Source organism: Manis javanica, chromosome 15 (genome assembly GCF_040802235.1).
Source record: "Manis javanica isolate MJ-LG chromosome 15, MJ_LKY, whole genome shotgun sequence".
NCBI lineage: Eukaryota > Metazoa > Chordata > Mammalia > Pholidota > Manidae > Manis > Manis javanica.
Genome location: NC_133170.1, coordinates 44,082,470 through 44,154,558, shown reverse-complemented (window position 1 = coordinate 44,154,558; position 72,089 = coordinate 44,082,470).

Genomic DNA, 72,089 nt, shown 5'->3' with positions numbered 1-72,089 from the left:
GGTTTTCACTGGAGATTTCACTGTATTTTTCTTTCCATGACCCAACCATCTCCATTCCTAAGGCTATTCCACATCCAAGTTGGAAAATCTAACGTTTTTTTTGAAAAACAACTATTTGGTTATCATAAGCCACCAGTGAATCTTTCTTATACCATCTCACCGAAAAGCTTCCAGGCTCAAAATTTGTAGACAGTCAGCATAAGGCCAGTGTGTGTCACAACATAGGGTTAGTTTGTTTTTGTTTTTCCTGGAAAGAAAGCTTTCTTTACTTTTGGGGTGTGGAAATGGGTGGGTAACCACTGGACAAAGACTGATTTCATGTTTTGTCTCAGGGTTCATGCCAGTGTGTCACTGGGTCATCTCCTAATATTTAGAAAGAGAAGACAAAGCAATATTCTACTGAAACCACTTGTAGGCACAGGATTTTAAAGTACTAAAGCTTACAAATCTAAAAATGAATCATTTCTTCATTAAGTGTTCATAGACTTACAGAATCCTAGAGACAGAATAGATCACAAAGGCCTTTCTTCCTCATGTAGATGAGACACTGCGGCCTGAGGGTCATTTCCCCCATGCCGGCGTCCCAGGCTAACAGGCTGTCTTCCACCCTGAAGTTCTTCTTTCTGGTAATGAGAACACTGAGCCAGTTCTCTCTGATTTAGAAAAAGTACTCAGTTTCACAAAGAGATGGGTGATAGATAAGTAGATAGGAGAGAAGGGAGGAAAAAAGAAAAGGAGGAAGGAGGAGGAAGCAAGAGAAAAATAAAGAGAGAAATTAAGACAAGAAAGAAAGAAGAGGAGGGAGGGAGGGAGGGAGAAGCCTAGTGGATACAATCTAGCTGGAAGACATAAGGGGAATTGTTTTGAAGGAGAATTTGTATAAATACCCATTAAAGATTTTTACATCGATTTCTTTACTTTTGGGGTCTGGATTTCATGAAGTGGAGTGCTTAATCCCAGAGGCTACACTCTTATCTTCTAAGCACTTTTATGCTTCCTGTAAATTCACACTGACGCCACACTCAGAGAAACTTTCACTTAAAAACAACAACAAAGAAAAGGTCATGACATGTGGATTTGATTGTAAGGCCGCTAAGAGGTGCCTACGAACTTACTCATTCAGGCAACAAATTTTATTGAGTGCCTACTATGTGCCAGGAACTGTTTAAAGTACTAAGAATTCAGGAGTATGTAAGAACAAGAGTCTATCCTCATGGAGTTTATTTTATTGGGGCGGGGGGGAACAGTAAATAAGTGAAACATAAATAAACACGATAAATTCAGACAAAAATAAGTGCCTTAAAATAACATGGGAAATATAAGTGCCTTAAAATAACATGGGAATACTGTGTGTATAGGGGAGAGGGCTTTTGCTTTGTTTGTTTGTCTTTTAAGATACAGCAGTCAGGAAAAACTTCTATGAACAATGAAAGTATGAGTTGAGAATGAATGCAATTATAAGAAATATCCAGTCACAGGGATATCAAGGTTTCTTTCCAGCTTTATATTAATTGACAAATAACATTGTATAAGCTTAAAGTTTACAATGTGGTGACTTGCTTTATGTATATATTGTGGAATGATGGCCAATATCGGGTTAGTGATCAATCAAGTTGAATGGCACTCCGAGATGAGAATCCAGTTAAGAGCAAAGGTTCCGTACTGAGAAGACATTACTTGGATGGATCTCTATACATGTTTTATGAACTGACCTAAACTTTTCTTCTAATTCAACTCTCTTCCCAGAATTCTAGAAGAGAGGACTGTACTAGTTCTACAAACAAGTTTGTATATATTGTAAATTGGTTATTTGCTACAAGAAAAAATACATTATCCAGACATCTGACACCAGATGTCCTCTCAGAGATGAGCTGTCTTTGTTTGGGAAAATACTATAAGAATCTAGTCAGGATCCAGTAAATCCATAGGATCTAGGTTTGGCTAAACCCCAGGCATCAAAAGAGGAGCATAAAGTTGTTGCATATAAACAGACAGCGTGTTTTCCTCCTGGTGTGCAGGGATGGTTTGAAACAGAGCCCCTGATGATCTGCAATAGACTTGTAGTAGGAATAAGAATGACTCTTTGTTGTCCAAGAATGAACTAGTGGTTACCAAAGGGGAGGGGTGTGGGAGGGCAGGTGTGGAGGGAGGGAGAAGGGCACTGAGGGGTATTATGTTTAGTACACATGGTGTGGGGGGTCATGGAGAGAACAGTGTAGCACAGAGAAGGCACATAGCGGATTTCTGGCAACTTGCTGCACTGATGGACAGTGACTGCACTGGGGTATGAGTGGGGACTTGATAATATGGGTAAATGTAGTAACCACATTGTTTTTTCATGTGAAACCTTCATAGAGTGTATATCAATCATATCTTAATAAAAAATTTAAAAAATTAAAAAAAGAATAACTCTTTGTTGTTCTGGGCCAATGGGATTTGGGGGATCGCTTGTTACCACAGCATAATCTATCCTATCCTAATTGATATAAGAAAATAAAATCTTCTGTGAAGCCTCTTCCACAAATAAGATTCGTGGGAAGTTGCTCCTTTGGCAGAAATCAGTGTGTAAAGGAGGGCAGAGGGCATCAAGAGTCAGGAAAAAGGACTAATAACATTTAGCCTAACTGCCTAAAGCATGGGCCACCCAGTTTTGAATAAACAACCCGAGGCTAAGCTTAGAAATGCGCCTGCTTTAAGTTAGATAACTAGAAGTGGGCAACAGCCTGGGGACGTGATCCGTGATAAGTCACGTAGACATGCTTGGGTAAGCAAGAGATAACAATTGAAGCAGTCAGGCAACTGGAGTGTTCCTACATAAGCAATACCTAAAGTTGCCTGGGGGTCGGCAGCTCGGACTCGGCCTGCATGTCAGGGGAGGTGCTGTCGACCCCAGCTTGCTGGCTGAATAAAGACTGTGCCTGTACTTACATCTCCATGCCTGTGTGCTTTGTTCTCTCGGGAAAACCCTGAGTTCCTGGACCCTAACAAGTGGGCTGCAGATCAGCCTCGGGGAATGATTCTATACGAAACACAGTATGTAAAACAAAGCCCATGGGGAGATGGGACCAGGAGATAAGTGCCCTGCAGCACCCTTGTAGTGGGACTGGTGTTTCCCCCAGGCATGGATTTGTGAATTTGAGTCAGACTTACCTGCTTCTCAAGGGGTCACCTGGTTGATCTGAAGGCTCCTGTGCATGTGTGCACAGCTCTGGCAGGAGGCAGTGGTGGAGTGAAGGCAGAGGGCTAAGCTACTTACTCTGACCTCCCTGACCTATCCAGGTTTTGTTTGATGACAATGCCTGCATGAACGGCACTCCCATGGGCCCCACAGTGCTTTGTGCTCCCATCCAATGTGGCTCCCACCTCTTTGACAGCGCTTGACATATATGGCTCTATACTTACTTATGTCTTCTCCCCAGTAGACTGGGTGCTCCTTGAAGCTGAGAACCCCATAATAATCATTTGTGTGTCCTTCTTACCTAGCATAGTATCTAACACCCAGAAGATGATCAAAAATACTTGCTGGTTCAGTTAAACTCTGATACACATAGGCTTCCTTAGGTAGTGGCAACTGGCCCTCAAAAACCATCAAAACCAAAGGCTGAAACACAACTCTTTTAGAAGAACTATAGTAGCTATTGGTTTTGTTTCCCAATTATTCCCAACTGTCTATTTGCTGAGCTATTCCTGACCCCCTTCCTGGGTGCTGTCGTGGGACTAGTTCTGCCCAATGAGTGTGGGCAAAAATGGGGAGTGTCACTTCAGGCCAGAGCTTTTCTTTGCTAGTGTGAGATGCTCCATGACTTTGTTTTCCTTCTCCCAAAGCAAGCAGCAATATCTCAAATACAGCTACTCCATCTGCCAGGATCTGGGGCTAAACATAATGTAAGCAGAGTCCTTGATAATCTACAAGAGACATGAGACATAAGCAAGAATAAACTTTGCTGTTTTATTCTTGTTCTAAGCCACTGAGATTTGGGGGTTGTTTGTTACCATAGTATAACCTAACCTACCCTAACTAATAGAAAAATGACAGCATCAAGATCTCATTTTCCCTACCTGAACCCCCAAATCATTTTTCACATGGTAATAAGTATTAATGGAAAGGATATGCACAAATGATTTAAGAAGGAAAACAGAAAATGAAAAGCCAGTACTCTGGAAGCAACACTGGGTAGCCCACACTCAGAGGACAGAAAGAGGTGATGAGCTGAAGCCTGTGAGGTATATGAGCCATCTGCTCACATGCTTGCCTGTGTGAGCTACATAGTTAAGAAGAATGGCAGGCCATACAAGAAATCATGTAGAAATGGTTGCATTCATTTTTGGCAGAAAAGAGGTAACAGTAGTGGTTAAACCTATAAGCACAAAAGCAATGAAGCTTCAAAAAAGAAAGGCAATGAGGCAGAAAAAAGGTTTAATAATAGACTGAAAGCCAGTACATGGATATCTGGTATGTAGCAAGACCGCATGATAAAACTCTCTGCAGATTTCAGGAGGACTTTTACTTCTTTGTTTATGATCATTTACTTCCCCTGTAATACTTACATAAAATTCTGAGTGCATTTGAGATGCCTGAATTTGACTGTCATTTTTAGGTCCTGAATTACGGAGTTTTACGGGAAGGGCATCTCAAGGTCTGATAGCTTCAAATTTGTATTTGCAGAAGTTCTACCGCTTGACACAAAGCTGTGGTTAAAGTGGGCTTTAGCTGAGGCAAATCAGTAAGTTGTTAAACTGTCTTTTAGAGCTGTATGTTAATTTTTACGATGCTTAATTTTTTTTCTGATTGTTCAAAACTATAGGAAATAGAGAAAAAACATAAAAAAGAAAAATAAAAGCACTCAATCTCATATTCAGGAGAAATTAAGGGGCCACCTTGTTGAAATACGATCCAGACTTTAATCCAGGGATGCATACACATTTTAATATGACCTTAGTATTTTCACTCCTGCATTTTTCTTCATACAATATTTAATCATGAGCACAATTCTAGAAGATGAAAAATGTCTTTAAAAATATATACAATCATTTTTTAAATTATTTCCCTATTATTTTGCAGGTAACAAGCTCTCTTTTGTTTATGATTATTAGTGGGATCAAACTAGAGAAAATAGTTCAAAAACTCATATGGAACCATGAAAGACCCTGAATAGCCAAAGCAATCCTGAGAAGGAAGAATAAAGCAGGGGATTATGCTCCCTGGCTTCAAGCTCTACCACTAAGCCACAGTAATCAAGACAATTTGGTACTGGCACAAGAACAGATCCATAGACCAATGGAACAGACTAGAGAGCCCAGATATAAACCCAAGCATATATGGTCAATTAATATATGATAAAGGAGCCATGGACGTACAATGGGGAAATGACAGCCTCTTCAATAGCTGGTGTTGGCAAAACTGTACAGCAAAGGACACTATCAGCAGAACAAAAAGGCATACTACAGTATGGCAGAATATATTTGTAAATGACATATCTGACAAGGGGTTAACATCCAAAATATATAAAGAACTCATATGCCTCAACAGCCAAAAAGCAAATAATCCAATTAAAAAATGGGCAGAGGATCTGAACAGACACTTCTTGCTAATTATCAGGGAAATGCAAATTAAAACCACAATGAGATATCACCTCACTCCAGTTAGGATGGCCAACATAGAAAAGAATTGGAACAACAAATGCTGGCGATGATGCAGAGAAAGGGGAACCCTCCTACACTGCTGGTGGAAATGTAAACTAGTTCAACCATTGTGGAAAGCAGTATGAAGGGTCCTCAGAAACCTTAAAATAGAAATACCATTTGACCCAGGAATTCCACTCCTAGGAATTTAACCTAAGAATGCAGTCTCCCAGTCTCAAAATGACATATGCACCCCTATGTTTATCGCAGCACTATTTACAACAGCCAAGAAATGGAAACAACCTAAGTGTCCATCAATAAATGAATGGATAAAGAAGATGTGGTACATATACACAATGGAGTATTATTCAGCCATAAGAAGAAAACAAATCCTACCATTTCCAACAACATGGATGGAGCTAGAGGGTATTATGCTCAGTGAAATAAGCCCGGTGGAGAAAGACAAGTACCAAATGATTTCACTCATCTGTGGAGCATAAGAACAAAGAAAAACTGAAGGAACAAAACAGCAGCAGACTCACAGAACCCATTGATGTTTTAGGATTTAAAAATTAACAAGACCAATTAGTTACCATAAAGTCTATCCTAATTTATACTCCTGTATGTTTATGAGGTTGCATTCCCCCACTCCTTGCCAGCATGGAGAATTACACCTTTTATAATGGTCAGCAATTCATTTGACAGAAAATGGCATCACAGTGTTGCATTAATTGCTTTAATTTTTGGCTACTAGTAAACATGAATATTTCCTCATGTATTTAAAAGTCATTTGCATTTTTATTTTTTCTTTGTATTTTTATGCCCATTTCATTTTTCTATTTAGACTATTAGTAATGTTTCTTTCAATTTCTAAGTTCTCTTTATAATGTTAAGTTATAAAATACTTCCAAGATTCGCTTCAGATGCCAGATACTTAGGAGCAATAAAATGACATAATGTATGTGAAAGTTGCTTTTAAGCATAAAATGCTTTAGAATTGTTTGCTTTACCGATTTTTTTCTCTTTTTTTTTAGTTTTTCAAATGTTGGTTTTGGGTGATTCCTCTTGCTCTTTTGGTATTAGTGAGCAACTCTAACAGTGAGTTGCAATCATCTGAGAACTTGACTCTGATATACAAATGTATACATAATTCCACGCACAGATTATTTTTAGAGTTCCTTAGCATTAGTATTATAGTGCACTGCTTACAGGAACAAACTGGGTGGCCAGGCTTCCCCATGTCAGCCCCAGGTATAGGCACTATAGTTGCATAAACATGAACAAGTTAGTTTACCTCCCTAGGTCTCACTTCCCTCCTCTGCAAAACCCTAGAATAATTTGTAAAACTAGGAAGTAACAGTCCTCACAGTATTGCTGCAAGTATTAAACTAGATAATGAGGTAACCAGTGAAACTAGATAGCTATTTTAATTAGTCCAGTAAATGAGGCCAGACATCTAGTAAACCTGTCTAAGTGCTAGCTGCTGACATGACATTTTACATGTTCAATGACTGCAGACAAGCTTTTGATCTAGTTTAGTTTTTAAGCATATGGAGCGAAATACACTTCTGCCTCCAATAACAAGAGTTAACATTTTCTGGAGCACTTTGCAAAACATTTGATATGCACTGTTTATTCAACAATCTTTTACCAAATACCTGGGCTGCCAGGCTATATTCCAAGTGCATTAACTGTGAAGAAAACCAATAACGTTCCCCAGATAGGAAGTTTTCATCCCACAGAGAAAAGATTTTTAAAAAAGAAAACATACAAATAAATAACCTAATTTCAGAGGGAGATAGGTTATATGAAGTAAAAAAGGTAGGAGAATGTGCTGGGAGATGATTGTTGGACCAAGTTTCTCAGGAGGGCAGGGCAGGCCAGGTGAGAAACAGACCATGTACAAGAAACCCAATGAGCAGGGTCCTGCGACAGGGGCCTCACCTTCCCTCCCATTTCATAAACAGAATGGTTCAATTACTGAAACCAAATTGTGGTAGCCTTAATAAAATACATATGCTTTTCTCTGATTGCAAATGTAATATTTGTTCATGATAGAATATATAGCTAAGGACAAAAAGAAAAATTATCTGTGATCCTATGACTAATGCTTTGTGTATATATTTTCTATCCTTTTTCTGCATATATCCAAATAACACATTTAACACAGGGAATTTCCCTATGCAAAATATTTGTGACTTGCTTTTTCCACTGAGCAATATTTTCTCATGTCATTAAGAAGTCTTCTGAACCATCATCTTTCATAGCTGTATAGGCTCATATTATATGGAACCCTAATGGTTTCTTTAATTAGTTTCTTACCAATGGATATTTATGTCATGCCAATTTTTCATTATTATGAACAATGCTGTGATAAATGACCTAATAATAAAATAATAGTAATAATAAAGTATAGCTAATATTTGTTCAAGTACTTATATGTGGCTCACTTTGCACTAAGCGATTTATAACCTTAACTAGTTTAACATGTACAACAGTTCTATGAAATTAGTACAGAGACAATCCTCCCTTTAGAAAGTGAGGAAACTCTGACAAAATGAAGTTAAATAATTTTCTCAAGGTCACATATCCAATAAATTGCAGAGCAAAGATTTGAACTTAGACTTTCCAGTTGCAGCCTGAGCAAACAATCACTGCACTCTATTCCTGCCCCCAGCAGTATTTCTACAGTACAGATAAATCTTAATCGTTATCAGCATTATTTCCTTAGGATAAATTTTTAGAAGTGAAATTACCTGGAATCCAGCTCAATTGCTTCTGCAGAAGAGCCATGACCCCTCTCCTCCCAACCTCACACCCACCCCAAGCCAGAGCATCCCGAACTCTGTGCTTCCCATCACACACCAGCCTGCAGTGAGAGGCAGAAAACAGCAACAGACAAAGAAAAACAGAACAAGCAATAGTCTAAGAAAAAGAGATTTCAGCACTTCCCACCTTTGGTCCTCTTCAGAGGCTTGGCCAAGGAAAGCTGAGCAAAAACAGAGGCTTCTGAAGTTCAGCCTGTATTCATTTGTCCCTTCCGTGATCCCCAAAAGAACATTCTCTACACACATTCCCACAGTCAAAACACAGAAGGAAATGGAAAGGCAGAGGGAATGCACAGGTGGCTCTGAGCTCAGGAGGTGGAAGCCTTCCAGAATGCCCAGGTGTTTCCCTCAAGCTGGCTCTGCCTCCTGGGTAGCCCCCTGCCCCTCCTTTCCTCTCTTGGTGGCCCTACAAGCCACAGCACAACTTAGATAACAGATAATTGGGCCACTCAGGGAACTAAAGAGTCCCATGAATGCACACCACCAATTGAGACACACAAAGCAGACCCTCCCAGGGTCTTTGGGCTTTGCACTGACCTAAAATAATGACTCATGAGATACCATTTTATCTCATTTTTCAAAAAGTGCCTTTTTCTTGAGAGGCTGTTTGGTCAGTGGGATGAAACAATTAATCTCTGTTACTTTTCCCAGGCATCAAAGATAACCTAGAATCATAGGTTTCTATTTTACCAAAGGAGGCTCCTGAGTACAGTAAGCTTTTTGTTATCTCATCTGGTCAAATGATAGAGGTTTTATTGAGGAGTGGACAGATCAATCGAGTTATAGGTACCCTGTATAGTAGACCATCACTCTTCAAAGAAATAGCATGTGGAAAATCAAACCTAAAAATAGATTAAAGGAAAGGTAATCATTTTTTGTTAATTCAGAGGCCATTTCTGAATTTTAAGAGCTTCAACGTCATCATCACAATCTTGAATTATTGCACAAGCAACTTTCAACTGACAGCCGTGGGTTCTAACAATCTGCTTATACAACTTCTCAATGGAAGCCAGAGGTACATTTGTAAAAGAGGGCGCTCAGGGCCCTAGGGCAGCCCATGCAAATATTTTTAACCTGTAATGTACATAGCAGAAGAAAAATCCTAATACCACTAAGGTCCCTCACTATAATTTTCATATTATTCTAATTTTCTATCAAGAGTGTGATTCAAATCAATACAGTAAGACCCCTGGAGCATGTCTCTCCCATTCTGGTGGCAGATACAGGACCCCTAACTTTATGTCCTTGTGGCAGAGCCAGGGTGGTGGCAGAGAAAGGATCTCATGAGAGTAGAACACCTGGTTCAAGACAAATGAGAAAAGCAACAGGAGCAGGGGCTGCACTGAACGGCTTATGGAGTCACAGTGTCTCTCAAATGTAAGCTCCTTCGCTTCGTTTGTTTTGGTCACTGCTCTATTCCCAGAACCTAGCACTGTGCCTGGTGCATAGTAGGTACTGCAAAAGTTGTTTTGAATGAATGAAGGCAGTAGTGATAGAGGCAGAGAGACACTGGGGAAGGAGAAGCTGGATGTAAAACGTAACTTAAGAATCCGTCAGCTTGCACCACGGTAGAGAATAAATGCTAGTTAACAAAGAGTCTTTTTGAATAAAATGTCAATTAACACATACTGTAACAATGTAGGCACGGAAGGAAATTTAGTCAAGATGGTCTCCTCTTCAAGTGAACCAAGGAGATAATACACACAATTTCCTTAAGACCAGAGAATGAACTCATGTATGAAGGATAATAAAGTCCATACAGTGTAATTTCCCCCCAGTTGAAAAGATGAGAGCCAACAATTATAAGCCTGATTTAGCTGTGCCATTGTGGATTGATAAAGATGGAGATTAATATCAGGCCCCTCTCTGTACAGGCAGATAGAAAAATCAAATCAAGCTTCATATATATGAAAGTTAAAATTCACTGGACAAATTAAGACAAATTTTAAGTGTTACTTAAAAAGCCACAGAAACATTCCCTCTGGGAGCATCAGAGCTGGAGAAATCTACGGAAGGATGGGCAGCTTATTATATATCCCTATTAACCATGAAAGTCTGGCCAAAGGGCCAAGTATCATGTAGCTCAATGTGGTATTTTACAACCAATTTTAGACACAACCCACCTCTTTCTTTAAAACCACACAGAGCATCTAACTTCATGAGCCTAAAACTATGTTATAAAAACTAATGACCTTGACAATATGTAATCACAAAGACGTGGATGGGCACTACTATTTCAAGTATAGGAGGGAACGTGTATCATGCCCTGTCTTCCTTAAAACGGTACATGGCTCTTGAGCCTGGGAACAAACCACTGTATTCAATCTGTCCCCTCATGGAAGTGGGAAAGAGAGCATGCTGGGCTCTGGTGCACACAAAGGTGCCTGGGTGTCAGGCATGGGTGGATAGGGCATCACTTTTCCTTCAGTTGCAAGGTGCGTGGGAGTCAAGGGGAACGAATTTGGAAGAAGATCCCCAGGAAAAAGAAGATTTGCTCAAACACCCAGGCTGCACATCAGAAAATGCTGCCAGTCTGCAAAGACTCAGAGAAGAAATGGTATATAATATATGAAGCAACAGAAAAGAGACCAGGGACCCAGAGAGAGTTAAAGATTTCTTATTAAAGAATGGGAGGTAAAGCCTTGATCAAGTCCCTGGACCAAAAAGGAAGATGCTTGTTTTTATATAATGCTTTTCATTTGAATTCAGACAGGGAGAGACATGTTGAAGTCACCAAAGTTATTTCAGGAGAGTGTTCCCAATTTCCTTCCAGGAGTAGTAGGTAGGGGGGTAACACATGAAGGAAAGTACATAGGAACTCAGATTTTACCCCAGTCACATTGAGACAGCTGAGTTAGCCACTTACTGATTCAGTTTGATATTTCTGAGATGCAATCCACTATTTTTAATCATAATTTGGACATTCTTGTAAAACACTTTCTCTCTTCTTAATCTCCAAGAGTTTTCCAATTAGGAGATAGAAACTTAATAATAAAAATCTTCTACTAGGAAAAAAGTATCTACATGCCATATTATTTATTTGAAGAATATTATTCTGGAAAAACTACAATGCAAATATGAAAACACACTAATTTGACTTGTCATAGAAATGTTCTTTCTTTTAAGATCCAAGATAAATCAGCAAATGCTTTCAAAGCTGACATTTAATCCATGAATTCAAATCATTTCCAAGATTTATGATCCATTAGAAAGACAGTTTCAATTTCCCTTGCCCTTGTGAGAGTCTAATGTATAGCTGGCAGAAAACGCATTTACACAGCACATATTCTATGACAACAGTGTCGTTTATTGATAAGGCTTTTCAAGTTTAAAAAAATGATGCTGCTAGTTATGTTCATTTTGATTTGTTTATCTGTAAGTAGTAGATGGATGCTTCACTCTGTTAACAGATATCCGTGTAACAAAGATTGCCTACTAAAGATAAGAAGAAATTCCCCACAATTATAATAATGATATCATAAATACATAGGGATATCTAAGGATAGACAAGTTGTCCATATATAGATATAGACTCAGATACAGATAGAGACATAGATGCAAATAGGATAAAGAACCAAACTCACAAAAGGATGTGATTAACCCTGTTCCAATTTCCTTTTCTCCCCTCTTCTAGTTTTTACCCTTTGTTTGAAGCAGTATGACTGCCTGTCAAAAGTATCAGTGAAATTTGTTGGACTCTCAGGCAGAAATTCTCCGAACACACTAACTCAGCCTTAAGATTCAGAGTCAGTATCAGCAGATGCAATACCTACCCATCAGCGAAGGTGCTTCTCTTTTCCAGCATTTCGGGATTTCAACATATAATTACTAAATCGCACATATATCAGTTACTATACCAGAATAGGAACTATAGAAGTGCAAGAGCCAGTCCTGCCTTTGAGGAGCTTTATGTCTTAGATTATAAATGAATAGATTCTTTGTTAATGGGTAAGTTAATTATATCTGTGGTTAATTGCAGGAAAAGAAACATTCTCCTTAGGAACAGTTTGACTCTGGCACCATTAGGAATTAGAGAACTTGCCCAATTTCATACAAAAAAAGTATATAGGGCTAGAATGTCAATTTCCTCATACACATACGTCACAAAGGAATCCCATGGAGGACAGTTATTTCCTTAAGGTCATAACCTAGCTGTCAGATCTGTGTCTGTCCTAACTTGGTTATTAACCAGCAAAACAAAAAAAAGTAAATGTTCTTCATTAGCTAATGCCAGTTCATTAAGTCTAACACCACCCAAAGGTGTCATCTAACAACCTTATCAGTTTAGTTTAGTTTATAATTTTGTTATATTAAGGTTCATCATAACATTATTTATTATCCATTGCTGATTAACAGACTACTCCAAATTTAGCAGCTGAGAACAACAAATTTTTATAATTCCATAGTATCTGTAGGCCAATTATCCAGGAATGGCTTAATTGGGTGATTCTGGCTCCGGGTCTCTCACAAGATTACAATCCAAGTGTGAGCTGGAGCTGCACCATCAAAGGCTTCCCTGGGTCCAGAGGATCACGCCTCGTCCTCATGGCTGGTCAAAGAACACCCGGTGTCTCGACATTTGGGCCCCTCCGAAGGGCTGCTGTGGCAAGGCTTTCTCCAGAGCACATAGTGATCCGAGAGAGAGATAGAGGAAGAGAGATCCCCAGACAGAAGCTGTATTGTTTTATAACTTAATCTGCAAGTGACATACCATTGTTTTGCCATATGCTGTTGGTCCCACAGACCAACCCTAGTACAGTAAGGAGGAGGCTACAGAAAGGGGTGAACACAGGCCAGGGATCATTAGCTGCCATCCCCACAGGTGGGGACTTGCTCACGTGGGGAAGATGCATTACCTTTAACACATCTTTCTCCCCTGACCCACAGATGACCCAGAATTCCCTTTGAAGAGCACTTTCCCCACCTCCGTGGATCCAACCTGCTGCCCACAATTGAAAGCACAAACACATGGGCAGGTCTGGCCACTTCCTGCACATATTCACCCAGCAAATCCTTTCTGAGTCACCACCATATACCAGGAACTCTCCGGGGCGCTGAGAATACACTGGTGAAGAAGAATACATTGTTTCTGCCCTAAAATTATTTGACTATAGAAAGATAGAGGAGAAAGAAGATAAAAGAAACAGTGAGGGAGAGGAAGACAGACTTGAGGGAGGCAGGAAAGGGGAAGGAGAGGATGGAAGGCTTCATGGAAACTACATTGATGGGAAATACATCCAATCACAGAGGAATTTGCTTGTGATGTCCTGAAAAAAATTTAGAAATTTTACCAAAACGCATGCTTTTCTAGTATGCTAGAAACTCCTACCTTAATCAGAGGTTCTCAAGTCTTTCAGTAAATAAACTGGTAAAAGCATGGAATTTCCTTTTCATAAAGAAAATGAAGATGCATGTGCACATACACATACACACACACATTTCAGGAGTCCATGGGCCTAAAGTTAAGGATAGACTCTAGCGCTAGGCTTGCTGGATCCTCATGAAATGATAATGTTTAGCCAGGACTGGACAGAATATGAGCATATTTTGCTGTTTAGGATATTCTGCAAAGGTAACAGGTTCCAGCCCAAATGTAAGAACTTGTTGTGACAAGGAACAAGGGTAAGGGGTATCGTGTCCAAGGACAAGCTCAGATCAAAGTTAATCAAGATGATTTAGTCTAACTCCTTCATTTTACATACCAGAAAACTAAGACTCAGTGGCTGAGCAGGGCACAGTGACTGCAAAATTGCAATACTGGTCAAGCATTCAGGATCTACCTAACCTGAGTGCAGATGGCAGAAGGCTTATCCACAGCCATCAGGACCAGACTGGTCAGGTGAGGTTGAGCTCTGTGTTCCAGCAGAGCACTGAGTACAGCCAGATGAGTTACAGATGCCTCAGTCCAGCAGGCTGTGAGGTGGATCTTGGATCAACCAAATAAGAGGAAATAAGACCAGGCAGTCGCTGAGGCGTCTCCTACTAGACACTTCTATGAATCTTCATTTAACAGTCTGGGTTTCCTCCCTTCCAGAAGACACCATGACACATTTACTCTGCAGTGCAGTGAGTGATTTTCTACCTGGAGGCAAAAGGAAGCTTGGGTTTGAAAGCCAAATTCTCCCTTGGAAATAAAACTGAAAGTCTCCAATGTACCTATAATCTGGTATGCTGCCATTGAAGTCTGGCACGTATGCCTGGAAAATTCAGCAAAAGCAGATGAGCAAACCACTGCTATTGCTTTCCCACTGCTGCTAGATTAGAACTAACTCGAGGAGGTGCCATGTCAAGGCTTTGCCAGACCTGCAGTGCCTAGTTACATAAAATCGTCCCCAGAAACACACACTGCTGTTGGAGCGGTTATAGACTGATACTGAAGGGAACTGTGGCTCAGTGTCCGGTTGCTTTCCATAAACTCGGAATGAAATCTCCCGTCTAAGCCAGAACTGGGAGGGGCAGGCCCTGCAGCCCTCTCTTGCCTTTTCCACATTCCTCCTTAATCCTTCACAGTTATAAAAAGACTCTAAGATGGCAAAATCAGCCTTTATGCGCTATCACACATTTTTGGAAAACAATTTATTTTCAAATGTTCCTGGGTATAGATTCACAAAATAATGCCCAAATTAACACCAAATGGTGTTTTTCTCTTTCAGTTGATTTTTTTCCTGCTAGCTTGATCTTTGATGCATTTTGTTTTCTGGAATTCCCAGTGACCTTTTTCAAAAGTTAGGCGTGACTGGCAGGAGTGCCCTAGACTGACCATGCTTTTTCTACTTCGCTGTGTTCTCTGAGCTGAAAAAACTGCTCACACCATTTAGATTTTATTTTAGTAAGAAGTGAGCATACACATGGTGAACTGTCAGGTTTGCAATATGCAAAATGAAACATTTCTATAGATATGTTATTCTGAGGAAACTCCCAAAGTCTCACTAGACATTGTCAAAAATTGATGAAATACAAAAGAAAGTTGACTCATGGAAATACGAAGTCAATGTCACTGTGCTCATTTTGTTGTATATAGTATTCCATTTTATGACTCTACTACAAGTAATTTAGCCAGTTTCTTCCAGTTTGGAGCAAATGTGAATATTCTCGATATAAATAGTCTTTACAGGAATGCTGATTCACACGGTGCCACAGTGTTTCTGTACTTTATGGTATGAGAGGAATTGCCGGTATATCATCCAGCAGTGTGCCAGGGGGTTTTCCAAAACAGTTGGACTAAATTTTGCTCCCACCTCCAGTGCAGGAAAATTATTACGGTTCTTCATTCCTAACAACACATAGTGTTGTCCCACTTTCAGTCTTTTTCTGATCTAGCAGGTGTATGGTGGTATTGTTTAGTGGTTTTAATTTGCATGTATTTGATTTCTAATGAGGTTGTACACTTTTTACTGTAATTTTGGCCATTTGAACTTCCCCCTTTTTGAAGACTCTGTTCAAGTCCTCTTCCAAATTTTCTATTGGGATTGTATGTATTTTTTCTGTTGATTTACATCTACCCAAAACTACATGAATGAATTTCACAACAACAAAATTAAGCAAAAACAGCAAGATACAAAAGAATGTAAATGTATGTTTCCATTTACAGAAAGTTCAAAATCAGGTAATACAGAACTATTTGGTTTAGAAAGACATAAGTAGAGGGCAATAATATTTTTTAAAGCAAAGAAAATAATTGCAACAATCTGGGGGAAATAAGCTCTGTTTCCTGAGTTGTCATGGTTTCTAAGATGTGGTCAATGAATCCACCAGTGCTCAGGCCTTGAACACTGAAAATTAATTAAATAAAAGTCTTATTTAAAAAAGATAGGAACAATCTCCATACAATTTCACACATCAATACACAGCAAGAAAAGCATATATAATGGGGAATGACACATAATGATAAGAAAGTCCAATTTTTTTACAACACATTTTTATAATTTAACATACACACTCAAGTATACAATTTACAGATTTAGTTGAGGAAAAGACTTACGGGTATCATTGAATGTACATTCCTCTCTCCCCAGAACCCAATAGGAAGCTGAGGGAATGTAAAGCGTAGTTGGAGAATGCCGACTTGAATTTCAGGCATATAAATTAGTGTCTTCAAAGAGGAATATAAAGAAATCTCTGGAGAAACCTCTGAAAAAACTATTTTCAAAAATTGTACAAAGATACACTCTAAAACACACTACAGATAGGGCACAATGTAACACTGAAAAATATTCAAGTAACCCACAGGGAAGGTAGGAAAAAGGAAAGAGAGAAACAACAAAGAGAACAAGCAAAACAAATGGTAAAGTGACAGACTTAAGTCCCAATATATCAAAAATTGTGTGAAATATAAACGGTTGAAATACACCCATTAAAAAATAATCATCACTATGGATTTTTTTTAATGACCCAACTATATGCTGTCTATAAGAAAGTCATTTCAAATATACTAATAGATTCAAAGCAAAGAGATGGGAAAAAACGTACTATGAAAACACCAGCCTAAAGGAAGCTGCCTACCTATACTAATATCAGATACAGTTGACTTCAGAGAAGAGAAAATGATCAGGTACAGAAAAGGAGGCTACCTAATGATAAAAGAGATACACGGAGAAGATACAATAATCCTTAATGTATCAAGTAACAGCGTTTCAACAAGATGAAAAGGGTAATGAAAAGATAACTTCCTTTTCTTAGCAGCTAAAATATGCTGCTAATAGGTGCCAGACCATGTTTTAAATATTCTACCTCCATTATCTCATTTTATCTTTACCCAAACAAAAGTAATTACAAAATGTACATTATCATCTCCATTCTCCATATGAGTAAATTAAAAACCTTAAAGGAGTTAAGCATCTTGCCCAGGGTCACACAGTTAGCAATCCTCCAGCCAAGTTCTTTATTTACTCACCATTCTGTCTTCCTTAAGCACTTAGGAAATAAAGTGTGATTATCACATTCAACACTGCAGTCCAATATCTCCTGTTCTTGACCATAAAGCCTCAGGTCATCTTTTCATGGAAAACAAACACCAGATTCTAAATGAGTCATAGGAACAAAGTGGCCCTTGAAGGCATCAGTAAGTACAAGGAGAGAGCAAGCAAAGCCAGAGGCACGAAGCAGCTAATTGTGGGGAAGAAGGAAGGCGTGTTATGGCCACAATGATCCCAGACAGTGTCAAGACTGCCAGGTTGGGAAAGCTGGGCACTGCACAACTCCAGGGATGTCATTTACAGAGACTAAAAGAGATGGTCATGTAAATGGCACCACCTGGATTCACCGTTCACAACATGCCCTGCCATTCATGACATCCCTGACAATAGTTACGGTGTCTGAAAGTAACAGACTCAAGTCTGCAAGGCTGGAATATGGACATTAGCATCCGGCTAGGCTGGACACTAGGGCAGAGATGATTGTCTGATTGAGTCTAAACCCTGGCAATAGAGCTGAATGACTGGATGGTTATATTTAATGGACCAGGAAAAGTGCTTAAAAAGTTGTAATGACTCTACAAAAGATTGAAAGGCTTTATTTGCCAAGGAATTATTTTCCTTTCAAATTATCATTCATCACCACCATAATTTCCTAAAAGAAAATTTATAAACACATGACCCTTATTTTGCCAAGACGTGAATAGTATGGTCACAGATCAACAGCAGTCTGCATGGGGGCACTTGGAAACCACTGAGCTAGCAAATCAGGATGGAAGGACCAAAGAGGAAAGACAGAAAAAGGAGAGAATTTTCATTTGCATCCCTTTCCCACAGCTTTGTCCTCCTTCCCCAAAGCCAAAAGATGCTCATGATGTTTTAACGATAATTTCTAAGGCTCTTACAGACATTGGACCCACAAACCATTTGAAAAGCCTTGTGCTGTTGGCTGCTTTGATGGCACCAAGCCTGCACCCAGTCTCTCCCAGGGTATTATCACCAACACCGGATTGTAGTTACATGGGCTATAACAGACCAGGGGTGCCCAGGAGAGTCCAGGACGAAGAATATCAGCCAAGATGCAAGTCTTCTGAAATTTCTGCTATAATCCTACTCTTTTGTATAATTCTTTATCTGAGGTAATTTGCAGAGTTCTTTAACATGTCCTAGGTGCTCAAAAAATGTTACTGGAATGAATTGTAATCGTTGAATTGACAAAGCAGGCTTATGGAAGTCATTTAAGTAAAGAAATACCCAAGGAAGGGACCGTATACCTTGTATGTATGGAGACAGCCTAACATTCAGAGACAGAGAAAGAGAGAGAATTATGTGAGTTTGAATGCTGATCTTAGTTTAGAAGTTGTGTGGTCTCTGAAGTAGACTGTGCCTGGCCTGCAAAAGTTCACTGTAGCCACAACGGGCTAAGATCTCTGCAGTGAATCTGCTGCCTGAGTGAGCACAGGTGGTCAACGTTGCTTCATCTGAGAGCAACCTTCCCTTTGACTGGTTCTGATGGCAAGGAGACACTGCTTTGGACTCTGTTGGTTACATCTGTGCATTACTTCAGCAAAAGAAAAATCAGCCTAGAAGAATTGAAAAAGCACAGACTCTGAACTCGGCTGTTTTGATTCTGAATTCTACCACTTACTTAGTATGAGATCCTGAGGGAAAGAGTTAATTTCCATTTCCAACTTGTGAGTTGATAAGGAAAGCACCTACCTCACAAGCTTTCGAAGGTAAAATGAGATAATCTATGTTAAAGGCACTTTCTATGCTGACAATTTTATCTAAGTGCTAGTTATTGTTATCCTTTGGATAACCCAAATGATCAGGGATTTGGAAGACCATTTCTGAGCTCCAATGTGTGATAGCAACTCTTTTCTTTAAGACTTCAAAAAGGGATGAGAGGGATTTGAAGTTGAACAGATAAACACCACAGTAAGGACTTTTAAAACATCATTTCTGGTGGGAGGAAAATAAATTGGCTGGCTGTGTTAATCTCCATTATTGTTATCTACTAATTAGTAGTATATTTTAATTAAACAGAGCCAGAGTAGTTTTCACAATTAAAAAAAAAGGCTATTCTCTTCATTCGGCTTTCTTAATTCCTACTGCCATGTGAAGAACAATTTTATTTCAAGTATCAGAAAGCTCTGACAGACACTAGGAAAACAGGCAATGGATGTAAGGGGTCTTACCACTTGATCTAATACTTCCAGGGAATAATGTCCTTCTATCTTCTAATAATCATGGAGAACTGTTAGGATTCTCACCATATGTATGTCCTTACTGGGGTAAATGAGAGATAATCCTTTCCTTCTTGCAGCAAAGAGTGAAAAAGCAACCCAACACCTCATCAAGAAAAGCACATCAACTTGAAATGAGATAAAAATATTGAACCTGAATGGAAAGTTTCAGGAACTTTCTCCCTGCTTTCTTCAAAGAGAAGAGCTTCCCAAGCAGACAGATATGATAGACAAGCCAGAGAAGAGCAGAAAGGTAGGTGTGTAGAGAAGTCCTGTAAGTAGCTACACATGTAAGATAAACCACCTTCTAGTCTTGCTCCCCTTCCCTCTGCTCTCTACGTCACCATTTTTAAAACTTTAATAACGACGTAGCACAAGTTTTCAGTGGGTGACAGTCCTTCTGGATTTTGGCTTCAGCCAAATTGAATCACCCAGTGTTTCCCAAAGAAGTCCCATTCTCCCCCTCATGAGTGACTTTGCTCATGTTTCTCTTTCTGCAAGGAATGTGGCCCAGGGCTCCCATTCTCTGCCTGCTAACTTCTCTGTCTTGCAAGCCAAAATTTCAGAGATTGCTCTTCATGAAGCTGTCAGAAGTCACCTCTTCTGGCTCTCCTGAAAGTTATGTGAGCCTTGTTCTATACTCAGGTGTCTACTAACTTCACTTTTAGAGCATTTTTTATATTTTGTGGTTAAGCTATTGCTGATGTGTCTATCTCTCCCACAAGCCTATTAGCTCTTTGAGGGAAAGGATTACATCCTTTACTCTTAGACCTATAGCATCCAGCACATAGCAAAATCTTACACACCCAATAAATGTGTCTTAAATGCAAGCATGGTTCAGCAGTTGGCAAACTTGCTCTGTAAAGGCCCAGACAGCAAATGTTTTAGGCTTTGTGAACCATTTAATCTCTAACAATTCTGCTATTATAATCTCCTCAAGTTCACTCAACTCTGACATAGTACAGCAAAAGCAGCCATACTCAATACACAGACAAATGTGTTTCAATAAAATTTTGTTTACAAAAACAGGTGGTGAGTCATATTTGGCCTATGGGCCATAGTTGGCAAATCCCTGATAAACTAAAAGATCAAATGAATGAGAAAGCCCTAGAAAGCTCTTCTTGCAAAGAAAATCTCAAGCCCAAGATCAGACAATGTAAGGGCAAAAAATGGTTACAGAAGCCTTTTAAGTAGAAATGGAAGAGAAGTGGCACTATAACATTCCCTTGCCCTCATTCTGGAATCCAGGAGTAATCTAGGTTAACAAGAATGCAACTGGGAAGGTGGGGGTCCATTAACTGCCTTATGAAGCCTGTAACTGTAATGGCGCTAATACTGTATTCCAGTAACAAAACTTTTTATTTCATAGACTGAGTGCCTTCAAATGGAGGGCAATGGACTTCCCTATAGGATGCATTTTTTTCATATGTTGCTTGGAACGTAAAGACAAAGGAAGAGGCTAGCTACCCAAGACACAGTTGCCTATACCAGAGTAATAAAACAATAGCAATGGAAATGCCAGTCATGGTATGAAGGATGTGTGACATTTGGCAGAGTTATGAAAGAGATGGTTTGGACAGGTAACCCTCAAATGAAAATGTACAGGCAATGTAGGTGACAGTGATAATATATTTTCAATTCCAAACCCAGGTACCACATTAACATCATTGGATGAAAGGTACATAAATAATTCAATAATCATTTGTTCTCAGGCATAATTCTGATGCATATATTTTATTCTTTCTTCTCCATGTTATGTTTTCTTGGAGGACTTCTGTGGCACAAGACGAAAAATCAGGTAAGAGAATGAATCATAACAAGTCCAGTGAGTCAGAAGGAAACTGGGAAAGAAGAGTGTTTGCTTAGGTTTCTATCCCACATTTAAGTGGAGATCCAAAATTTGAGATGCATTTCCAAATACAAACAGCACAGATAAAATATTGGAGTAGTGCCTGATCCCATATAATCCCCTTCTCTGGAAGGCAAAATATCTGACAGTGTTACAAACACAGGAGCCAAATCACCATGTTCAAATTAGCAACATCATTCCTAGCAGCACCTCCTGGCTACTGCAGGACGGAATGGAATCATGCGGGGAGGGGGATCTGGAACTGCACAAACATGAAAAGACTCTGGCCATAATATAAGTGAAGCATGCTTACTGCCTTTTCTGGGAGACAAGTGTCTGAACAAATCAAGTGGTTGCATACATTTCCAGCCACCCTACATCCTTCTCTCCTTCTTTCTCTAAAAAAGTATTTTCAGATTTCAGGAGAGCTGGACCAAACTGTGTAATACCTTGAAACACCAGTTTATTATAAGAGATCAGTGGGGAAAAAAAGTGGGTACCATGGCCTTTTCTGTTTAATTGGCTTCAGAAGATACATCCTGATGTGCACTTAAAGCATCTCTACTCTTTCTGTCCAGAAATGCCCTCTGTGATAGATGTAACTCACTCAGGGAGTACAGCAAGTGTAGACAGACCATCAACTTCATTTAAACAGGTTCTCTTCAGGGAAGGCCACTATAACCTCTTGGAAGCCAACAATGAGCTTTCGGCCTGAATATCTTGGACTAACTGTTAACAAATCCCAAACCCACCTGCAGCTTTTCCACTTTGACTATAAAGACACAGCAAAACATAATAAAAGCTTTGCAAATCTTTAAAACCCATTCTTTTCTTAATGAGAAATGGTTTTAGTAATCAAAGGCATGAAAATATCATCAGTCCATTCTGAGAACAGAATGGAGCTCAACTTTGCTTAAGAACTTCATAACCTCTCTTCTGAACTCTGAAACCACACCTTAGGTAGGAGTCCATAACTTTTCTTCTACACTATTTATGTCAAGCATCATAAATTAAGATATATTCATGAACCAAACAGAAAACAAAAAAAAGTTGTCAGGAAGGATGGGTGGAAAATAGTGGAGAATCCAATAAACCAGAGATAGAGCCACTACTTAGTTACAGCCAAACATTTCCATGCAAGAATATGTACAGGTATTGTTACCTATTTTGAATTTCAAGAATTTTCAAAATATAGATTATGTAGGTGTATAGATTTTAAACATTTATAATTTTTAAAAATAAACAGTGTGGGCCAACAAAATGTATTTAAGCAACAGCTATAGCTCAAGATTCATCGGTTTACCATCTTTATTTAATATCAACAAAGACAGGTGAAAAGATGGTGGACTAGGACAGCAAGGCAAAACCTCTCCACATATGCACCAAGGAAGCAACTACAGCAAATACAACTAACTGACAATAACCTGAAGTCTGCAGAACAGACCACCTACACCTGGTAAAGAAGAAAGGCCCACATTAAGAAAGGTAAAGGGGCAGAGCCATGATTGATCAGGAGGTAGAAGAATGGAGTTGGGAGTGGGTAAATGCTCAGGAATCCAGCATGCTTGGTCCTGGAGATCTGCTCTGGAATGAGTCCACATTGCACTGGGCTTTGGTGATTAACAGAGCTGGACACCAGAGAGAGTGAAACACTCTAGGGGACCAAGACTTCTGTCACTTCTGGAGGACAGGCCTCTCCATTGGTGCTGAGACCCAACACAGAGGCAGTAGTTTGAAAGATTTTCCAGCAGGCGCAAGTGTCCCAGAGGTGCAGGGAGTCAGAGGGAGCTCTCTCCAGAAGAGAAAGGGCAGGTGGGTGACACTTACCAGACCTCCCTCAGCTCAACTGGTTGGATACTTGCAGGAGGACAGCTCTGAAACTCTCCACCTGCACTATTGGCTTAACCCCAGTACCTCCCTCATGTACCTGACCAGTCCAGCATGCTCAGCCCAACAGCAGTCTGCCATTGCTGACCAGCAAGCAGAGGACAGCCTCACCCACAATGAACCCCAGTGGAAGTGCCTCACATCACACCAAGGGCACACAGAGGTGCCCTGTCAGGATCAGCCATTGCCATCAGACAGACAGAAAGGGAAGACCAACCCAGAGCTCACCAACAGCAAATGTGGCTCAGATGCAAAAGAGAACCAGGCACTGGAGAGCAAAGAATCCTGAGCTTCTGGGCACCACCAGACACGTTCTTTGTGAAGCCATTAGTCTCTATACAATAAGGCATACCAGATCTATCTAATACAAAGAAAGAAATACAGAAACAAAGACAAAATGTGGAGGCAGAAGAATATGTTCCAAACAAAAGAATAAGATAAAACATCAGAAACAGGGTTAAATGAAACAGAGATTAGCAACTTTCCTGATAAAGAATTCAAAGTAACAGTCATAAACATGCTCACTGAATGGGGGAAAAGAATTGATTATCTAAGTGAAAACTTCAACAAAAAGATAGAAAATATGAAAAGTCACACAGGCCTGAAGAATATAATAACTGATATGAAAAATAAAATAGAAGGAATAATAGCAGACTGCTAGAAGCAGAAGAAAGAATCAGTGTAATGGAAGAAAGAGAACAGCAGAGTAACTGAGCTGAGGAAAAGACAGAGAGAGAAATTTTTTTAAATGAGAAGATGCTAAGAGAGCTATGTGACAATTCCAAAGGAAACAATATTTGCATAATAGGGGTCCCAGAAGAAGAGAGAGACAAAGGGTTGGAAAGTCTTTTTGTAAAAACAATAGCTGAAAACTTCCTCAATCTGTAGAAGGAAATAGATATTCATGTCCTAGAAGCACAGAGATCCCTTAACAAAAGGAATGACAGGAATACAACACCAAGACATACAGTAATTAAAACGCAAAAATTAAAGATAATGAGAGAATCTTAAAAGCAGCAAGGGAGAGGCAGACAATTACATATAAGGGAAACTCCATAAGACTATCAGCAGATTTCTCCACAGAAACATTACAAGCCAGAAGGGAATGGTATGAAATATTCAAAGTACTTAAAAGGAAGATATTACAATCAAGAATTCTCTACCCACAAGGTTATCACTCAGAATTGAAGGGGACATTAAATGTTTTCCAGATAAGTGAAGGTTAAAAGAATTCACTACTACTAAACCCGCCTTATAGGATACATTAAAGGGACTTCTATAGATGCAAATGTTCTTCAGGTTAAATATTTTTCATCAGTGAAAATAAACCCACAGTACAGGTAGTAGACCAATTACTTAACTAAGCAAGAATTTTTTAAAAAAACAAAAGTAAGAAAATCAATTGTACACAACATCAGTCAAGAGATACACAAAAGACATAGATTATGACTTATACATAAAGTGTAGTAGAGGAAAAAGAATACAAAAGCAGTACTTTTAGAATATGTTGGAAATCAAACAGCCATCAACTTGATATAGATGATTTTATATTTAGGAATCTATGAACCTATGGTAACCACAAACCTAAAGTCTATAATAGATACACAAAAATATTTTAAAAAAGGAATCAAAGAATAACACTAAAGAAAACCATCAGATAAAAAGAGAAGAGTATAAGAAGGGAAGAAAAAAAGAGAGAAGAACTACAAAGACAACCAGAAAACAAGTAATAAATGGTGGTAAGTACATACTAATCAATAACTACCTTAAGTGTAAATGGACTGAATGCACCAATCAAAAGACACAAAGTGGCAGATGGATAAAGAAACAAGACTCATCTATAAGCTGCCTACAAGAGACCCATATCAGACTCAAAGACACATATAGAAAGAAAGTGAAGGGATATGAAAAGATATTTCATGCAAATAATAGGGAGAAAAAAGCAGGAGTAGTGGTACTTACATCAGACAAAACAGACTTTAAAGCAAAGAAAGTAACAAGAGACAAAAAGTAACATTGCATAATAATAAAGGGATCAGTCTAAAAAGAGAATATAACAATTATCTATGCAACCAACATAGGAGCACCTAAATATATACAAATACTAACAGACCTTTTTCTGTCTGGAGAAATAAGAACACAATCAAATGAGAGGATTTTAACACCCCACTTATATCAATGGATAGATGATAAATAAGAAAATAAATAAGGAAACAAGCATTCAATGACACATTAGACGAGATGGACTTAACATATATAGAATGTGCCACCCAAAAGCAGTAGCATACACATTTTTCTCAAATGCACATGGAACATTCTCCAGAATCGATCACATACCAGGCCACAAAAAGAGACTCAATAAATTCAAAAAGACTGAAATTGTATCAAATATCTTTTCAGACCACAATGGTATGAAACTAGAAATCAAATAATAAAGAAAACCAAAAAACTCACAAATACATTGAGGCTAAACAACATACTTCTGAACAATCACTGGAACAATGAACAAATCAAAGGGGAATCAAACAATAATACATGGAGACAAAGAAAACAGAAAAACAACAGTTCAAAATATGTGGGAGGTAGCAAAAGCAGTTCTAAGAGGGAAATTGACAGCAATACAGTCATACCTCAAGAAACAAAAACAACCCAAAATAAACAATCTAAACTCACAACTAAAGGAACAAAAAAAAAGAAGAAATGAATCCCAAAGTTAGTAGAAGGAGGGCATAACTAAGATCAGAGCAGATATAAATAGACAATAAGAAAACAATAGAATAAGTCAATAAAACCAAGAGCTGGTTCTTTTAGAAGATAAAATAGAAAACCCCTAGCCATACTTATCAATAAAAAAAGAGAGCGGACACGAATAAAATCATAAACAGAAAAGAAGTTACAACTTACATCACAGAATTTCAAAGTATTATAAGACAATTCTATGAAAAATTTTATGCCAATAACTTGGATAACCTATGAGAAATAGACAAATTCCTAGAAATGTGCTATCTTCCAAGACTGACCCAGTAAGAAACAGAAAATCTGAACAGACCAATTATGACTAATGAAATTGAATTGGCAATCAAAAAACTCCCAAGAAATGAAAGTCCAGTACCAGATGGTTTCATTGGTGAATTCTACCAAACATTTAAATAGAGATAATGTCCCTCCTTCTTAATGTATTCTAAAAAACAAGACAGAATGCTTTAAACTCATTCTATAATGCCAGCATCGCTCTTAATTCCAAAGCCAGACAAAGACAACACAATAAAAGAAGATACTTATAGATCAATACCCCTGATGAACATAGATGCAAAATTCCTCAAAAAATATTAGTACACTTATGTCAAAAATACATCAAAAGGATCATCCACCACAACCAAGTAGGATTTATTCCAGTAGACAAGAATGGCACAAAATTTGTAAATCAATGTTATATACCACATTATCAAAAGGAAAGATAAAAACTATAATCATCTCAATAGATGCTGAAAAAGCATTTGACAAAATTCAGCAACCGTTCATGATAAAAACTCTCAACAAAATGGGTACAGAGTTAACATACGTCCACATAATAAAGGCCATATATGACAAACCCACAGCTAACATAATACTCAATGGCAAACAGCTGAAGGCTTTTCCTCTAAGATCAGGAACAAGACAAGGATGTCCACTCTCACCACTTTTGTTCAACATAGTACTAGAGGTCTTAGCCACAGCAACCAGACAAGAAAAAGAGATAAAACATATCCAAACTGGTAAGGAAGAAGTAAAACTGTCACTATTTGCAGATGACACGATACAATATATACAAAACCCTAAATACTCCACCAAAAAACTGTTAGAACTAATAATTGGATTCAGCAAAGTTGCAGGATACAAAATAAATATACAGAAATTTGTTGCATTTCTATATACTACCAATGACCTAGCAAAAAGAGGAATCAGGAAAACAATTACATTTACAATTGCAGCAAAAAGAATAAAATACCTAGGAATAGACCTAACCAAGGAGGTAAATTACTGTACTCTGAAAACTATAAGACATTGATGAGAGAAACTGAAGACACAAATCAATGGAATTCTATCTCATGCTTATGGATAAGAAAAAATAATATTGTCAAAATGGCCATCCTGTCCAAAGCAATTTACAGGTTCAGTGCAATCCCTATCAAAATACCAATGGCATTTTTCAATGAACTACAGCAAATAATCCTAAAATTTATGTGGGGAGATATTTTGAACTGTTGTTTTCTGTTTTCTTTGTCTCCATGTATTTTTGATTCCCCACAAACACCCCAAAAAGCCAAAGCAATCTTAAAGAACAAAACTGGGGGTATTACACTCCCTGACTTCTAGCTATACTACAAAGCTACAGGATTCAGAACAGTATGGTATGGGCACAAGAACAGACCCATAGACAATAAACCCACTGATACATGGTCAGCTACTATAAGATCATGGAAGCAAGAATAAAAATGGGCAAAAGAGAGTCTCTTCAATAACTCATGATGGGAAAACTGGACAGCTACATGCAAGAGAAGGAAACTGGATTACTCCTTAACACCATACACAAAAGTAAACTCAAAATGGATTAAGGACCTCAATATGAGATATAAAACCATAAAATTCTTAGAAGAAAACATAGGCAAAAATCTCTTGAACATAAGCATGAGTAACTTTTTTGTGGACTTGTCTCCTTGGACAAGGGACACAAAAGCAAAAAAAAAACAAGTGGAACTACATCAATCTAATAAGCTTCTGTACAGCAAAGGACATCATCCACAAAACAGTCACCCTACATTACAGAAGAACATATTCGGAAATGATTTATCTGACAAAGGGTTAACATCCAAACTGTATAAGGAAGTCATATGCTACACACACACACACACACACACACACTTCAGTTAAAAAATAAAATGGTTAGAGGACTGAATAGACATTTTCCCAAAGAAAACATACAGATGGCAACAGGTACATGAAAAGATGCTCCACATTACTAATCATCAGAGAAATGCAAATCAGAATCACAATGAGCTATCACCTCACACCATTTAGAATAGCCACTATCCAAAAGACAAGAAATAACAAGTGATGGTGAGGATGTGGAGAAAAGGGAACCCTCCTATACTGTTGGCAGAAATGTCAATTGTTGCAGCCACTATGGAAAGCAATATGGAGGTTCCTCAAAAAACTAAAAATGGAAATACTATATAACCCAGTAATTCCACTTCTAGAATTTACCCAAAGAAAACAAAATCCCTGATTTGAAAAGATATATGTATCCCTATGTTTATTGCCTCATTATTTACAATAGCCAAGATATGGAAGCACCCAAAGTGTGTCAATAGATGAATGTACAAAGGAGAGGTGGTGTATATATATATATATATATATATATACAGTAGAATATTATTCAGTCATAGATACAAAAGAAATTTTGCATTTGCAAAAACATCGAGGGTATTATGCTAAGTGAAATAAGCCAGGTGGAGAAAGAGAAATGCTGTATGATTTCACTTATTTGTGGAATCTCAAAACAAAACAAAACAAAATCAGACAAAATAGCAATAGACTCATAGACACTGTGAAGTGACTGGTGGTGACCATATGGGAGGGGTTGGGGTAGTTTGGTGAAATAGGTGAAGGGGATAAAGAGGCACAAAATCTCAGTGATACTATAAATTAGTCACAGGGATGAAAGTACAGCATAGAATATAGTCAATAGTTCTGCTAACATCTTTCTATGTTGACAGTTACTACACTAGTTGGGGTGAGGATTTAATAATGTATGTAACTGTTGAGTCACAACACTGTATACTTGAAACCAATATAATATTGTATAACAACTATACTTCAAAAATACGTACACAACAACAAAAAATATCAACAAAGACCAAGGTGACTCTACAAGTTCACCTATTATTAACTGTGTCAAAGGAGAAAATCTTACCAGATAAAACACTGGGTTCAAGTTAGGGACCAGTGTTTGAATTTACCTGTTAGAACTAACCTTGGAGAAAACTAACCTTGGGAAAGTTATTTGAACTTTGGTTTAAATAACCATTGGTTATTCATCTGCAATGTATTGTCAATAAGATACTTGAAATACTGCCTATGGATGAAACTAGCAGAAGGCCTGATTTTTTAAGAAATAATTATCTTTGAATCTTAATGTTCTAAATACAAGTTGAAATAAAAGCAATGATTTTCAAATCATGAAAATACAAAGATATTAAACAAGAAAAGAAACTCACTAAATATACCTAAAGTTCAATTTAAAATGAATATGCTACACAGTGATAGAATGGAATGTTCTTTGGGTTCCCAGTGACTAAAAAGTATTTATTGCCTAAAATAAAATATGCATATGATACAACTTGTATATTTTTAAAACATCATGCTCTAAGAACTCACACAAAGCAATTACAAAGATGATTCATTGCCAGCATGTCTAATAATGCATTCCATAAGCAGGAGATACCTTTCAAACATTCAACAAAATTACAGACATTCATGAATTGTCAGTCATCTCTTTTGGTGAGTATCTTTCTATGACTGCCAAGAACTTTACCAGACATTCAGAGTCCAGTTGTTAGAAGGTCCAAGAGTTTGAATCTCCTGAATCAATTCAGAGGTTGCCCCAGTGTTCCGTTCAGTAACTCTGTGTCTCCCTTTTCAATAGGATTGGAGCCAAGAAGCAATCATCTAGCTATGCTGGAGACAATAATCTTCCCTCTTTCTGGAGACAAGCCAACCACCAACCACTGACACACAAAGGAGAAATGTCATACCAAGATATGCCTTACAATGCATGTCCTAAGAATCAGTATACATGTACCATATGCACAAAAATATATTTAAATATAAACATTCTAAGAAAACAAATCCCTACATTTACCTGTTCCTTGTCCTGATAGGATCTCTCTGGTGCCTCCCCCTCATATTTGAACATACTGAAGGGTTCAAAGTCCTATTGAACTCCCTTCAAACTATTTCTCCTCTTTTCCTCAACAGAGCTCCAGAAAACAATCTTAACATCTCACTTTAGAACAAGTATCCAGACTACAAATTCCCTACGTGTGAGAGAGAGCTGGCTAAACACACATCTGCTTTAACAGGTTTCCCTCATAACAAAACCATTATTCTAAGCCCATTAGGACTGTTGAGAGCTTTGCAAAATCCTGAAAAATATTTCTACCTGTATACTCTCTTTCCCCACACTTTGTATGACTGACATGAGCCACATTCAGATCCCCAGAGCTAGAGTCTCCTTACAATTTCTCCTCTTTCTCCATCCATCTTCTCATTAACATGCCCAAACCACAAGCATCTTCCTTTTTATTTAGGATTTTTTTTATTATGGTAAAATATACATGACACAAAAAGTACCACTTTAACTATTTTTAACTGTACGATTCAGTAGCATTAGTACATTTTTATTGTTGTGCAATTATCACTCTAATCCATCCCCACAAGTTTGTCATCATCCCAACTGAAACCCTGTACCTATTAAACACTGATTCTCTATTCCCTTCTCCCCGCTGGTAACCACTATTCTACTTTTTGTGTCTATGAATTTGACTATTCTAGGAACCTCATATAGTGGAATATGTCTGTTTGTGTCTGACTTAAGTTCACTTAGCACACAAGCACCTTCTTGGACATTGTTCTCCTGCTTCACACTCCACTCAAAAAGTTCTGTGAAATCATCCTTCCCTAATGCTTGGAACCTGTTCCTTTCTCTCAACTTTTTCTATCATCTCATGTCTCAGTTCCTGCTAGAACATTCTAAAAGGTGCCAGAAGCTTGATCTAGCTTCTTTACATTCAATCCTACATAAGAAAACCCTCTGGAAATGTGCTGTCCCTTGACTCTTTGTTGGTATCCCACAGACCCAGAGGAAAAAGTCTTTAGCCCGGTATGGCAAATCACAGTGTGGATTTCACCTGTTTCCAGCCACATGCTCATTTACCCATCAAAGCAAATTCTGTTCAGCCAACATGGTAAATAGTCTCACCCTGCAAAGCTCACTGGAGGTATTTTCTGCCATCTCTTCATTTATTCTAAGGCTTCCCTGCTAAGCTTGACCCAGAGGGGAAGCTCCCATATTCTAACTCTACCACAAATACTTTCTCTAACAGGTGCCGGGCACTTTGCTGCCTCTGCACTATGGATCCTTGCAAGGGTTGTCATGTCCTCACAGCTGTTTTGGCTGAACAGGCCCCTGACAGAAAGGTTGCTCAATAAGCACTTTTTAACTTACAACGTGGGAATTCAACACTGAGAGATTGATGGCTTGGTTACCATTGACCTAAGTCTTTCCCAGAGCTTCCCTTTTGGTCAAAGAAGGAAGCAATACAATTTGTTAACTCCTAGGGAAACCTCAAGCCTTTACACAACACCGTGCATCAGGGTTCAAGTAGAACTGAACTGGAGCTGCCTTGTGAAAGGTGGGCTATCAGGCACACTGCTATTCAAGCATGTGCACTGTTCTACTGCTCACTGCTGCAGCCACTGATGGGCCTTGTACTTGATTCACTTAGCAGTTCTTTCCTAGGCCGAATATGTGGCCCTTCATGCAAATCATTTTCTTCTCATGCTTTAATACATTTCCACCTGCTTACAATTTATCGTGCCTCATTGACCTCAACAAATATATATTTAACAAGGTAACAGTGCACCATTATACAGAATAGTTGACATCAGACAGAAGTTAATTTGTGCCTTATGACAATGATTATGAATTTGGCTGTCATTTCCAGTGATAGATATTATCCCCCAGACATAAGTTCCCATTCGCTTGGCAGCAGGGTGTCAGATCTCCACCAGGTACATTTCTCTACTGTATTCTTCCTTTTATTCTTTCCCATGGCAGATTATGTGTAGTCTTTTTCTCTTAGCCTGAGCTGCTCCATTTCTCCTACACTCTCTTTCTCAGTAAACTACATAGTGCTGTTACAAATGGTGGATGCCTTACAAAAGCACACACTCCATTGTCTCCTTGCAGCCCTGCTCAGTGTGACCCAGGCAGTTGAGAGGAATGCCATTGGTTTGCCATTGCAAACTATTTGGGATGCACACCCTCATGAGAACTGGGAGTCAGATAGTAAAAAGCTGTCATCTGAAAAACAGACCCATATAGGAAAATACCTTTTGCTCATCAGCAATAGAGCTCCTTATGCTGCAGGCCAGGGTTAGCAGGCAGACTGTTCTCTTGTGCAGAATTTAAGCTAACACCACTAACTTAGAAAAAATCCCAGGTAAGGAGCCTGAAAAGGAACATAAAAGATGTATTTCCAATAAGCTTTTATTTTGAAAGCACAAACAAGCTTTTGCAGACCTTCCTGCATTTTGTCTGAGGGAATTTTAAATCAGAGTAAAGGACTATTTTTCCTGAGTTCCTTACCAATCTACAGTAATGCATTTGCTTTCTACCTTTGCTGAAACCATCCCCCTAACCCCCCTCCCTATTTGCATCCATTCTTAAAAGCCCAGATATTCTGTGAAGGCCTTCCCGACTTATATACTCCCTTCTCCCAAGTCTTCTGACCCCTCCTGCCTCCACCATAGAGTTTGGCTTCGTTATTTGCAGCCATGATTCGTGATGGCTTCCTTGACTGTGTCCTGTAATATATTCTCCCTGAAAGAAGGAAACCTATAGCATTTCTTCAGGCCTAAAACCAATGCCTTCCTTAGACAAAAAGTGAAAAAAATATCATTTGATAGATTTTTCTTCTTGTCATCGGTCCAAATTAATCTCTTTTGTCCCAAGGCCATGGAATCTCATTTGTTACCAAGTGCCTTTATTACAGTGAAGTGTATGTGCATCTACCAGACAAAGTTTTGATTTCAAAGAGAACAAGGGCCAGCAAGCATGGGTTGCATATGTATGCAGGGCCCAATGAAGCTGCTAGACTTAATCTGACCCCTTGAAACAAAATTATCCTGGAACAAAAGCTTCCTGGGTGAAGAATTTACCGAAGCAACCACAGCATGAGGGAATGAACAAAAATTCAGGTGGAAAACCACAAAAACAATTTTGGAAAATGTGAAAAAAACAAGAAAAAAAATCACAATAAAAGTCCCCAAAGCGAGCGATGGATACAGAAGAGAATCCCAGGCTGCTTCCCATACCTCATCAGTCCCTGAGCCAAGACGATCCAGAAACAAAGAACGCGTAGTCGATCCTTCAGGATCACTGTGTTTAAAAACTGCACGTTTCTCATTCCTGAGTGTGGATTCCCACTTACCAGCTAAGCAGAGAGGAAGCAAACACAGCCCCCTGGCACTCCCATTCCCTTCTCCTCCTAGGTGACTACATGCCCCCAAGGCCTCTGACTGGGGTCTCCAGATGTGGTTCTGACACCCAGAAGATGGGGATGGAGCTTCCGTCAAGCATCACCTGCTCAGCCTTGGAGAAGGTAGGATTTCCCACAAGGTAGGATGGCCTATTTGTGAATTACATACAAATATTGTAAAATAATCACATTTCCTAAATCCATGATTCTTGGCTCCTGTACAGGAGAGGAAATAGGGAAGAGAGCAAAATTAAATAAAAAACCAGTCAGACAGAAATGGAAACAAAAATATGGAATCATTAAGAAAGTGTAAGTGTCAAAGGCTCCGGCTTGCAACTTCCTGCAGAATAATGTACAACCTTTAATAACTTACTCTGTTCAATCTGGAAAAAGTAAAGAGTAAGAAGATAGCTCCTAATCTTTCCTAATACCACTTAACTAATTTTAGTCAGCAAAATTAAGTAACTTTCATTTGCTTGCCAAGTGAATCCAAAGAGAATCTTAAAGCAGTTGGAGCTTTAAGCTTTCATGGAAAGTTACAGGTAGCTGCCAAAGGAAAATCTTATCTGTGGAAAGAGCAAGTTCAGCACTTCGCTGTGGAGCTATGAAAGTCTGAAGATAAGAAGATGTGGTATCATTTAATTAACAGCCACCCAATGATGACTCAAAAGAGATTAATTCTGCTTCTTAAGAAGTTAAGACCAACCCTGGTCTTTACCAGAAAGCACTGTTTAACCTATGCTGGGTTTTTTCTTTTTTCCCCCTTTCCCATTCCTCAGATATTTTCATACTCCCTCCCCACCCTTTACACCTATTGTTAGAAATGGTATAAAACTAAATGTGATTTATTCCCAGAGAAATTAACATTTAAACAACAGTGTACTAACAAGAAGCCTACCTGTCAGAACATGTACCTGGAGTCTCTCCAGCTAGGAGAGGGGGGGGAGACCAAGAAAAAGCAGGCTGGCTGTCACTTCAAAAAAAAATGCAGAAAAAAAATTTAAACTAGCCAGTAAAATTAAGACAAATGTAAAAAAAAGCCTAATATAGCTATAATTTGCATAGGCAACATCCGGTAAAGAATGTGAACCCTGTAGTGCTCAGCCAATGAGAACCAGGAGAGGGACTCAGGTGCTAAGGAATAAACGGCATGTTGTAAGCGCCCAGAGTGGGCCTGCTCACCAGACACTGGATCTTGCAAGACACCATTAAAGCCTCCGTCTGCTGTTCTCTTCGACTCCGTGTCCACTTACTAAGTTAGGACCAGTGAGCACATTTCTCACACAGTCTCTCTCCCCTTTTTCCTCAATAAAACCAAGTCTTTTAACTTAAAAACAAAGTGTCCATTTCCAGTGGCTCAAGATATTCTGAGCAATGTATACACTTGTTTATTTTTCTAGTAAAAATAAGCAGCTCTCACTATCTTTAAGAACAAAGAAGGAAATCAATAAAGTCAACTTTATATTTTTAATGAAAGAAACAAGTGTTCTAATACCTGAAGGGATAATAAACATACAAAATTGTTACTATAGTGACTAAACCAAAAATGGGAATTTTGACTAAAATATAATAGAAACTGCCACATCAAAATAACATGTTTATATAGAAATACATAGTGAAGAACGATGAATAAAAGTCTCACAAGTCCATGAAACTAAAAAATATAATCCATGAAAGTAAAAAAAATATAATATAATACAAGGTAATGTAATATAATGCAATATAACAATATGTAGAGTCAGGGAAAAATATAGCACATCACTCTGGATCTCTGTCTTCCTCCCCATTTGGCGGCTCCCCTACTTCATTCCCTTCAGGGTTTCTAACCTTGCTGAAGATGCTTCCTAGGAGTACAAAGCATCCAATACCATCTGTATGTGCGTGTAGCAGAGAATACCACTGAAATGGAGTTTTTAAAAAAGATTAATAGAGCCTGAAATGGAGCAGCAGATATTTCAGTATTTGAGGGACAAAAATGGATGTGTGTATAAATCAGAGAGAGATTCCTATCCTGAGACATGATTCAATATAGTGTATTGAAAGGGTATTTATAGTTAGGCTCAAGGAAGTGTGAATTACAGTGACAAAAAAGAATCTTCATCCAGTATTGTGGAAGTGAACATGATACTAATAAATACATGAAATAAAACCACAGCCTGAGTATACACAGTACACAGAGACCACGGTATAGGAGAAATAACTAATGAAATTCAATTAGCTACTAGAGTATTTCCCTGGGCCAAGCATAATTTTTAAAACACACAAATCTTCTTCCTTACATATGCTAAGTATTGGGTTTAGTAATATTGGCTAGATACACTCCCCATTCTATCCCTACTCAAACCACAGGGCAATCCTACTTTGAAATGAAAATAGTATAAAATTGGATATCTATCAGGTAATAAAATTTTGACTTAACTCAAAGAATACTTAATTTTTATGCTCATATAAATATACTTACAAACTTATAAGTATCATATATTTCTTTGCTACTTCTATCAAAAATGATAAATGGTTGTTATAAAACATAATATAAAATAAAGATCATCAATAATAGCACTAAGTCCAGTATTACCAAATTAAGATGTTAGAGGAGTATAATCTTTTAGATATTTTTTCCTTTTATAGGTACATATGCCTTTCTGCTTTTATATCCTTTTTTTCTTACAAAAACAGGATCATAGGAGATGGATTGTGTTTAATTTGCTCATTGCCTTAATAATATGCAGTGGATATTTTTTGCACAATAACAGATCCACATCATCATTTCAATGTGCTGTATTATATATTTGTACCATAATTATATAACCAATCCCTTAGTGACAGACACCTGAGATTCTTTACACATTTTTGCTATCATAATCAATGCTTCTATAAACATCTTCATACATGTGTCTCTGTGTACAGTATATCCTCACTTTTGAATTAAACATGAAATTTGTGTCTCACAAATATTGGAGGGAGCAATATATGTATAGTTCCCTTCACAGCTTTTTTATTTGACAAGCTTTTATTTGACAACTCCAGAACTGGATAAATTCTGGGGAACTCTTTGCTAGAACTTTATCTTGAACAAAAACACACAAATATACACACACATCAAGATTCAGGACAAACAGTGAAGGACAGATTTAAACAATGAAGGGCAGATGGATAGCAATCCAAAATATGAATCGTCACTATTAAGTGTATTACATAAAATAGGATACCAATTTAGCTTTCAAGATACTAGGCATTGTGTGACTATGGCTATGGCATTATAGTAGCCTTCCGAAAGGTAATTTCCTATAAGTATTTAAATCTAAATAATTTTGGTATATGAGGAATGGTGAGGAAGTGTACCTGCAAAAGCTATTATGATTCAAATATTTGAGATCAATAAGCCAAAAGCAAAAACGGCAATATCCAGAATGTTCTGTCAAAGGTCTACTCGAGTGTTCTATGGAGGATATACTCACGTATGGAAACCACAAATTCAACAAAAGCACTATAGAGAATAATACAGACAAGGTCTCTGGTTTCATGTTGGTCACATTATAGTGGGGGAAAAGACAATAAACCAGTAAATATCTTAATAAACAAAAGCTGAGATTCTGAATGTGGTAAGTGCAATCAAAGATACATGTCTCTAATTCAGGATGATGGGCTGGAAAGTAATTCGGGTGATGGGCGGGAGCAACATCAGTAAGGGTTGTCTAGGAAGGCCTCTCTAAAGAAGTGACCTATCACAGGTAACAAATGATGAGAAAGAGCGCACATGGAAAAATCAGGGAAAGACATCCATGGCATAAATATCAGCAGGCACCAAAGTCTTGAGGTGAGAGTGAGCCTGGAGCATTTGAGAATCAGACAAACATGGCTGGCATATCTGGAGATGGTGAGCAAGAGGGAAATATGAGGAGATCAAGCCTAGACGGTAGGGAAATATTTAACCAGGGGCTGGCAAAACATCGCCTTAGGCGAATCTGAAGGGCTGCCACGGTTTTGCAGACCCATCCACTTAGACTGTTTTTTATATTTTTAAAGGATTACATTTTAAATAGCTGCATACATATCTATAGAACATCCTCTTGACTTTCAAAGCCCAAAATATTTACCATCTTCTGGCCCTTTACAGAAAGAGTTTACTGCTTCCTATTCTATTTTAACCATGCATAAGAGGAAGGCATTAAAGTTTGACCTGGAGGACAGGGGTGTTACGTTTTGAAAATCATTCTGCCTTCCATCTGGAGATGGATACACGTAGAGGCAAAGAAATGTGGTTTTCTGCCTCTATTATAGATTTGTGGTTTATTGTTACCATGAGGTTCATACACACACGCACACACACAGACACACGTATGTGTACATATATGTGTATGCAAAGTATGTGTGTATGCTACATATATATATATATATATATATATATATATCAGTCTATATTATGCTAATGATCCTAAGTTGAAGCACATTCTAAAAGCACTACTTTTAAAATCAGGTATGATTTCCAGTTTCTGAAGTTATAAACTCTTAACAATAACAGGATTATTATGTAATTTGAGAATTAGCAGCTCCTTGATTTCGATCCTCTTTTGCTCTGCTTCAGTGGTCTAAAAGTCCTTCAGAGGTATTTGCCTAAAATCGAGGACTTCACCAGGGTTGTTTAAACTTCCAAGTCCCATTAGCCATTAAGAACTCCCAATAGCAAAGGATATAAACTGAGTGGTCTTTTTAAAATAAGCAAATGTGCAAAGATTATATGGCCTAATTATCCATTTGACTAGCTTCTTATAGGTGTAAAAGAGAAATAAATGCCCTTAGGCAAGACTTTGACAAATTTATCTTGCTCCTTGACCTGATTATTCAGATTTTTATTGTGGCATTTCATTAGTGTTAGAGTCAACCTTTTAGGGACAGATCTCTGAAGTTATAATAAAAATTAACATTATGATTAAATATACAAATACTCATTTTACACTTCATTATATAGAGCACATATAATTCATAAAGCAAGGTCAAACATGTTCTTATTACAATCCTTCCCTGGGATTGCTATCAAATTTGCTGATGCTGAAATGGAAGTCAGTAGCTGTTAGGGTGAGTACATTTCTGATATTACGTGTGGCAAGAGATAATGATATCCAAAAAAAAAGTGAGAACTAAGAGATGAATTTCAATAGTTTGAGATGGTCCCCTGAATAAGATAGTGAAATGTTTTGTGATATTCAGCATTAGAATAAAAATTGATATTCTTTCATTTCCTCTCTTTTTAAAGATGTTCCATTAATACAGATGATTATTTTACAAAACACTTTGAAAAAGAAATAACAATAAAGAAAAGAAGTGATTAATTACATGAGATCTGCAAGGCTTATCCTTGATTGCTTTCATTGTAACCAAAGCAGAAAATCTCATTAATGTGGTTATTCAAAATAGTCAGATCTAGCCTTAAATACTAAAAAGAGCAGTAGGGAGAAAAAACTCCAGATGAAGAAAAAGAAAGAGAAGAACTGTCCCTGTTAGTATGATAATCTACTTAAGCACTAACAAGTCAGGCCGTTCACAGTTTCTATGCAATGGGATGACCTACAGCTCACATCCAAGTTCTTGCAGTTGATAAACAAAGGAGGAAATTAAGAAATGAATTTGGCCTCCTTTTTCATGTGTCTTAAATTTGCTACTTTGTCTTTTTCCTACTCTCCAAGCAAAGTCACCTCTACTAAGCAAACATGTTCAAATTAGACTGCAGTGGATTCTGCCCAAGATGATACATGTTGACGCAAACATTTCACTCCAAGCACAAGAGCAATAACACACAAAACGTCTTAGAAGTAAAAAAATCCACAGACAAGTTCCAACACAAATTAAAGGCATTGGTGACTACATCTGTGATAACTCCAGCAGGACCACTGGGTGGAAAATTCAAGCCACTGATGTCTATTAGGTGTCAGTAAATTGAGAGCTCAGGAGGCTGCTCAAGGCAACATTAAGTGGTGAACCCAGTAAGCAACAAACCATGTTAGCAAACTATATAACAAATGGTAACTAATATTTATGAGTTTTATTTTAATTTGCTATAATAAGAGACTGGTTAACAAAAACAAAAATGAAAGGGTATAAAGTCAATATATACTTTACACTCCATTTTCCTATCAATATAGGAGACAACACTAAAGGAAGTGAGAGGAAAGAGAAGATGGTCTGAGCCCACAGGGAATGCTGGGGGGTCCAGCTGGGCAAACAGCCTGTGAGCATCTCAAATCATTACCACAGCAGCAAAGGATGGCGATGAATCACTTACAACAAGCATCCTGAGTCTTTAGATATTGTTTACCCATAAGAAATGGTAGTTCTTGATTTTTTTAAAAATAAATAAATGCAAACAATCTCTGGGTTGAGAAGGAGGCCTCTCCTCAAAAGGACAGAGCCTGTCTACAAACAGATCCATCTTTTGGCGGTCAGCAAAGGGAAGTATCCAAAAGCATGCTTTAGCTATCAAGAAATCGTGTTTCACAACTGCTTCAATTACATATATTGCCGGTCAAATCCCATTACAGGAAAGATTATTTTGCCAAACACTGTAAAATATTTGCTATCATTTTGTGGATTTTTCTTTTATCCAAACCAGGATATTTCCATCTGAGCAGCCATTATTGGTAGGCAGGAAAATAGATATGAGCGGGGTGGAAAAAGAGTAAGACCAGGAAAAAGCCCACTAAAAAAGACCAAGAGCTAATCAATTGAAGCTCAAAAAGCCAGGAGCAACTTGGCCTGGAATGTTTGAATATTCCCCAGATAAAGGAGGATACCTCAGCATAGCCCATATCTTTATTGTGTTCATCATGCAGGCCCAGCTTATTTTTTAACTTTACCTATATGCTGTTTTTCTTCTTCAGCCCTAACCAAGTAGTTTGCAACCAAGGCAACTAATTTAGCATGCAGGCCCAGCCATGAACAATATAGTAAAAGCAGGAAGGATTCCATCTTAAAGACTGCATTTTAACATGCAGGAAGTTAAGAAATAAGATTCTTAACTTACTCTTTAGCAAAAAGACAATAACACAGCCTACCTTGGGGGCTGGGCAGGTGGCCTGTTTGATCTGCTCCCAGGCCAAGATGCCAGTATCCCAGGGAGAAATCAGAGCAGGAAGTTCCTTGTGTTAATTCTAAATATTCAGAGACCACTTAACAAGTCTGCACCCCCAGTCCTTAGTCACATTCCTGAAGAATCCTTAAAAGGGGGAACCCCCAACCTTTTGGGGCACTCCTCTCTCTGAGGTTACCTGCACTTTCTAAATGTGTAACCTTTTAACTTTAAACTCTCTCTTTTCAACCTTTCGGGGTGCTCCTCTCTCTCTAAGGTTATCTGCACTTTTTCTCTAAATAACCTTAAATAAAACTTTTACTGTGCTTCATTCTGTGTCTCTGCCCTTCAATTCTTTGTCACAATGGGGACAAGAAGCAAGCAAAACATACAACGCCTTCCCCCAACATCATCAGATTAGTGTAGAACTTTTCTTTTATCACAGACACCTCCAGGAATGTGATCCAGAAAATGTAACATTCAATGGAAAAAACCGAAATCAAGGTTCCCCCTTTACAGGACTATAAAGAAGTGTTGGGTGTTGGGCTCTGTGGGGAACCTCTTCCAGCCCAAGTCATGGCTATAAGAAAATGAGTCAAACTTAGGAGTGGACAGAACTGGTATATACCTTCTTTAATTTCAGTTACCAACAGGCACTCAGCTTCCCAAAACTTTCTCCCCTCATTACATTGCTGTCTAAAATACCATTGCACATTGTACCTTAGAGCTAACCCATCTTCCCCATTTGTCATAAACCTACCAATAGTCAACTTTCTGGCCAGTGACCTTTGGAATAGTTTAAGGGATACTAGTTTATAAAATTCTCAATCTCCAGTTAAGAACCATAACGGAGTCCTTTAACCTAATTCAATGCCTCAAGAAAGTAATAGAGTAACATTTCTTGGCTGAATCAATACTGCATTAAAGAAAGGTGCTATCATTGAAAAGTTATGAATACAAAACAGCTCAGTGATGTATTAGTGTCATTGCTTGCTGTCTCTTTCAGTTTGCTGGTATTATTGAATAGAAGCAGAAAAGAACCCTTCTTGTGTTTAGTTTTCTCAGTGAGATCCTATTGGTATTCCATTCTGCCCTGTGTAAAGGTGTTTTACATTTTCCACTCAAAGCATTGCAGATACAAAAGAAGCAACCTAAATATCAGAACAACCAGGGAGGCCTAACTAGTGTGTGTTAGTACATTCCCAAAGAATACGTGTTTTAAACATCATTTAGTAACTTGTTCATCAAAGAAGGCAGATTATTCCTGCCAAGGGTCTTTTTGTTTTGTGATCCAAGAAGTCACAAAGCAATTTTTTTCAAGATCACTTAGCACAAATTTAGATATAGTTTGCAAAAATTAAGTTTTTTAAAGGGTCCATCTCCTTGGTAAATAAAGCACTCTTACAATTCAGTAATGAAGGAACAAACAGCGAAATAGAAGTTATAACACCTTGTCATATGCCAGTTTATTAAAACAACCTTTCTCATTCATTGCTGTTGGGTAGTATATTAGCAAGACCTTTCTGAAACATAATTTAGAAACATCATATCAAAATCTTTAAAAATATTCTACCCTATAATAAAGCAATTTCATGTCTAGGAGTTTGCCCAAACAAGGGTAAAAATTTCAGGCATAGGTAAAAATGCCAATGTGTGAGATCTCTGGAAGTATTAACCATACCATCATTTGGATTCCTGGGAAATTAGATATTACATTAGTCCCATTAATAAAGGATTGTCCAGAGTAACCTAAGACATGGCTCAGTATCTAGTACAATATCCAGCATGTGATAAAAACTCTAAAAATTATGCTGACTGATTAAATACATAAGTGAATGTTTATTTTAAATACCAAGGCTATTCAAAATGAGGCCGACAGATTGTCAATGCCAGCATGACCTGGGAGAATGTTAGAAATGCACGTTTGGTGGCCCCAGATCCACTAACTAATAACCTTTGGAGTGAGGCCAAGGAAACTATTTTAATGCTCCCTCTAGGTGATTTTGGTATAGATAAAGATTTATATAGAACTAGACAAAAATCAAAATCTCTTGGCTTCATTCTATTTTTAAGAATTTTTTTCTACTTCTATCTCTACCACCAGAGTGAGCTATCTAAGATTCTCCCAGAACAGAAGCCTAGGTCACTTCTGGACCCAGATTTCTCTGGAAACCAAACAGGGAAAGAAGATGAAAAGCAGGGAAGGCTTTGTTAAATTTAAATTTCCCTTGTCAAACTTGAATAGACTCCTTTCAGGGGTTGTGATTGAAAGTCTCCAGATTCTGGAGACAGAAGCGTGTTGAAATTCTGGCTGTACTACTTACTCATTTGGAATCTTGACCTAGTTATTTAGTCTCTGAGTTTCAATTTCCTCAGCTCTAGAACGAAGCTAAAGATGCCTTGTGCCAATGTTTTAGACTGGGGATTAAAGAATATAAGGCTACTTGAATAGCACATACTCAGTCCTCAACAAATACTAATCCCCTTCCTTACATCAGTGCTGGTTTCTTTAAGACACTCTGGCTATGTTTAGTAGGCAGGAAGTTATGTAAAGACACATTGAACCACTTTTGGTATTTGTCAAAGTGTTTGACACAGGCTAGGCTATTCATAACTACTCAATGATCGATTGATTGACAGGTGTGATGAGTCAGAGGGAGGCGGGGTTAATGAATCCAGTGCTTTGAACCTCACTGTGCTGCATTAAACTCCTTGAGAAAGAGGAGGAATCCTTAAGGCTGTTGCCACTAAAAGAAAAATGCCTGTGAACACAGTAAAATCCATGCTCCTTACTGTGCACTGCTCTCCTCTACTATCTGGGCTTTCCTTCTTCTAAACGAGATCAGATCTCTTCAAACATCTGGCAGGCTGCCTTTAAAGCAGAAAAACCCTGGATGATATTTACCAAGCCATAACAAGAGATAACACACAACTTCCAGATGTCCCTAGGATTGGCAAACAGTATGTTGAAAACACTCAAAAGATTAAAGAAAGAAAAAAGGAATATAGGTTTTCTTTTTTTTCCAAATTGGCAACACAAATTGAAAAGATGACATTATGAGACCAATTTGAACACGGAACAGAAAGATCTATCAGAATATGGTGCTGAAACCTTTTCTGGGAACCAGAAGTTTTTATGGAAAGAGATTATAAGCCAGAAGTTTTTATGGAAAGAGACTCTCTATCCTTCAACATAATGAACCCTCCACGTTGCAGCTAACTCCTGTGAGAAGAAACACATGCACACACACTCCTAGACACTGCCTGCTGTGAAATGAGAACAGACGGGGAAAGTTGTTACATATTTACTATGTTCCTGCCACTGCAGTAGTTGCATGGGGGCTAGAAAGGTAAAACAGGGTCCTCGCCACAAAGGAGCTTATAGATCAATAGGCAGGCACAAAAATACATAAATGAAGAATTACAGGCACCTTCATAGAAGCTGAATTGGGACCTGCAGGTGCACAGGAAAAGAAAGGGTTAATTCTACTAGTGGGAGGGAGGAGGTGGGAGGAGGTGGGAGGAGGCTTACGGGGCTTATCTTGAAACCAGCTGTGGAAGAGGAGCAGGTCCTCTGAAGACTTGCTATTCAAAGTGTGGGCCACAGACCGGCAGCTTCAGCTGGGAGCTTACTAGAAATGCAAAACTCAGGCCTTGCCTCAGATCTACTGGATCAGAATCATTCTCTCATTTTAACAAAATTCCCAAAAGATTCCCGGGCACATAAGCCTTTGAGAAGTGGTAGGTAGTCTGAAGCAGTTTCTGAGGACTGCTAGAGGCAGAAGAACTGATTACAGTATGTTGGTTAAATGAGATGAGACAGCAAGATAGTGTAGGCTAAGAGTTAAAAACTGGGGTCCATAGCATAAATTTAGCCCATATATGTATGTGTAGTGTTTAAAACATTGAGACATTTTGAGTAGAAGTCCATATTTCCTGCTTTTCTTGGAAAAAATATCAGATGCTTGGCCAAATTGGACCCCCATTCCCATATGACAGCAAAGGGCAAAAGAGGGTATTTCAGACAAAGGGGAACCCATGATTACCTTACTACATTCAGCCCTCTTCTTCATTGCTGTTATTACCTCTGATCTCCAACAGACAGTTGAGACTGTGACCCTTAGGACCAATTCTGCTCTGCAGAAAACAGGAAGGAAGGATAATAGGACAGCAGCTAACATGGAATATAGAGTTGATGGAGGAATTCTTTCTTGGAATACATTTCAGGCTATGAAGGAAATGTGAATAGAAAAAGAGAGGGTGGAAACGTAGGAAAAAAAGGGATAAGGAGCATGATTCTGAAAGGAAAAAAAAACCACAGAGATCATATCAAGAGCATAGAAGGGCCTAGTGTCCCTATTCTGGATGGAAGGAGATGAGGTGATTCAGATATAATTTTTAGGTGCTTACACAGAAAGCTGAAGAGTTTCTGCCTGAGAACTCCATAACCTCTGTGCAGTCAGAGGCAAGATGACCTCCTGAAGGTGAGGCAACAGTAATGGGAAATTCAGAAGAGTGAACATTTGGGACATTTACCACTGTGGGAAACAGAAGCAAGAAATCACTGAAGCACGAAAGTGAATTTTCAAGTGATCCTTCAGCCCCGTTGCAGACAGGGATCAGACAAGAGGAAGAGCAAACCCATGACAGAGGGATGCACTAGGTTCTTCCCTCCAGCTTCAGTGAGCATCACAGGGATGGGAAAGCGGGTGTCTAGGTGGCCTGCATACGCAGGGTGAACACAGACAGTCAAGCAGGTACAGATACTGAGGGTGTTGACAAGAGTGGTTGACATGACCTACCAAGCAGTCCTGGGAACACTGCAAATGAAGGAAAACTCTGAAAGTTATAATAAAGGAATGGGGAACTCTTAGGGGAGAAGGGCTAAAGGTTCCAGTGACTCAAGAAATAATGGGTTTAAAGAGTCAGCCAGGAGTCCCTGGTGGCATCAAATTTGCACTCAGAGCAACCGACTCCAGAATCTATACTCTCTGCTGTCACCCTCCATCGTGATGAGTTACATGGAAATGCAGGTAAGTCTACACTTTTCTAATATGGCACAAGGGGGTCTATTTGCTCTGGAAATCCTGGTGGAAATCACCAGGAAATCATCTTTATGTGGCTGGAAAAGCTGAATGCTTCACTTCTGCTGTCTCCTCTACTTCCCTTTGATTCCCCATTTCCTCATGTCAGCTGTTTTTTATATTCTGTTAAAATCTTCAAAGTTAGACAAGAGCAGGGATATTTATATATCATCATCTCTAAACCTGCCAGTTCAAAAGAGGACAAATAAACAACAGTTATACAAGGTCCATGTACTGTTAAAGAGGCAGAACTGTCAACATTGATTATTTCTGGCTTCAAATTACCACCTTTGTAATTATAAAAGACTCTATTGTGCATCCTGCAGACTCATTAAATGATCATGGTGATAATAATAACCATTATTTTTACTCTTACTATTGACACTGAAACATTTGAGACTTCAGAATGAAAATACCAAAAATACTACCTGGATGGTGCACCCACTGAAAAATTAAAAAATAAGTGATTTTAAATGTATACAAAATCCCCATTTAACGTCAATGATTATTATTGTCATGAAAACTACTACTTGTATTTACATAGTGCTACTGTTTTTCTCCAAATGACTGTGTCATGCTTTCTTTTACTTCATTCAGTTCACATAAGTGATTATCAAATGTCATTGCCTAGATTATTCATCAATGATCCAGCAAGTAAAAATATAGCAAGTGCAGACTTGAATGGAGTGTAATCCACAACACATAATGGCTTTGAAACTCTCAGTAAGTGGGAAGTTTTTAAACACTGATTTAGAAGTGGAGGGAAAATCCTTAATTGAGGAAGACAAGAAAGAACTGGAAAGAAAGAAGTTACGCAATGGGGAAATGTGTTCCAGTCCACATTCATTCCAGAAAGGACATTTTCTCTGCCTACATTTGGGGAATATGGAAAGGAAAGGCATTTAGGAGTCTGTAACCCTATTACAGCTGCAGAAGGTATTTTGGAGAAGGCACTCATAGTGTTTGTAAATTATTTGCAAGAAGTCTCAACTCTGCATTAGACAATTCTGTACCATAATCAAAAGGAATAAAAACAGCTAATGCTGTAAGCATCCCTTTGGTTAGCTCTATGTAACAGGAAGACCCATCACTGGCTTTTAATTATAGACTGTGTGTAGTTGCATATAAACAGACCAGGACACACTATAATAGTATACTAGTTCTGATAACCTCTGGGAAAAAATGTTTCACTCTAAAAAGGCCAATAATATCAATATGAAATATATGAACAAGGGATGTTAAATCATCAGGGTAATTGGTCTACCCAGGTATTTCATCTGCCACCTGACAGGTTTTCATCCATCACCTAGTGAGAACACTCTACTTTGGGCATACTGGTCCATGAAAGGATTTCAGCGCATGCGTGTATCTTCTGGAATGAAAGTAGACTGAATGGATGAATTGGTCTATGTTTAAGTATTCTTAGTTTAGCTGCTTAAAAAATGTGTAGTTTATTAGAATGGATTCAGTTCTTAGCTAATTCTTTCACTGAATTTTAAAGAGAACTTCTTCAAGTATTCATTAAAATAAGTATTTTATACCAAGTATCATAATTCCTCCAGGGGGTAAAGATACCTCGAGACAAGTGCTGGGCATAGAAGCCACAGGGCATAAATCTGCAAAGAAGTAAAAAGCTAACCTTTTCAAACAATATGGCTTCTCTCTCACTTACCAACTTTACATTTCCCTATATGGCCCCGGAAGATGACTGGTTAGCCAGAGACGGGTAAGATTCCTCAAGGGAGGAACAACCTAAGACAGGCACAGTCACAGGGGGGCCATCAGGTGAGAAATTGGGGATCAACAGAGGTGAGGCTCAGAACCACATCCCCCCTTGTTTTGAGAGAAATCTTCTGCATCCGTGGATGTTTTGCTGCCCTTTTCTAGCTTGGATTAATACTTAGTCCATAGGCACACACCTGATCATCTACATTTGCCCTCTTACAGCACTAAACTATGTTTTCTACCTTTATCTTGCATCTACCTACCACTTCAGCATTTTATTAAAAATAAAAATAATAATAATAATAAAGGGAGAAATGTGGGATCAACATATAAATCAAGTATAAAAATCAAACGAATATTCATATTTGACCTGGTTGTTTATAGTTCATAATGCGTGATCAAAACCGAAAGTTTCTGTGATGAATGCCCTTGTACTGTTCACCATGTAAGAATTTATTCACTATGTAAGAATTTGTTCACCATGTAAGAACTTGTTCGTTATGCTTCAGAAGATTGGAGACTGACGAGAATTAGGCTTGAGATGGATTAATGATTGTACATTGAGCATTGACCCCCCTATACAGAATTTTATTGTTGTTAACAACCATTTTATCAATAAATATGAGAGATGCCCTCTCAAAAAAAAAATAAGTATCTTAACAATATTTGTTGTATTCCCATTTTTCTATATTTTTAGAAATTGAACCAAATGACTAACATCAACATTCCTTAGTCCCTTTTCTTGGTGTCCACTGAGTAGATTCTTTCATAATGTTGACTGACAAGGAACCTGATTTTGATTGAATTTTGACTGGATGAGCTACATCCTCCCAAGACTCAGTTCTAGGTACTTAAAGTTAAAATAGGTATAAAACACAATTCTTGCATTCAGAGAACTTACAGTGTGGCACTAGGAAGAAATTATTTCTCTAAATAAGAGGATGAGCAAGGCTTCTACCCACCCCTCCAGCTGTCTTCAGCTCGTCATTCTATTGATGCTCCGTGAACACAGAAGTACTCATAATTAACCCAGAAAAGTGGTGCTACTTCATGTCTACGTGACTTTGTGTATGCTGTAGATTCTGCCAGGCTTAACCTCATTTTTCCACAGGCACCTTTACCCTACCTACCCACTCAGAACACTTGTAACTAAAGGCATTGCCTCATCTATAAACCCATTTTTGATCCATAATGAAACAAATGACTACTCTGTCTTCTCTTCCTACATTATACCTATAATGGCTTCTGTCATAGCACCCAAGGTTGACAGACCACCACCTCCAGAATTCAGGGAGAGCCAATTCAAGGAGGTCCTGGTGAGTTGTCCACCATTACAGATGATTGGTGCTCCATTCTCTGGAATCATCTGAGAACATTTATGAAATACATTCCAGAACTGTCCCCCTGGGCTACAAAGGACGGGAGCCTCTATCCATAGGATTCTGTCCTTCTGTTCATGGATGACCCTACAGGCATTAACCCAGCTACATTCCCTATTGTACATCAGTGAATGTAAGCAGATGTTCTCCTCCTTGATCTCAAAAGATCTACAGGGGAGGAAGCAAGGGACTGTGTGGCATGGGTGCAAAGCAAGACCATCAGTTTGCTCCTCCATGAAACCGGCCAAAATCTACTTGGACCTGGTCACCATGGCAGTGCCTGGAGTAAGCAATGGCTTTGAGGATGCAACATGCAGAATCACAGCTGCAATTATGGATAATTTACCAAACAGTTCCCCAGCTTCTTGCATATTTCACAAGAATAGCTCTGATGTAGCTCATGACAGAAAGTACTATAATCTAAAAGAAGTAAATACTCATATTTAGTATACATATTTTCTACATCCAGTAAATTTTTCTAGCTAAAATGTGCTGTTTTGACTGATTCCTTTCAGGCCCCAACCTTTTGACATTCATGATATATTTTCTGAGTAAGACTTGACGAGGATTCATGTTCCTATCTCCTCTGCAATGAATATGCTTTTACTATATTTCCTAAACTCTCATACAGGCACAGGGCTTAAGGACTAATGCAACCAAGCCCAGCGCACACCTCAAGCTCCAAAATAGAAATGTCCATCTGGCTCTATAGTCTCTGATTCTTTCTCTGTCTTCATCGATTTCTCTTCCAAGTTCCTTCTTTCCAGCCCCAAGAAGTTTTTTTCCATCAATTGGACATTAATCCAATTTCTGAGAAACTAGGTTTGAGCAGGAAATGATAGTTTCCAAATAAATAACATAGTACCTAGAGTTAGATTTTTAAACATAAAAATTATTATCTTATATGAACAGGGCACAAATAAAGATTTGTAGATTTGTTTTCTCAACTCATTGGCTCACTCCAAATGTCAGAAATTCTTAAATTGTGCCTGGTATTAAAGATGAAAGGACATCCTATGAAGGAATAAAATATAGATGAAAGTGTTCACATCTGGCTCTACGTCCCCTGAGAACGTCTACTGGTTAGAAGATATAAGCAGTTCAAAACTAGGATAGGAAGATTTCTTGGATAAAATTCTCAATCTTTGCTGGAAAATGACACTACCAGATGTCTTCCTTCTACTCCCGTAGTCCCTAAATAGATCAAAGCTTTAGTATAAATAAAAAGGAAAAGGACAGAAGGAAGGAAATGTCTTTGAATCATGCTGGGAAACAAGCCCACCAGTGATCTTGATGAAGCAAACCAGTGATTTCTCTTCATAAAGCGAGACCCAGCCCTTCCAGAAACCATTTAGAAACAAGAGGCAAAATCAGGTCCATTTTTCTTTCAAAGGCTGAGAATTCTTATACCTGCATAAAACATTTTTTAAGAGGTTCCCAGTAGGTCCATGAGAAAGTATTTTTATTCCTCACTCTTGAAGACAGATGTCCTCCATCACCTGGGTCTGGTGCCCCATCACCTAGGTAAGTCCAAACACACCACTCCTCTTCCACATTAAAGATGTGCTGGGAAACGAGGATAAAGTCTCTGGCCTGGCTAATGTGGGGAAATAGCAAAGAAAATGGAATGGCATGGAAGTTTTTCAAAGCCTCCTAGAAACAAAGCAAAAGTGCCTTACTAATATTGAGGTTGACAGTGATGAGAAACTCTGATTTCCTGCAGCCTGCTTGTGAATAAGCCTAGTTGACCTAATATACAGCATCGAGTGTTTTCTTAACTTTAATATACACTGGAAGGAAGGAGGGATGGAAGGAAAGAAGGGAGAGGAGGAAGGGATATGAGGGGGGACATTTTGCTGTCACCTACCAAATCAGGTGAAAAATAAAATATTTTCATGTCCGTTATCTAATTTTGGTCCACCCAACTGTCGTGAGATGACTGAGTGGTTTCAATGGGAAGCTATGAAACTGTGGAGAAAATCCATTTTTGAAGAAACAAGACAATAAATCACGTTAAAGACTAATTTGTGAGATAACTTTGAGCCATCCACAAAATCTCTCCATGTCTTGATGCCCTCATCATTAAACATAAGATTTAGCATCTAATTTCTATGGCTTAGATAGAAATCTATGATCTGACCCACTTTTCCATCCCTTCTCCCTTCCATCTCACTGATACTATCAACATACATTTCCTTGGGTTTTCTCCTTTTATTTATGCAACAACAAGTGTTCCAACTAGATAGATGGGAGAAGGGGATCCTGGCTCATAGAAAGTGAGATTCGTTCAAGCACTGGATGGCAGGGGCCACCTCCTGAGAAATCACACATAAGATACATAGGATATTACGGACATTTTTCTTTTAGCCAAACTTCGTATTCTTGTCTCAAAACACTCTTATGCACCTATAGTGTAATTTCAAGAGGCACTGTGGACACCTGTTTTTAAGCAAGGTTAAGATACCGTGGTGCAGTAAGTCTGGACCTTAAAGTCTTGAACAGGGAAACAGGCTCATAGGACAGACTAACCTCTACAGTAGTGAACTCAGCTCATTCACTCCCCCTGCTGACTCTCCCAAAAGGACTAAGTCAAATTAATTCCTCACACCCAAGCTTCTAAAGCAGAAGCAAATTACTTGAGATACATAGGGCAAAGAAAGATGCAGATTCTGTCCCTGGACCCAAAAGAGACTATGGCCCTAGCATCCTTCAAGGTGAAGGATGTGTAATGGTGTGAGATGCAATAATAATAACACCCCCTGGCCCACACACTGGCCATGCAGGCAACCTGGCTCATGACTCCTAGTATGAAGGGACCCTAGACTTGTATCTCAGGCAATTATTGAAACAGGAAAGATGTAAACATTAGCAGGGGCAGCCCTGGGGTTAACATCTAGGGTTATCCTGTAGAGTAAACATGATAGCAACTAAAATTAATGAATTCTTAGCATGTGAAAAGCACAGTACTAATTGCTTTATATGCGTGGCCTCATGTACAGCTGGCAAAAGCCCTATCCAAGAGGTGCTATAATTATATGCCCTACACTGTCATTATCATCTTTATCTTGCATATAAGAAAACTCAGTATAAAAGAGGTTAAGGTAATGGCCCAAAATTATATTGTTAACAAATACAATATGAATACTCATACTTTGTTCTTTGACAAAAATAGCCCTCTTTGCAGACAAAGTCTCTTATCCTAGGAGTTGGGATGGCTTATGTTAACAAGATATTCTAACAAATTGAGGGGAGATTTTTCAAGCCAGAGGTCTCCAGCCTGTATTCCCTTCCCTCAATTACCCTTGACATTGCTCTTATTTGTGAGAAACACGCTCACTGGTCCAAACTTAGTAAGTGGACATTGGAGACAAAGAGAACATCAGACTGAGGCTTCAATGGCGTCTTGCAAGATCGGGTGTCTGGTGAGCAGGCTCACTCAGGCCCTTACAAAAAGCAATTTATTCCTTAGCTCGTGAGTCCTTCCCCTGGTTCCTCATTGGCTGTGTACTACAGGGTTCACATTCTTTCCCAGACACTGTCAAAGTATTATATCCATATTAGGCTTTCTTTACATTTGTCTTAATTCTATTGGCTGGCTCAAAACATTTTCTGCATTTTTCTGAAGTGATGCACAGCCCGCTCTTTCTCAATCTCCCTCCCTCCCCAGGCAGAGTGACTTCCTGGTACATGTTCTGACATGTAGGCTTCTTGTCAATACCCTTTCGTCTAAACATTAATTCCTCTGGAAATAAATCACATTTGGTTTTATGCCATTTCTAACATATCGCTGCCTAGGACCCTGCATTCCTGTTATCTTATATACCCTTTAACTTTAGAACATTGTTAAAAAAAAAAAAAGCTGGAATTCTTTATCTAACCCATTAGACTGTAGACACAGAAGAATCTAAACAAAACCCAGACTCTAAATGCGATTTAAAATGCTGCTGGGCTAGTGCATGTCAAGTCTCATGAGATGACCCAGTGCTACATTTGTTAGTAATTCTCACACAATAGAGGGGGTGGAGAGAGATCCCCATCTGCAGGCTCATTTATGGCAATTTGTTCAAGTTTTCTTCTTTGAGTTGTCATCCAGGCATCAAGCTGCCTACCCACTGGGAGACTGCAGATACTTAAGTAGGTGAAAAGGTCGCCAATGGAAATACTACTTTTAAGTCTAACTTAGAATGAATGAAAGTTACATAGATGGATAAAATGATGTGTGTGTATATTACATTATATGTAGAATATAGATACAGATGGTATATTGACATAGACACGGACATGCACCAAGGCATTGGTATAGATATAGATGTAGACAAAGATATGTGTTGTCAAGATTCAATCCCAATGAACAGTTTCCAGAGCAGATTATATGTTCTTCCTCAACTTCCTAATCTGTAAAGTGGAAACTATGGTAACTGGTAGTATGAGGGCTTGAAATAGAGATGCACAGAGTTTAACCATAACAAGTTCCTTGGCCCCCCTGGCTGTCTCAGACCTGCCCCACAAGGTTAGTCTGTGCTCTGCCGCATCCTACATCCCTGTCCACCTCAGGATGCTCTATAGGCTTTCAAGCTGAGCATACGGTTTGTGTTTCAAACATTTGCTCTGCAGGATCAATGTGATTTCAGCATTACCTTTATCTTTGATGTATATGTTGGAAAAGGTGTTACTGCTCCAGAAGTTATCTCCTTTTGCTGGAGCAATGATAACTGGGCACTTAATCCAGAGAGGGATTATTTAATGTGCTGATTGGCTTAGGCAAATAGGCAATTATCTTAAGGACCTGAAGATAAGATTCTGAATGAAACCCTAAAAATAATAACTGGATTAATTACCCTTTTCCCTCTCTGACTAATGGTTTCCATTGTTGTGGGATGATATGATGACTGGAGGGAGCTGAATCGGGAGAGGATATGTGAAGAGAGATTTGTTCTACATAAACAAGGTGTTCCAACACCAACGTTACACAGAAGGCATTTCTCACAATCTAACGGCGACAGCTGCTACTCAACTCCAGTTATCAGTGATCTAAGATACCGAAGCCTGATGCTATTGGGTTATGCAATTTTTTCAAGATGCACAAATCAAAATTCATGTGGAAAATCTCCAAGTTTTTATATAGATTTTCCACATAAACCCTGATACCATGAGGACCAAATACTTAGGTCAGGAAGCAAGACTCAGCCTAGCACCACTGGTTCCAGCCTCTGGTATCAATTGTAAAGGATTACTTCCCTGAACCAGGCATGAGGGGATGCCTGTGTGTATCGTGAAGAGAATGAATCTCTCCTATGCTGGGAGCATAATTGCCTCTTTTTCTTTTATGAAACTGCAGAAATCATGACTATTGAAGGGGGGTCCTGCACCAATTTCAAACAATGCCTACCTTCCTGGTTCTACTGAGGATCAAGAAAGAACCCTCCACAAAATGCCAAATGGTACCTGGCACATACAGACATAGACATGTGCCATATCTATGTGGGACAGGTATAACTATATTTCATTAATTCTGTGATGTGCCTTTTTTTCCCACCACATTTTAATTTCTCTAAAATCAGGACAGATCTTACAATTCCTGGTGAGTCAAAATTTCACTGATGGCATTTGTTTTCTTTCCTGGTGTATAAAGTAACAGTGATGTTACAATTGGTGGCATCTCAGAATTATTGAAATATGATGTCATTCTAAATTGACAAATGAGGAAATAGATTCTATTAAGTCACTTGAATGACACAATTGGGATTTCTAATCACCTACTGATTTCCTTAGCCCACTTGTCAGAGTGTTATTTTTATTGTTTTTCATTAAGCTATCATTAATATACACTCTTATAAAGTTTTCACATGAGCAACATAATGGTTACTACATTCAAGTCCCCCACTCACACCCCACTGCACTCACTGTCCATCAGCATAGTAAGATGCTAGAGTCACTACCTGTCTTCTCAGTGCTGTACTGCCTTCCCTGTGACCCCCATACATTATGTGTGCTAATCATAATACCCCTTAATCCCCATCACCTTCCCTCTACACCCTCCCTCCCCACCCCTTCCCTTTGGTAACCACTAGAGCCTTCTTGGAGTCTGTGATTCTGCTGCTGTTTTGTTTCTTCAGTTTTGCTTTGTTGTTATACTCCACATATGAGTGAAATCATTTGGTACTTGTCTTTCTCCGCCTGGCTTATTTCACTGAGCATAACACCCTCTAGCTTCACCCATGTTGTTGCAAATGGTAGGATTTGTTTTTTTCTTATGGCTGAATAATATTCCATTGTGTATATGTATCACATCTTCTTTATCCATTCTTCTACCGATGGACATTTAGGTTGCTTCCATGTCTTGGCTATTGTAAATATTGTAAATAGTGCAATAAACATAGAGGTGCATATGTCTTTTTGAGTAAGGAATCTCTTTTTCTTTGAGTAAATTCCTAGAAGTAGAATTCCTGGGTCAAATGGTATTTCTATTTTTAGTTTTTTGAGGAACCTCCACATTGCTTTCCACAATGGTTGAACTAAATTACATTCCCACCAGCAGTGCAAGAGGGGTCCTGTTCTCTGTATGCTCACCAGCATTTGTTGTTTCTTGTCTTTTGGATGTTGGCCATCCTAACTGGTGTGAGGTGTTATCTCATTGTGGTTTTAATTTGCATTTCCCTGATAGTTAGCAGTGGATTCTGTAAACACTTGTTTGGTTCCTTCTTTGAACTATTATGAATGCCTTTCCAATCAAGCTTTGAAAGAGTCATTCATCAATGTCTCCCATAACTACTTAAATATTTCTCTGGAAAGAGAATTATGGCTTCACTGATAAACCATTTTATGACAGCAACTTTGAGTTTAGACTTCTACATGTGACTAGAAAATTAGCCAGGTAGCATTTCATGAAACCAATAAACAGGAGAACTCAGCCTACAACTGCATACCTTTAGTTAAACAGGGAGGGGGCTATACTCAGAATACCTATATTCCCTTTTCTGTAAATTAAAGAAAGTATGACTTCCACCCAAAAATTCTAATCACCTTAGGCATATAATGTAGATGGGATTCTCTCCCAAAGATATATATCTAATTATATGTTCCAAACCACTTCACTGTGATTGTATTAGGTGACTTAGCATCTGAGCAGAAGTATATGCAATATTCTGGGTTATTAGGAGCAAAATGGTGAAACATCCCCAGGAGCTACCTAAGAGCAGAAAAATACTGTATGTTAGTACAAACAAATGCTCAAAGTCTGAAATATTTTGAACCTAGGATGAGGTTGTAATTATGAGGACAAAGATGAAAAAGAGAAAAAGAGAGTGAGTGAGGGAGAGAGAGACATATTTCAATTTTTTTCCAAAACTGAAGTGATTCTAGCTGGTTTCTTATTTGTTTGTGGTTAGACCAAATTCTCTGAAATTATAAAAGTTAGTACGCCTGCCATAATCTTGTGACATTGGGAAAACTTTCAATTTTTTTAGTGCTGATTTGCACTTACAGTTGAAATGGGTCTGTCCCACCAGAATTTTCAGCAAAATGGCAGAAAGACACTCATCTTTCTGACCACGAGAGAGGGAATGAACTGAAAGGCAAACAGGATCAAGAGCTACTCCCAAATGAATAACTTTTTTAACAGGTCCACAGAATGAAGGGACTGGATTGATTTAACTTAACATTCTGTCTTCTAATTTCAGATGAACTGGCTCTAAGAGGAGCATGTGTGGTAGGCACCTAACAGCTAAATGCTGCCAGCTCTTTGTAAATGTGCTGAACCCAACCTATGGCTGCTGATTTCATCCTATTTTCCTATAAGCAACTGAAATGTGGCTAAAGGCAGAAAATGTATCTGCTCCTACATCAGAAGCTGACATATAAGCCAGGCTACAAAAAGAGGCTGTAACCGATAGCCTGAGATAGGATTCATATGACTGTGGAAGCCACCATCTTTTGGCGAACTAAGGACAAGTGAGCACATGTAAAATCTAAGTCCATAGATGTGCCAAAGACTCACATAGGTGGTAGCTTGCCTGTCTTTGGCAGTACACCTTACATGTTTTGAGTTCAGTAGGTCCTGGAACCCATCGTCCTGATGACAAATGCCCTACAGTGCAATTTCTGCCCAATTTTTCTACTGAAACCATTCTCTTGGAAGTCATAGAGGACCTAGGGATCCCCAAGTTCAAAGACCTTTTCTGATTTTGACCTCCAGTGGTTTCTGTTACATATTTGACCCTATTGCTCATTTCTTCCTTCCTTAGATAACTTTCTTTTCCTGGATTCCTGGATTATACTGGTTTACTTGTTTTCTCTGACCATTTATTCTTTGTTGTCTACTGACTCCTCCAGTGACAACCTATACATGCTCTGCCATCAATCATAACAATAACAAAGATGATATTCATTGATTTTAGTAAATGGCATTATTTCATTCAATGTTTCCCTCCACTCTATGACGTAGTGTTGTTATGTTACCCCTGTTATGTAGATATGGAACCTGAGATTTGCAGGGTTAAATGACATGCCCAAGGCCACAGAGTAAGCTCCAGAATCAATATTTTAACCCAAGTCAGTCTGACCTCTGAGATCACATTCTTAACCTCCATGCTATAATGCCCCATTTTAACGATCACACCTATTTTCCTACCATTTTTTCTGTGAATTCCAAATCTCATTTTCTCCCATCACAGCTTTCCAGAGTATCAAGCCTGCTTTTTATGTGCCCAGCATCTCCCCTGGATATCTTTTTATTCCACAAATTAAATAACAAAATTGGTTCATTTTCTTTCCCCAGTCTCCCTACATCCCAATTTCTGTTCATAGTATTTACCCAATGAAGCAGTTTGTTAGAATATGCCTGGGAGACTTATTGTGCTCTTTTATCATAAAGAAAGGGTCACCTCAGAACTAGTTTGTTGTGAAGGATGGTGCTGTAGCAAGTGAACTAGTTGGCTGTTTATTCAATTCAGGATGGCCATAGAAAACACTGAATGAATTCCAACTCAATATATACAGAAGACTTCAGTCTATGCCCAGAATGAGGGAGGACAAATAAGAATACAAACTGAGCAGATCCGTCCTCAACCTCTGCAAATCAGAATGCCCCAGGCAGAACAAGCCCAGGCCCAAACCTCCAGAGGTCAGCTAAAAGCCAGCCAGATTTGGGGATGGAATTGGTTAAATAGCCATTCATCTTGTAGTATTCCCACTAAACTGGGCAAAAAAAAATGACAAAGCCACCTGACCAAGGATGTTATGAGCACATCCTCGATGAGGCTGGGAGCCATGGCTCCCAACACTGAAGCTAGAGGTGCCTTGAACGGCTTACATTTTTTCAACAAATCATTGAAGATTGCATTGCATATAAAAATGCCTTGTAATGCGTCTTGACATAATCTAGTTATCCAACCATTCTGGAAAACACTTTGCAACTCATATTAAAACCCATAAAAACATCCAGATTTTTAAAGGTAGTTAATCTCCTCCTGAGCAGTTGCAAATGATGGAACCAACAAGGGAAATACAGATACAACATCCAGATATTTTGGCCACATTATGTAATGATACTAAAAACTGGGAAATACCAAAATGACCAACAATGGGGTAATGCTTAATAAAATATGGCAACGTAACTCAACTAGGAAGCTATTAAAAATACAATTTTGCAGGTAGAGTGAGCAAAATGCTTTTTAAAGATATGACTTGAGAAGTGAAAAAAGTAAAATATAAAATAGTATCTATGACATAATTAAAACTACATAATAAAGTATAGTTCATGTGAAAAATACAAGAGAAAAACAATTTTACTTGTAATGCCAGAACTGTAGGTGTTCTTAAATTGAATAAACAGCCAACTAAAAAAAACCCTACTAAAAAAAAAAACAATTTATTTTCATTCATGCTGCTATTAGGTTGTGCAACAAAGTTTCATTTGTAAACAACTGGCAGTCACCCTATAGATGTGCAGCCTCTAAACAGCTGCATATTTAGCTGAATTCTCTCCATTCCTCTCCTCTGAGGTTTTCTACTGCCATGTGAAACTGCTGCTCGGTACAAGACTGATTTAGTTCTAAAATGTGTGTTTGCTTCTGAGGTCATCAGAATAAAGCAACCAGAAAATGGAAGAGTACATTTGGTGGTAAGACAGTTTTTAAAATGACTGAAGATAGTATTTTCACTTCCACATAGGCATTCCCAACCTGATCCATTGCTTATCATTAACCATTATCACTTGGATTCAACCATTAACTTGCCTCAAGGTATCCACTTGCTGTTTCCTTGTCTACAGTGCATGTGAACAAGAGCACATGAGGGTGCATGTGCTAATCTTTAAGGTCCTGTTCTAATCTAGCCTTCTATAATTGCTCTGTCAGCTTCATGAAAATGGAAGAGAGAGTTCTAGAGGGAGAATAATTGGTACAACCTTTCCTGAGGGCAAGTTGGCAATATATATATATATATCAAGTCTTAAAAATGCCTATACTCTTTGACATAGCAATTCCATCTCTGGGGGTTTTGGTAAGGGAAGAATCATAGATGTTTACAAAGATTTGTGACCCAGGAAATTTACCTGATGCATAATGACAAAAAAAAATTGAAAACCAATGACCTAGCAGGTAGGAACTGTTTAAATACCTCTTCTGCAGATATATATGTGTTCTGAAATCATCAGAAAATATGTTTTTGAGGAAGGTTTTATAACATAAACACAATGTTCAGCCAAAAATAGTGAGTAAAAGGACAGGTGGCTATAATCATAAGATAGATGGCAGGATGGATGGGTAGACAGATAGATTTATTATATAGATAGGCAGAAAGAAAGAGAGAGAGGAAGGAAGGAAAAGATAGGAAAAGACTAGTTTTAAGTCTCAACTTTGCTCCTAATTACGAGCTGTGTGAACCTTAGCAAGTTATTTAGCTTCTCAGTGCCTCTGTTTTCTCACTGTAAAATTGAGATAATGATACTTTTACCTGATAGAACTATCTTGAGGATGGAATTAATCATTTAAAGCTCTTCATCATCACCCAGCCTATGCCAAGCCCAGTAGATATTGGCAGGGTACTCAAGTGAGACAAGAAGAAACTGTAACAAAAATCCTTTAGTCCCTACGCACTTAAAGCATTTGTATGCACTGGATTTATTAAGATCTTACAACATTTCTAGGGGTTATTAGGCAAAAATTCCCACTTCTAGGTTTCAGGTGAAGAAACTGAGACACAGAAAGGTATCATAATTTATCTAGTGCTACCAAATAAGTAGGTAACAAAGCTGGAAGTAATATCTCCCTTTTATTCTTCCTTTTCAGAGCACTTCCCATTATTTCAGAAAAAAAAATGGAAGAATAATTTATACTATTTTTTACCATGTGCATATATAACCTGATGAAAAACTCTTAGTGTTAGCTTCCTTTCTAATTTTTAAAAAGGAAAATATGGTAAAGGAACATGCAGCATCATTAAAGGGAAGGAATGGGCTCTGTAGCCAGTTCTCTGCCAGCTTGCCAGCCACCCAGCAAGGAAAGCACCAAAGACATCTGCTACCTGGCGATTTTTCCAGGTGTGTGCAGGCTTGTGGAATTCTATGCCCCTGGTGCCTGCACAACTGCTTACTTTCTGCCAAGGTACAAGGAAGGGAAAGCTGACACAGGCCGTGGAGGGTTCTTCACATCTCATGAATCCCTGGTAGACCATTTCAGAGAAATAGAGCCAGGACAGAACCCTCGAATACTAGGGACAGTCTAGGGACATATGACAATGACTGAAGTTTCTACCTGCTCCTGGTGTTGCAAGTTACCTAAAAACTCTGTATCCACCATGTCTTAGCATAAAGACATTTTGGCCAATCTAATGAGAATTTACCCAGTTTATTTCATGCCAGAATAAAAGCTGGAGTGTGGAGCAATAGCAAAAGAAAAAGAGACATGACCCTTGACAATGTCAGATACAACCAGGGGTCCTAACCCTGGTTAGATAACAAAAAACATTCTGCATAGGAGACACGGGAGAAACCCTTCTCAAGGGAATTTAGTGTGTTAGGTGGGACCCTACTGTAGATTCAGCTTTTCCATAAGTGCAATGAGCAGTGTTAAATCAATGTATTCACCTCTCTGTGTCACACTTAACCATCCGAGAAACCAGGCTTCCTTCTGTACCAATGGTCCTATCAGCAAATCGATAGACAATATAGAAGGCCCCTAAAAATTAGGAGTTCTATTGGAGAGACCACCTAAAATCCTCACTGCCATAAATACCACTTAGAATGGAAGAAAATAATATAGAAGCATTCCTCTCCTAGTTCATGCAAATTTGCTGCTAATGTCAAGGCTGCTGAATAAAATAATAGTGTCTGACTCACAGTCACAAAATGTAAAATGCAGGAGAAAAAAAGCTGAGGCAGAAAAGGCAAAAATCATTATCTCCAAATTTGAAAAGAATTGAATTCATAAATTCCTCTTCTTCTGCTATCCATCAAGGAGTAAAATACTTTCAGCTCATTGCTTCAACCATATCAGTGTGTTTAATGCTATACAGGGAAAGAGTCTGAAATCTAGCTGCTAATGCCCATGGTTCATCTTAGAGCATGAATGGGAGGAAAGGAAGGGCGTAACTTACTTGGTTTAAGAAAAAAAATCTGTTCTCTTTACTCCAAATCATTTATTCCAGAAATATAGAGTAGGTGATAGAGCTCAGGCATAAAATTTATGCTAAAAAGCAAATGCAGAATAGGTAAAATGCAAAATAGAATCATTATCCAGTAATGGATATGTAGCTTATTTTGCTGTCTCAATTCAGTTACAGCCTCATGAACTCCCAGGTGTCCCCAGTGATAGCACCCCATCCTCATCCCCACAGTCAGTGGGCACCAGGTACCCCCAGGCTCTCATCTCCCCTCGTGCCTCTCCTCCCTACCAGACCACCTCTCCCAGCTGCCCGAGGTCAAGCCTTTATCATCCCCCAGGTTCCAGCTCCAACTGTCTCCTGGACTTGTCTTCCATCCAACGGACTCAGCTCCTTGAGTATAAACATGCGTGGTTTCCCATTTGTCTCCAGCTTACAAGCCACTGGCATATGGGCAGACATGAACCTTAAGACTGGTATTGTTTGTCCCCCAGGTGTTTTAAAATAAAATGTTTATTAGTTGCCAGCATTCATGAAAGCTCAAATAAAAAGCAAGATTTCAGGCTTCTCTTAGAAAATTGGGACATCTAGCAATTACAGGGTGAATACACTAGAAAAACCACTCTGTGAGAATGAGAGTCTCAGCTGCCTTCCCCATGAGGCACCTTCCCGCCCAAGTTACAGCCCGCCCAAGTTACAAGTCATGACTTTGGTCGGTATCACTCACATACACTACCTTCCTGGCCTCTGTAGACAATTAAGTCTGTGACCTATGACCTACAAAGGCAAATCTCAACTTTCTGTCATGACTTTCTAAGCCCTACACAATCACAATATTGTTACCGCTTAAATAAGCCAGGCCTAATTTCCAGGCACACGTCTCCCATAAATGTCCTCCCCACATGTCCTCACCCACTGTGTGTCATGCTTCTGTTTATTATCATGCTGGCTTTTATGCTCAGAGTAGCTTCCCTACCTGTCTTACATTGTAAAATCCATCACTCCATCTCCCTGGGTCGGCCCAAATACACCTCATGATTGCCCTCCCTGATCAATTCCCCTAGAAGTCTCATCATTTGTATTTTCATAACATTATTATAGTACCTGTCAAGATGTATTAAGAATTTTAAGAGTCAGAATCCCTAAACTTTGGTCGGGATGGTGTCATGTTTATTTTCTCTATGGAATCTCACATAAGTGTGGCCAATACTGGATATCCTGTAAGTATTTGTTCAAAAAGAATGAGATAACAAGGACCCTGACTGCGATGCTAATGTTATCCCAGGCTTCCCTCCCTCCCACCACCCATGCCTCGTCCTTCTACTCAGAGCTTCAGCCAAGGGAAAACGGCTATAGTATTTTGCTCCAAACATCTCCCCAAGATGTGAGGCTGGTCCACTGACATCCTTGACCCATGTCTTCTCCTTGAATATAATAATCTAGGGAGAATTTCATCTTAAATTCCTAGTTATCTGAGAATAGCTTGGTTGCAACTCATCTCCTAAACAGGACACTGAACCATCCTTGGAGGCAGCAGAATGCTGGCCGAGGGTTCCTACATGGTCCGCGTGGGTGCTGTGAGGGGAGGTAGACAAGAGTAGCAAGCTCTGTGCAATTTTCTCCCCAGCCTTGTCTCTAGAAAGTCACACTCCCATCCTGCACGATCAGAATTGACAACTCTTGTAATATTGTTCTGCTGAGACAAGAGTCAGGATCCTCACAACCATAGAGTTCAGACTGTTACAGGCTTCATAAAAACAATCACATCAGCTATAAAACAGCAGGTGATCAAGGTTGCTGCTCCACTTTCATCATAACTTAGTTTGACGTGCCTGGATGGAGAAACAAATTATAGGTAATTCCTAGCCCACCTTCCATTACTGTGGAAAATGATACATTGCACCTATTTCCAGGCAGACTGCCACAGTGGTAAAGAGAGAATAAATGTTTTTCAAATGATAGAAAATAAGGCTGGAAAAGATCTCGCTGAACAGGTTTAGATAATAGTTTCTGAGAACTGGAGCCAACCCAGAACTGTTCCAGGGGATATTGGGTTCAAAGGGATAGCTGAGAATCTTGATACCCACACCCCTCATTCATTATGGAAATAGTGAGTAGTCTAGAATCTGACACATCTAAAGTGTTCCAAGTTCACATGGCTGTTACGTTGATTGCACATATGACTTTGATCAAGGTCTAAGCTCTTTGTATAAAAGTTAATGTCTCCATCTGTTAAAAAAAAAACAATGGGAATCTTTCTACTAAACCCACTACCACTTAATTTCATGGGGTTCTTTTCAGGGTTAGGTAAGACAATGTATCTATAATTAGCCTAATGCCTAGAAAATAGCAAATTGTAAATAAATCAGTGTTAGTGACTTTACTCATATCTCTCAGGAGTTTTCTCATTCAAGGTGAACTGCCTCCAATGTTTGTCACCCTCACACACATGCACACACACATGCCCTCACATGGACCCTGACACCACACATCCTTTCTCTTGCTTTGTCCTACCCAGAGAAAGCCCCTGGATGTATGGAGGTGTATGTTTTATTCAGAATGCTTCTATCCGCCCATCACAACAACTTAAAGTCAGTTCTATGACCTTTTCCCTCAGAGTATTTCAAAACACACACATACACATCAGGAACTTTTCAGAGCTCACAAGAGAACTCAAGGTGGAGTGACTCAAATGTTCCCAAGCTTCAACTTTTTCCTTTCCCTAAAAAATTACCTGGAAATGCCCTGTCAGGTCTCTCTGCACAGCCTTGATCACAGCTGACAGATCAGGGGTCCGTTTGGGAGCTGATGAGGTATAAGTATTATGGTTCAGAACTCGGCGGCACAGGTGGCCCAGTAGCAGATGGCACGGGTAGGCAGGAGGGACTGAAGGAACGCACAGCACGCCAGCTGCCGCAAGACCCGTTAATGCAGAAGGACTTAATTTAGGGGCTGTCTGGAAGAGTTAAGCCAATTTTGTAAATCAACATTAGGGGAAAAACTATTTTAATGATAACTATAGCTTGGGGAAACATAGCAGAGAGGGGGCGATCCTGCTCTGTCCCAATCTTTAGGTGACATTTTTTTTTTGAAGGAGTATTACTGAGTTTCTCTTATTTGGAGATGTGGGGACAGTTCCACAGAATAAACCTGTTTCCCTTGCTGGCCGCTCTCCCTGGGTGGATCCATGTGATAAAATCCCAAGCAGAGTCAGGGGGAGTGAAAAGCCAGGCACCATATCCCTGGTGCCTCCAGCTGGCACTTATGCCTTTAGAAAGGCTTGACGCTCACTGCGCAGAACAGTTCTGTGTGCCTGGACATGCCTTGGGCCACAAAGCACTTCCACTCAGACACGTCTGGCTCCTTACCAGGGAGCTTCTACCTTCCTGTTTTCCCCTCTGAGATCCTCACTTCTCCCGTCTTCCCCAACTGCTAACTTTTCCCCAGCAGTTAACAAAGTTCAGTCTCCTCGGCGTCATGGAAATTTTCAGGTCTGCAATGAGGATTTTTACATGCCAGATCATTTTTCCCAGTGTTCATTTCCGTTCTGTGTAAATGGCAGTGGAATGGGTTTCACACCAATGTGCAGGAATGGAAGAAAGATGCAGGGTGATATTCAGCTGCAGGGTGCCCTTTGCTTTTTGACTGACATATCCTTGGCTTTTGCTATCTAACAAAACTAGACATCATAATTTTCAAGGATTAATTATCTACCAATAATGATCAATGTCTACATGCAAGATTCCTATTCCCCCCACTACCACTTATCTTATTCTGGTAAACATACACATACATGTTCATACATCCTTCCCATGTTTGAAGCACAGTGCAACAACTCCTTGACACCGGCTCCCATTTGAGGCAGGTCCAGTCGCAAGGTGCAGAGGCAGGGGAGGAGCAGGCTGACAGATGGGCAGAGGTAGAGCACTGCTGTTAGCCCCGCCCTTCCCTGAAGCGAGGAAGACTAAACGCAGGATCGGAAGGCTGGAAGGGCCCGCAGAGGAAGCAGACAGGGTCAGCCCTGATCAGTCGGCTTGTGACAGGATGTTGTCCATATAATGGCAAGTGTCAGCTGGTTCTTCAGCCAAATCAGTCTTGTTATTACCATGTAGCAGCTTCCCCTGCTTACAGGGCAGGGGGAAAAAAAACTATTTCCAACTAAAAATTCCAGTGAGATGTTCCTAAGTTTTTCTTCGACTCAAATTTCCTTGGTTACAGGCTCAAGCTCAGGTGTAGCTTAAAGAACCTGGACGAAAGCGTGGCCCATTGGGAAGGGAGTAGCAAAGCGCAAGAACCATTCTGTATTTTCTCTAACACCAATTCTTGTTACATTAATTAATATCAATAAATTTAAGCTGCTAGAGTTGTCAGGAAAAGATACGACAACATAGATACACTTCACAAATGCTTTAATATCTTTTTAAATTACTGAGATAAAACTGACATATATAATACTGTGTAAGCTAAAGGTATACACGTATTGATTTCATACACTCAAATATTGCAATTCTATTACAACTGTAGTGTCAACTAATACCTCTGCCACATCATATAATTGTCATTTCTTGTGGTGAAAACATTTAAATTCTAGTGTCCTAGAAACTTTCAAGTACATGATACAATATTGTTAACTATAATTACAATATTATGCATCAGACGCCCAGAATTTAATTATCTTCTAACTACAAGTTTGTGCACTTTTACAAGTTTGTGTATCCCCCTAATTGCCCACCCCTCAGACTATGTCAACCACCACTCTGCTCTCTGATACAACTTCAGCTCTCCTAGACTCCACATATAAGTGATTATATACAGTAGTTGTCTTTGTCTGACTTATCTCATTTAGCATAATGCCCTCAAGGTCCATCCATGTTTTGTTGCAAATGGCAAAATTTCCTTCTTTCTCATAGCTGAATATTTCATCATGTGTGTATATATGTTATATATACATTCTTTATCCATGCATCTGTTGATGGACAGGTTGTCTCCATAGCTTGGCTGTTGTGAATAATGCTGCAAAAAACATGGGAATGAGCCATCTTTTTGATATCTTATTTTAATTTTCTTTCGATATAATCCAAGAAGTGGGATTGCTGGATCATACTGTAGCTCTATTCCCAATTTTTTGAGGAATCTCTGCACTGTTTTCCATAGTGACTGCACCAATGTACATTCCTACCAACTGGGCATGAGGATTCCCTTTTCTCCATATCCTCACCAGCACTTCCTATCTCTTGTCTTTTTGATGATAAACATTCTGACAGGTGTAAGATGATATCTCGTTGTGGTTTTGATTTATATTTCCCTAATGATTGTGATAGTGAACATCTTTTCATGTAACTGTTAGTCATTTGTATGTCTTCTTTGGAAAAATGATTATTCAGTTCCTCTGCATATTGTTTAATATTTGTTATTAAAATGCAGTTGATATATAATATTATATTGGTTTCAAGTATACAACACAGTGATTCCACAGGAATATACATTATTAACTGCTTACCCCAACTAGGGTAGTCACTATCTGCCAACACAGAAAGATGTTACAGAACTACTGACTATATTCTCTAAGCAGTATTTAATCCCCATCACTAAATTATATTATGATTGAGATTTTGTGCTTTATCCCCTTCCCTCTTTCACCAATCCAGCCCAACCCCTTCCCCATGGTAATCACCAAATTCTTTTACGTGTCTATGAGTCTGCTGCTGTTTTATCTGTTTTGTTTTTAGATTCCACATATAAGTGAAATTATATGGTATTTGTCTTTATCTCCCTGGCTTATTACACTTGGCATTATACACTCCAAGTCCATCCATGTCATTGCAAATGTAGGATTTCTTTCTTTTTTAAGGCTAAATAATATTCCATTGTGTAATGTAGCAACTCTTCTTTATCCATTCATCTATTGAAAGACACTTTGCTTATGTCCATATCTTGGCTATTGTAAATAATGCAGTAATAAACATAGGGGTGCCTAAATATTTCCAAATGAGATATTTTGTTTTCCTTGGGTAAATTCCTAGAAGTGGAGTTCCTAGATTGCATTTCTGTTTTTCAGTTTTCTTGATGAACCTCTATACTGCTTTCCTTACTGGCTGCACCAATTTACATTTTCACCAACAATGTAGGAGAAGTCACTTTTCTCCACATCCTCACCAACACTCTTTATTTCTTGTTTTTTATTGGAGATGGCCATTCTGACTGTGTGAGGTGATACCTCATTGTGATTTTGATTTGCATTTCCTTGATGATTAGCAATGTGAAGCATCTTTTCATGTGCCTATTGGCCATGTGTATGTCTCCTTTGGAAAAATGTCATTCAGGTACTCTGCCCATTTTTTAATTGGTTATTTGTTTTTTTGGTGTTGAGGCGTATGAATGCTTTATATATTTTTGATGTTAACCCCTTGTCACATAAGTCATTTAGGAATAGATTTCCCCATACTGTAAATTGCCTTTTTGTTTTGTTGATGGTGTTCTTTGCTGAACAAGATTTTTAGTCAGATACTTCATTTATGAATATATTCCCCCATACTGTAAGTTGCCTTTTTGTTTTGTTGATGGTGTTCTTTGCTGAACAAGATTTTTAGTTTGCTGTAGTCCCACTTGTTTATTTTTGCTTTTGTTTCCTTTTCCGAGGGAGATGTGTCCAGAAAACAATTACTCATGCTATGTTCAAGAGATTTTTTTCCTGTTTTCTTCCAAGAGTTTTATGATTTCATGTCTTATATTTAAGTCCTTAATCCATTTTGAGTTTACTTTTGTGTATGATGTTAGGGAGTAATCCAGTTTCATTCTCGTGCATGTACCTGTCCAGTTTTCCAACTACCAGTTACCGAAGAGACACTTTTGCCCATTATATATTTTTACCTCCTTGGTCATATATTAACTGATGATGTATACAGGTTTATTTCTGGTCTCTCCATTCTGTTCCATTGATCTATGGATCTGTTCTTGTGCCAGTTTTTGGTACAGTATCATACCATGTGCAAACAGTGACAGTTTAACTTCTTCCTTACCAGTTTGGATGCATTTTGTCTGTTCTTGTCCAACTGCTATGGCTAGGACTTCCAGTATTATGTTGAATAAAAGTGGTGAGAGTGGACATCCTTGTCTTGTTCCTGATCTTAGAGGAAAGGCTTTCTGCTTTTTGCCTTGAGTATAACGTTAGCTGTGGGTTTGCCATATACAGCCTTTATAATGTGGAGGTGTGTTCCCTCTATACCATTTCACTGAGAGTTTTCATCATGAATGATTGCTGAACTTTGTCAAATACTTTTTCCACTTCTATTGAGATGATATATGGTTTTTACCCTTCCTTTTGTTAATGTGGGGCATCATATTGATTGATTTAAAAATATTGTACCACGCTTGCACCCTTGGAATAAATCCCACTTGGTCATGATAGATGATCCTTTTGATGTAGTTTTTAATTCAGTTTACTAATATTTTATTGAAGGTTTTGCATCTATGTTCATCAGGAATATTGGTTAGTAATTTTCTTCTTTTTTCATATTGTCTTTATCTGGTTTGTGTATTAGAGTGATGCTGGCCATTATAGAATGAGTTTGGAAGTATTTTCTCCTCTTCTATTTTTTGAAATACATTTGTTCTTCTTTAAATGTTTGGTAGAATTCAGCTGTGAAGTCATCTGGTCCTGGAGTTTTCTTGGGAGTTTTTTGATTACCAGTTTAATTTCATTTGTGGTAACTGGTTTGTTCAGATTTTCTGTTTCTTCCTGGGTCAGTCTTAGAATGTTTCTAGGAATTTGTCCATTTCTTATAGGTTGTCAAAGTTATTGCCATACAATTTTTCATAGGATTGTCTTATAATACTTTGAATTTCTGTGGTGTCAATTGTAACTTCTCTTTTTCATTTTTTATTTTATTTGTATCCTTTTTTTCTTTATATGTCTGGCTAAGGGTTTGTCTATTTTGTTTATCTTCTCAAAGAACCAGCTCTTGGTTTTGTTGACTTTTTCTATTGTTTTATTAGTCTCTATTTTGTTTATATCTGCTCTGATCTTTATTATGTCCCTCCTTTTACTAAGTTTGGTTTTGTCCTTTTTTCTAGTTCCCTTAGTTGTGAGGTTCGATTGTTTATTTGAGATTGTTCTTGTTTCTTGAGGTAGGCCCTTATTGCTGTGTACTTACTTCTTAGAAACACTTTTGTAGCAGCCCATACATTTTGAACCATTGTGTTTCTGTTTTCAATATTTGTCTCCATATATTGTTTGATTTCATCTTTGAATCAGTCATTGATGATTATTTAGAAGCATGGTGATTAGTCTCCATGTGTTCATGTTTTGGGGGTTTGTTGTTCTTTTCTTCATGTAATTGACTTCTAGTTTCATACCATTGTGATCTGAAAAGATGCTTGATACAATTTCATTCTTTTTAAATTTATTGTGGCTCTTTTTGGTCCTAATATGTGACTAATTCTGGAGAATGATGTATATCCTGCTAAGTTTGGGTGGAGTGTTATGTATATAGTTGTTAAGACCATCTGATTTAGTGTATTGTTCAGTGCCTCTTTTTACATATTTATTTTCTGTCTTGATGATAGATCCACAGATTCAAGTGAGGTTTTAAAATCCCCTAATATGATTGTGTTGCTTACTACTTCTCTATTAGTATTTGTTGTATATATCTAGGTGCTCCTATGTTGGGTGCATAGATATTTACAATTGCTATATCCACTTGTTGGGCTGTCTTTTATCTCTTGTTATTTTCTTTGTTTCAACGTCTTGTCGAATGTGAGTACTGCTGCTACTCTTACTTTTTTCTCCCTATTATTTGCATGAAATACCCTTTTCCATTCCTTCACTTTCTGTCTATATATGCCTTTAAATCTGAAATGAGTCTCTTGTAGGCAGGATATAGATGGGTCTTGTTATCCTTTCTGCCACTCTATGTCTTTTGATTGGTGCATTTAGTCTATTTACATTTAAGGTATTAATTATTCATAGGTATGCACTTATTGCCTTTTTATTAATTGTTTTCTGGCTGTTTTTGTAGTTCCTCTCTTATACTCTTCTCTTGTTATTTGATGGTTTTCTTTAGTGTTATGCTTGGATTCCTTTTTTTAAATTTTTTTGTTTATCTATTACAGGCTTTAGGTTTGTGGTTACCATAAGGTTAATAGAAAGTTTCCTAAATAAATAACATTCCATATTAAGTTAATGGTCACTTGATTCCAAACATGTTCTAAAAATATTACTTTTTCTTAGCAAAACCAGGAAATTAAAAAAATAAAGTCTCTCTCATATTAATATGGGTAAAACTAATATTAATACCTTATTTCAGTGAATGTGAAAAATTTAAAAAGTGAACCATAATATAAAATACAATTGAATGAATTTCTAAAAGTATTACTTTTTTACTCTTTTTCCTCCACCACACTTTATGTGTAAGAAGTCATAATCTACCTCTTTTGTGTAGCCCTTGACTAATTTTGTGTATAGTTGATTTTATTGCTTTTGTTTTTAGCTTCTTGCTTAGTGAGTAACTGGTCTACTACCTTTACTGTAGGTTTATTTTCACTGATGAAAAATATTTAGACTGGAGAACATTTCCATCTACAGAAGTTCCTTTAACATATCCTGTAAGGCTGGTTTAGTGGTGGTGAATTTTTTTAAACTTTGTTTATCTGGAAAACTTTTAATCTCTCCTTCAATTCTGAATGATAACCTTGTGGGTAGAGAATTCTTGATTGTAGTATCTTCCTTTTCAGTACTTTGAATATTTCATGCCACTCCCTCTGGCCTGTAATGTTTCTGCTGAGTAATCTACTGATAGCTTTATGGAATTTCCCTTATAGGTAACCATCTGCCTTTCTCTTGCTGCTTTTAAGATTCTCTTTATCTTTAATCTTTGCCATTTTAATTACTATATGTCCTGGTGTTGTATTCCTGGGGTTCCTATTGTTAGGGGCTCTCAATGCTTTGAGGACATGGATATCTTATTTCCTTCCACAGATTGAGGAAGTTTTCAACTATTATTTCTTCAAAAAGGCTTTATACTCCTTCTCTCTCTTCTTCTGGGACCCCTATTATGTGAATATTGTTTCATTTGGAATTGTTACACAGCTCTCTTAGCATCTTCTCATTTTTAGAAATTCTTTTTTTCCTCTCTGTTCCTCAGATTGGTACTCTACTGTTCTCTTCCTTACATCACATTGATTCTTTCCTCCCCTTCCACTCATCGGCTGTTCATTCCCTCTATTGTATTTTTCATATCAGTTATCATATTCTTCAACTCTGAGTTGCTCTTTTTCATATTTTCTATCTCTTAGTTGAAGTTCTCACTGAGATAATCAATTCTTTTCCACAGTTCACCGAACATCTTTATGATTGTTACTTTGAATTCTTTATCAAAAATGTTGGTGCTCTCTGCTTCATTTAGCCATTTTCTAGTGTTTTATCTTGTTCTTTTGTTTGGCACATATTTTTCTGCCTCCTCATTTGTCTGGGTTTCTGTTTTCTTTGAACTAGATGGATCAGCTATTGCCTCCTGGACTAGAGAGTAACGGCTTTATGAAGAAGGTGTCCTGTGGTGCCCAGAAGCTCAAGATTCTTTGCTCACCAGTGTCTGG